This window comes from Callorhinus ursinus, unplaced genomic scaffold, assembly GCF_003265705.2.
Source record: "Callorhinus ursinus isolate GAN/ISIS: 27379988/994484 unplaced genomic scaffold, GSC_fseal_2.0 scaffold51, whole genome shotgun sequence".
In the NCBI taxonomy this organism is placed as follows: domain Eukaryota; kingdom Metazoa; phylum Chordata; class Mammalia; order Carnivora; family Otariidae; genus Callorhinus; species Callorhinus ursinus.
Window position 1 is genome coordinate 8,285,568 of NW_027397113.1, and position 70,222 is coordinate 8,355,789.

The 70,222-nt window shown below is 49.3% G+C and overlaps 1 protein-coding gene, 1 long non-coding RNA gene and 1 pseudogene across 9 annotated transcripts; 2 read left to right on the forward strand and 1 right to left on the reverse strand.

Annotated features, from left to right (window-relative positions):
- Positions 1–4,635: 4,635 nt before the first annotated feature.
- INCENP (inner centromere protein) lies at positions 4,636–31,573 on the reverse strand. 8 transcript variants are annotated; one of them, XM_073883602.1, is made up of 19 exons: positions 28,439–28,528; positions 28,106–28,252; positions 27,598–27,711; positions 25,893–26,692; positions 20,289–20,340; positions 19,720–19,774; positions 19,529–19,631; positions 18,324–18,375; positions 17,766–17,883; positions 17,560–17,694; positions 17,016–17,027; positions 12,733–12,842; positions 12,533–12,653; positions 12,222–12,344; positions 11,304–11,380; positions 11,031–11,121; positions 10,765–10,872; positions 8,480–8,630; positions 4,636–6,952 (listed from the first exon to the last, which is right to left on the reverse strand). In XM_073883602.1, exons 1-19 carry the CDS (start codon positions 28,441–28,443, stop codon positions 6,738–6,740), a joined length of 2,589 nt encoding a protein of 862 aa, XP_073739703.1. In that variant the 5' UTR covers positions 28,444–28,528; the 3' UTR covers positions 4,636–6,737. The 8 variants fall into 8 exon arrangements, with proteins under 8 accessions (XP_073739703.1, XP_073739704.1, XP_073739707.1 ...); XM_073883603.1 differs by lacking the exons at positions 17,016–17,027; positions 28,439–28,528 and adding an exon at positions 31,455–31,573 and having other exon boundaries at positions 17,548–17,694; positions 28,106–28,256; XM_073883606.1 differs by lacking the exons at positions 17,016–17,027; positions 28,439–28,528 and adding an exon at positions 31,455–31,546 and having other exon boundaries at positions 17,548–17,694.
- Positions 30,689–38,191, forward strand: LOC141370964 (uncharacterized). Its single transcript, XR_012375494.1, has 3 exons — positions 30,689–30,810; positions 31,429–31,680; positions 37,292–38,191. It is a non-coding gene; the product is annotated as an uncharacterized lncRNA (long non-coding RNA).
- A 17,460-nt stretch (positions 38,192–55,651) lies between these two features.
- On the forward strand, positions 55,652–55,746 carry LOC112829847 (U6 spliceosomal RNA; annotated as a pseudogene).
- The last annotated feature ends 14,476 nt before the right edge of the window (positions 55,747–70,222 follow it).

The window sequence follows — 70,222 nt, forward strand, 5'->3', positions numbered from 1 at the left end:
GGCTGGATGACAAATCCCACATCCTTGGCCCCGACAGAGTGAGTTTACTGGATGAATTACTGCCATGTTGTGTTCTCTCCCTGAGTCACTCTTCTTGATCTATTGCAGCAAAGCATGAGACACAGCTGGTGAAGGGCCAGTGGCACCCAGTCCTGAGGACAGGAGCTCCACAGGGAGTGTGCTTCCCACCGGAGCTCCTAAGGGCTGGGCCTGAGTGGGGACACAGTCCTGTTCCCTCAAGGGCCACCGTCTTCACCTGGACCCACTTCATTGCCACCTTTCCTTGGCTCCTCTCAATAAAAACACTGCAATTGCTTTCTTGGCTAGGCTCTGCCCTGCTGGGATCGCCTACAGAGGTGGACCCAGTGAGGGCTGGGTGCTCTGGGTGGAAGAGGGTGGCATGGTGGCTGAAATAATCAGGGGTACTGGGGTAAGAGGGAGAGGATTGGGAGCCACACCAGTTGTCCACCCAGGGACGATGGTAGGCACCTAGATCAAGCCAAGTGGCTATGAAGTTGGGTCCTTTGAAAGTGTTGGCCTTCACATCCACTTTTTCAGGCTTGATAAATTGCAATTAAGGCAAGTACCAAAGGAAGGTGTGACTATCCTAAAAGTTCCCCATTGCAAGAAAATGAGTTTACTTCCTCTTTACGGCATGTAAGGCAGATTTCTTTGGTTGAGAATGTTCAAAATAATTGGGCAGGAGTGGGGATTTGGCTGGGTTGGCCATGTAAATTATTGGCTACTTGGTTGGGGGCAACTGAGTTTGTACTTCTCAGTGACAAATACAAAAACCTCAGGCCTAGAGTAACTCAGCTTTCTATGGTTCTGGGTGCTGCTATCCGGCTCTGTAGATATCTAAGGGAACCTCAGAATTAAGCTCCAAGCAGCTCAGACAGGACAATAACCTGAGATCTGGGGAGAGATGGGAAACCTTTGTAATAGGGGTTATGACCAACCTCCCTTCTCATGCCTGGTCTTCCTTCTTTCCTAAACCTTCTGGAGGAATGTTTGCATCGTGGAAGCCCAGAGGAAGCAGAGCCTGCCAGGGCTCTTGCCCAAGCCGAGTTTACCCAACATTCATCATTGCTCAGCAGACCAAAGCTGCAGGGGGGTTGCTGGTGGCTCACGGTTCATCGCAGCACAGACACTGAGGCCTGTGCTGTGAAGAAGCCCAGATGGAACCAGAAAGAAGCTGTACCTTGGTCTACCTGAGGGAGACAGGTGAAGTCTCATGGGACAGGCAACTAGCTGGGGCCCAACAAGAGGAAGAGTACCAGGTAGGCAAGCGGGTGGGGTTAGGGGTAAGGTTGGCTGGGCGGGTCCCACTGAAGCAAGAGCATCTACACGAACCTGTGTCATTCACCCTCACCGTGACCATGTGGTGAAGACCATTCCCAGTACTATATCCAGGAACATGATAGGATAGGTTCTTTGCACCATTCCACTCATGCGGAGGGCAGGAGAGAAGATGTTGAATAATAGCAACTTTTAAAGAGGAAAAAGTTTTTGATTTTGATTGACTTTTACCTTTATACCAATCCAACGTAGACTTTTTCTTTTATAGTTCATACTTGTTGTGTCAAGTGTAAGAAATTTGTACCAAATACAAACACTATGATTTTGTCCCGTTTTCTTCTGGGAGTTGTACATTTAGGCCTATGATCTATCATGAATTAAATCTGATATATGATGCGAGGAAGGGTTGCAGATTTTTTTTAACATATCCAATTGCTCCAGGACAATTTGTTGAATATCTTTCCCCACACTGAATTGCCTTTCCACTTTTGTCGAAAACCAAGTGATTATATGTATGTAGTTCTGTTTCTGGACTCCGTATAGTTCCACTGATTTGTCTATCCTTACACCAATACCATACCATTCTTAACGTTGTAACTGTAGAGTGAGTCTTGAAGGTATGTACGTAGCCCCTCCAAATTTGTTCTTCTTTTTCAAAGTTGTTTCGGCTATTGTAGGTCCTTTGAAGTTAAATATACATTTCAAAACCACATTTTTCATAGACTTCTGCCAAAAAAAATCCTATTTGGGCTTTCAAATTGCATTGCATTAAATCTATAGATCAAGTTGGAAGAAATCGACATCTTAAAAAAATTGCTTCCAATCCACGAACACTATGTATGTCCCATTTAGGTCTCCATTAACTGCTCTCAGAAATGTTTTATGTTTTAATGGATAGGTCTTTCACATCTCTTGTCAAATTTACTCCTAAGATTTTGATAATTTCTGACATTATCATAACATGCAATGTTTCTTAATATTGATTTCTGATTGTGCAAGGTAAGTATATAGAAGTAGATGTGATTAAGTGATTTAGTGAATATGTTTTGAACATTATCATTAATTTTATTTTTATATTACAAAAACAATATTTGCAAAAATACTACATAGTTTAGAAAAAAATGTTTGACAATGGATTCACTGTACTTATTTTGTAATTTGTTTTTTCCCTTTCAAATATCTAAGATACCTTTTCATGTTGATTTATACACACTTTTTTTGTTATGTTAATCACCATACATTACACCTTGAGTTTTTGATGTAGTGCTCCATGATTCATTGTTTGCGTATAACACCCAGTGCTCCATTCAGTACGTGCCCTCTTCAATACCCATCACCGGGCTAACCCATCCCCCCCACCCGCCTCCCCTCTAGAACCCTGTTTGTTTCTTAGAGTCCATAGTCTCTCACGGTTCGTCTCCCCCTCCGATTTCGCCCCTTCATTCTTCCCCTCCTGCTATCCTTTTTTTTAAACATATAATGTATTATTTGTTTCAGAGGTACAGATCTGTGATTCAACAGTCTTGCACAATTCACAGCGCTCACCATAGCACATACCCTCCCCAATGTCTATCACCCAGCCACCCCATCCCTCCCACCCCCCACCACTCCAGCAACCCTGTTTCCTGAGATTAAGAATTCCTCATATCAGTGAGATCATATGATACTTGTCTGTCTCTGATTGACTTGTTTCGCTCAGCATAATACCCTCCAGTTCCATCCACGTCATTGGAAATGGCAAGATTTCATTCCTTTTGATGGCTGCATAATATTCCATTATACAGAGACTTCTGTGTGATATTTCATTCTGTTTATTGCACTTTGCTTATCTGAGCTTCCACTGGATGGGCATATGAACTGTTTCCAATTAAAATGTTAAAGTTAAAAAAAAAGAAATACATGTGATTTTTTTATATTAATTTTGTATCCGACAACCATGCTAAACTCACATATTCATCCCGGTAGACACTACCAGATTTTGCACAAGTTGTCTCTGAACATAGTTGTAATCCTTCCTCTCTCCTGCCTTTTTTCTGTCCTATTGCACTGGCTAGAACCTCCAGTAAAATGTTCAGAAGTAATGAGTGGACATCTTTGCATTGGACCTATTAGTAAGACAGTCACCATGAGGTTTGCTGGAGTTTTTTGTTGTTGTTGTAGATGTGGTTTATCAAACCGAGGAAATTCCTTTTAGATTCTAATTTGCATGTTATAATTCATTCACTCATTTATTTTTTGAGATACTTAAATTTAAGTCATATTATTGGCCATACCTTCAGCTTAATGGGAGAGGCAGAGTTGAATATGAGACCAAAAAAAATTCTAATTTGCTTAGAGCTTTTATCACAAGTTAGCGTTGAATTGTCAAATGCACTTTCTGCATCTATTAATCACACGGTCTTCCTCCTGTATTAATATGGCAAATTACATTAGTTGACTTTCACATGTGAAACCTACTTTGCATTCTTGGGATAAACCCTATTTGGTTAAGATGTATTATCCTCTTTATAGAACTTGTTGGATTTAACTTACTATAATTTTAAGAATTTGTGTGTTGAGATTTTTGAGGGATAGGTATCTAATTTTCCCTTCTTCCAGTGTCTTCGTATGGTTTTGGGATCAGGGCAATGTTGGCCTCACTGATGGAGCGGAAAATATTCTTTCCTCTTTAATTTCCTGAAAGAGGTTATGTAGAACCGGTGTTAATGTCTTTCTTGAATACGTGGTTGCATTTACCACTAAAGTAATCTAGGTCTAGAGTAGTCTTTGTGAGATTCAATTTCTTTCATAAGTAGAGCTATTTAGGTTTTCTATTTCTTCTTGATTGAACTAAAATAATTTGGATCTTCCAAAGAATTTGTGTTCATCTAAATTGTCCAATTTATTATAAGTTGCTCATAGTATTCTTTCTGTTGTTTTAATAACTACAGAATCTATAATGGTTGTACCTCTCATTCCTGACACTGGCCATTTGTTTCTTTGGCTGCCGATCGATCCAGTTAGAGGTTTATGATTTTTTTTTTTTTGAGCTTCTCAAAGACTCAGCTTTTGGTTTAGTTAAATTTTCCCTATTATTTTTCTCCCTCCAATGTCATAGATTTCTGTTCTACCTTCGTTATTTCCCTTCTTCTGCTTATACTTTTATTCGCTCTTCTTTTTCTAATTTCTTAAAGTGGAAGCGGAAGTCACTGATTCAACACCTTTCATCTAACACAGAAATTTAGTACTATAAATGCCCCTCTACACACTGCTTTAGTTGCATCACAAGATACAAGGTCAACACACAAAAATCAATTGTATTTCTATGTATCAGCAATGAATAACTGGGAACCAAAATTAGAAAAACAATACCATTTATAGTAACTCCAAGAAAATGAAATACTTAGCTATAAGTCCAACAAAACTTGTACAGGATCTGTATGCTGAGACTATGAAACGCTGATGGCAGAAGCCATAGATGCAAATAAATGGAGAGACAAGTCAGGTGACGGTTTAGAAGACTCACCATCATATGTGAGTTCTCCCCAAACTTATCTACAGATTTAATGTAATTCCAATCAAAATCCCAGCAACATTTTTGTATAAATAAGCTCATCCTGAAATTTAGATGGAGAGGCAAAATTGATGGAAAAGTGAATATAATTCTGAAAAGGAAGAATAAAACTAGAGGAATCATACAAACGGATTTTTAAGATGGATACAAGCTACAGTAACTTTGACGATGTGGTGTTGGTAACAGGAGAGACTCACAGACCAATGGAAGAGAATACAAAGTCCAGACATAGACCCATACAAATAGGGCTAATTGATTCTTGACAAAGATGCAAAAGAAATTCAGTGGAAAACAAACAACAGTCTTTTCAACAAAATGGTCCTGGAACAACTGGACATATTGCCCCCCAAAACCAAATAAGCCAAAAACAGAAACCTCACACTTTAAAAAAACTAACTCCAAGTAGATCATAAAGCTAAATGTAGTATTTGTAAAAGTATAAAACACGCAGAAGAAAACATAAGAGGAAAGCTTTGAGAACGGGGGCTAGACAAAGATGACTAAGACGTGATACCAAAAAAGTACAGTCCATAAAAGAAAAAAAATTGATCAATTCTAGGTAAAGACGCCCTCGCCAATGGGCTCCATCCACACAACAGTTTCTAGTCCAAGAGCATATGGAACCAATCTGAATTGTGCACCATATTTGAATGAACCATCAGATTTTTTTTTAATGGGTGGATTCCTCTCAACTTCAGTCTGTTGTGCATGTTCACTATGTCCTCATTTTTCAAGCACTCTTGAACTTAGCCTGTATTTTTGTCCTAAAGCAGGGGTCAGCAAACTTTCTGTAAAGGGGCACAGTATCTTCAGCTTTGTGGGCCATTAAGGCCTCTGTTGCAACTACTTAACTCTGCCCTCAGCGGAGCAGCCGGAGAAAACAGGTATTTGTTACAAAACAAAAACTGACTGCGGTTTCATTTGGCCCACGAGGCCATAGTTCGCCAACCCGTTCTCGGGGTGGGGCAGCAGATGGGAAGGAGCTGGCCGCTGCAGCTAAGGGACAGCACCAGAGCCACTAAGTTCTTGACACTAAGCATTCAATGAGCAGCTGCCTGGATTTGTTGGAGAAACATCTCAACTGCTTGCCAGCACTGGACCCAACGTGGTTTCAGGAGACATCTTTCTAATCAGAGCTCCTGCTTTAGCTGTGTTGCACACCTCGTCAGGTCCTCTGACCATCCGCGTGCCTAAGGCGGGGCCCGTGGGGCTGAGGGACTGTCCTAGGTGGCACAGCTGTGTCAAGAGCCCAGTCCTCTTGACCTCAACCCCATGTCTTTCCCACGGAACAAGCTCCCCTTTACAAACAGGGGGCTCTCCAGAAAATCAGAAAGTAGCTTCACCTGCCCCATTGTGCCAGTAACTGACCTGTGTCTTAGCATTGCCCAAGGACAGGATCAGAATCACCCACCGCATCAGCATCTTGACGTGGGACCCGGGTGACCTAGAAGTACACCCCAGGAAAAGGCAAAGTCCCTTGGTGCCCCCCGCCCATCAGTGGCCTGAGCCATGTGGCTGCAGGGCCAGGGTCCAGGGCATTCTGCCAAGGCCCCCCGTCTCCACAATACCCACAGCAGGCTTGAAGGAACAGACTTTATTAATCTAGCTCTCGAACACTAGAGGCTAAAATTCTGCTGAATTATAACAATCTATTTACAGAGTGCTGTCTGCAGGCCAGGTGGGGCTGGGCTGGTTCTCCCCCAACCGCCCACCGAGTGCAGCCTCCAAACAGGCCTGGGCCACGTCCTACCCGCAGCGCACAGAGGACATTTATATACACACGGCAAAGCCCCAGAGACACACCACCAGGCAGGACGGCACCCGACCACCGGAGGGGCGCACAGACACACACAGGGGCTGAGGCTGCTAAGAAGGCCTGGGGGCCTCAGTACTTCTTCAGGCTGTAGGCCAGGCTGCTGGGGATCCTGGCGCCCAGCAGGGGCGGCGAGTTCCAGACAGCAGAGCTGGTGCGCTTGTGGTAGCGGGGCTTGCTCTTCTTGAAGATGTCCTCCAAGTCCAGTGGGAGAATGGTTCCAAAGAGCTCGAGCAGGTTCGGGGGGTGGTAGTACTGGTGGATGATGGCCTGGCTTAGCTGAGTGCCTGTGGGGGACACGGAGGGTCAGGTCACTGCCTTGGGGCGCCTCATGAGCCCCCCCCAGCCCCTCATCACCCTCTCCACCCCAGCACGCCCCCACCTCTGCCACACGAGCTCCTGTCTCAGAGCCCTCTTCCCTAAAAATGCTCTTCCTGCCTGTTCCCACTGCCATCCTCCGGCAGCTCTGCCTGAACACGGGTCCTCAGGCGCTCACATAAGCCGGGCCCCGCGTGGGGCCCTCACTGCCTGACCTCATTACCCCCACAACCACCAAGGAGGCAGCTCCTTTGTTCTCCCCACTTTATAATGGGGAGATTTGCCCAGAGGCACACGGCTAGTGAGTGGGGAGCTGGGGTCTGGAGACCAGTCTAGCTCCAGAACGTTAAGCACACACCGCCGTCCCTGACTGCTATGCTCGGCTGCTTCTCTCCCCAGCCCCCACCCCTGGTCCCGTGGCGCAGGGTGCTTACCAACGGGGCCCCCGGGACACAGCTGTGGGTGGCACACAACCCTGTCAACAAGGCTTTAGGAAGACCCTGGGGGGTCAGGAGGTGGAAAATGTGCCCGCCGCTCACAAACACTGACTCACTTCATCCTAAATAACCCTCCTCTGCTGGCATCACCCCCATTTCACAGATGAGAAAACTGAGCCAGTTTAAGTAAGCCGGCGAAGGTCAACCACCATTAGGTGGCTCTGTCGGCCATCTGGCTCCTCGGCCATGCTCACCCCTGCCTGCTCCCACCTCCCAAATGACCTGAAGTCAGAAGTTAGGGAGGCCAAATCAGATTCTGGCTAACATGGAGTTCAAATGAGGTGATACCGAAGCAAGTTGTCTTCTCTAGAGAGCTGATCCCCGATGGGGCTCTGGGCCCTTCTCGCTGGAGAGTGAGACTGCATCCCACCCTGGCCCCCAGCTCAGCACACTCTATAATAAGTGCCCACTGTATGCACGGGCCCCGCCCCTTTCCCAGCAGGCCCTGCGCCCTGGTCGGCGGTGGCCTGATCACCCACACTCCTGCACTCCTGTTTAGACCCTGGGGCTTGTAAACTCTGGGGTCAAATCCTGCTCAAGTGCCCCTGCCCTGGGCCTTCCCCAGCTGCCTTCAGCTCTTGGGGCGCTGCCTAAAATCTGTTACCCCTCTTGGCGCTATTCCTACCCTAAGCTGCTTATTGGGGTCCAACTCTCAGCTGGCCCATCGGGTGGGGCTCCAAGGAGGGGCCTAGAGCGCGAGCTAGAACACCCAGCACCATGCCTGCCTGCAGCCAGCCATCATTTAACTCATTTGTTGAGAACAGAGGTGCCCAACACTGTTGATCTGGTCCTCAGATGAGCCCACTGGCCATAGAGTGCCCACCCCTCCCTGGGCACATCCCAAGGCCCAACACAGGCTTGTTGGGCCAATGCTTCAGTCTGCCAGCCCGTGGGTACAACAGCCTGCTGACACCCACAGCTGCCGAGCCACTACCTCCAGGGTCCTAGATGTCACAAGTGAGGACCCAGGTCTCCCGGGGAACTTTGGGCCCCGCTCACCTCTGGCCCAAGTGGGGATGGGCTTCCGGGGATGGGCCTCATCATCGGTGGAGTCATCACTATTCAGATCCATCCCGTAGTTATCTGGGTTGATCTTGGGGGGGGCCCTGTGGCCCTGTGGCGTCATCTGATAGGAGGTACAAGCTGGAGACTGGAGAAGACAAACGTGGCCGTCAGCTCCCCCTCCCCCCACATTCCTGCATCTCTCACCGCTGAGGAGTGCTGGGGCTCTAGTCAGCACCCCTCACTTCATGGGGAATAAAAACGGTTCAGGGGTTCGCTTTTTAATTTAAAAAAGTCACACCACATACATGACTGTGTCTTCCTTTTTCAAGTTGAAGTGTTTTGCAAATGTTCTGTCTGGTCAGTGTGTCCCCTTTCCAACAGCCCAGGATACTCCCCTGGGAACCCCATGATTGGTACTTTTTTTTAACCATCTGTTATAGATGAACATTTGGTTCATTTCATTATCATAAACTATACCGCAACGAAAACATACATTTTGTTTATAAGAATATCAAGCTGTTACCAGGGCTTGTTTTTTTGTTTTGTTTTGTTTTTATTTGACAGAGAGAGACAGCGAGAGAGAGAAGAGAAGCAGCGGGAGTCAGAGAGGGAGAAGCAGGCTTCCCGCGGAGCAGGGAGCCCGACGTGGGACTCGATCCCAGGACCCTGGGATCACGACCTGAGCCGAAGGCAGACGCTTAACGACTGAGCCACCCAGGCGCCCACCAGGACTTGTTAAAGAAATTCTGGTTCAAGGGGCGCCTGGGTGGCTCAGTCAGTTGAGTGTCTGACTCTTGATTTCAGCTTAAGTCATTATCTCAGGTTCCGGAAACAGAGCCTCGCGCTGGGCTCCGCGCTCAGCGCACAGTGTGCCTGAGACGCTCTCTCCCTCTCCCTCCCCACCTGCTCGCACTGTAAACAAATAAATAAAATCTTAAAAAAAAAAATTCTGGTACAAGTAACTGGTACACAGCCGTCAAATAGGAGATTTACAAGTGCTGAAACACACAGATGTCTACAACATACTAAATGAAAGGGGAAAAAAAAGGAGGAAAAAATTCAAATGGCCAAATTGGTATATGTTATAGGCTAAATGTTTGTGCCCCCCACGCCCCCCAAACTCTTCTGTTAAATCCTCCCCCCTAGTGTGATGGTATTGAGAAGTGGGGCCTTTGGAGGTGATTAGGTCACAAGAGTGGAGGCCACATGAGTGAGATCAGTGCCTTTAGGACACAGTCCCCAGAGAGCCCCCTCCCCCCGGCCATGGGCAGAGGACCGCCGTCGGTGAGCCAGGGAGAGGACGCTCACCGGCCGCTGAATCTGCTGGCGCCTTGGCCTTGGACGTCCGGCCTCCAGAACTGTTGCTGAAGCCACCCAGTGTGGCAGTTTGTGGCAGGAGCCCGAGCAGACTGACAGTATGTACAGCGGTGCTCACTGAAAACTCTGCGCGTGTGCATGTGAGTGTGAGAGAGAATGAGTGTGTGTGTGTGTGTGTGTGTGTGAGAATGAGCACGTGTACATGTGTGCGAGTGTGTGCGTGAGAGAGAATGTGTGTGAGAGAATGAGCGTATGTGTGTGCGTGTGAGGATGAGTGTGTACATGTGTGCGAGTGTGTGCGTGAGAATGAGTGCGTGTATGTGTGCGAGTGTGTGCGTGAGAGAATTGAGTGCGTGTGTGTGCGAGAATGTGAGAGAATGTGTGTGAGAATGAGTGTATATGTGTGCGAGTGTTCGTGAGAGAATGAATATGTGTGAGCGAGAATGAGTGTGTGTGTATGTGTGCGAGTGTGTGCGTGAATGTGTGTGCGAGTGTGCAGGAGAATGAGTGCGTGTGTGCGTGAGAGAATGAGTGTGTGTGTGTGCGAGTGTGTGCGTGAGAATGAGTGCGTGTATGTGTGTGCGAGAATGTGTGTGTGAGTGTATGTGCGAGCGTGCGGGAGAATGAGTGCGTGTGTGCGTGAGAGAGAGAATGAGTGTGTGCGTATGTGTGCGTGTGTAGAGAAGGTTTATGTGTGCAAACTATAGAAAGACACCAGACTTCGAGTTTTCCTGTAAGGGTGCCTTTCTTTCACTTTATACTCTTTAAAAAAAGTTTAGTTTCTTCTTTTTTTAACAACGAATTCTACTTTTAAGAGTAAGAAAACATACATACCAAAAATGGTAAAAACAGTTGGGCCAACTGTATGCTTCCTCTTTCTTGTGGTCCTAGTACACAGTCCGCGCCTCCAGCCACTGGGAAGGGACGAACCAGAGCCCGCGGGGGGCGGGGGGCGGACTCACCTGCGCGTCCGCGGTCGCACTCAGGCCTTTGCTGGCCGCCGCCGCCTCCCTGGCTCTCCTCTGCTGCTCCTCCTGCAGCCGCTCCTCCGCCAGGCGCTGCTGCTCCTCCTGGGGCCCGGCGGCGGCGGGGCGGCGGGGCGTTAGAGACCGTGCGTGTGCGCCCCCCACCCGCGCCGCCCCGGCTCGGGCCACCCCCACGCAGCGAGGCAGCGAGGCAGAGGCAGCGCCTGCAGCCCGCAGGGGAGCCCCGGCCCGCTCCCCGCTACCTTCTTCTTCTTCTCCTCCAGTTCCCGCTGCAGCCGCTCCTTGTGTAGCCGCAGGGCCTTCTCCCGCTCCCGCTCCCGCTCCTGCTGCTCCCTGAGGACCCGGCAAGGGCCTGTCAGGGCAGGAAGCCGCGCCCTGGCCCAGTCCCCGACCAGAGCAGAGCCCGTCCTCTCGCACACCCCCAGGTGAGGGGGGAGCCGCCTCCCTTCCCCACGGCCCCAGGGAAGCGGCGGCGCGACGCCAGGACGCCAGGCTGGGGCGCGGGGGCCCCTCACCTCTCGGCCCGGAGCCGCTCCTGCTCCTCCTCCTTCTTCTTCTGCAGCAGCTCTTGGTGCCGCCGCTCGTCCTCGTCCTGGTGAACAGACAGCAAAAGGTCGGGGGCCTCGGGCCAGCCTTGGGCTGGCGACGTGAGAGGCGCCGGTCCGGGAAGGAGCGAGGACAGCCCGGCCAGACAAGCCTGCTCCCCTCCCAGCGGGGACACCCCGGGGCAAAGCTCCACGAGAATCCCCGCCGCCACTGCTCTTCATTCAGCGGCACAGCCGGGACTTAAGGGTTGCCGCTGAAGCCAGACTCCGGGCCGTGTGACCCCCGCCCGGTGGCTTAAGCTCTCCGGCCCCGCTCTCCGCACTGATAAAGCGGGAACAACAGGTATAATACCTACAAGCTCCGCAAGCTGCGGAGTTCATACGGCGGACAGACCGCGAGCGGCGCCGGGCGCGCGGCAAATACTAACTACACTTCGGTTACCAGGGTTTACAACCCCCTAGTGACAGATCTGTGTTCCCTACCGTCCTCAGCCTGACGGTCCCCAGGAAGAAGCAAACCCCTCCTCTTCGAGGCGACATGTTCGGTCCTCCCACCAACCCTATCAAGCAGATACCACTGTTCCCTGAAGGCACGGACGCCCAGCCGAGCCGGGTGACCCGCCCAGGGCCGCACGGCTGCCAAGCAGCAGAGCCGAGACTGGAAGTCAGGCTCCAGAGTCTATACACTTAACCCTCGAACCGTCACCTCCACAGGACACGGGAGGCCAGTCGCTGTCACCGTCCACGTCTCCAAGGCATTTGTTGAACCTCTTCCGGGCTTGAAGCCACAAGAGCCACCAAGACCGACCCAACAGAGTGGGGGGTGCGCAGTGGCACGGCCCGGCCTTCCCCACCCTTCCGGGGCCCGAGGCCCACCTGTCCTCGTACCTGTTGGAGCCGCCTGAGCCGCCGGGCCTCCTCTTCCTGCTTCCGGCGCGCCTCCACCTCCTCCATCTTCCTGGCCGCTGCCTTTTTCTTGGCTTTCTCCTCAGCCAGCCGCTCCTCCTTGGCCTGCAGAGCACACCCCTCCTCACTCAGCCCTGCGGGATGGGCCCGGAACTCTGCACCCCCTGCCCCTGCAAACCCGGCTCGTTCCCCATGGCCCGGGGAGGAGAGGGGGGCACCCAGAAGCCGTGGGCCCCCGAGTCTGGCCTGCCTGGGGCCCACCAGGGTACAAGCCTCCAGCCCGAGGCCCGCACCTTCTCAGTCTTCTCGTCGATCTGAGCAAACTTCTGCTCCATCTGCTTCTTCTTCTCCTCCTTCATCCGCTCCACGCGCTCCCGGGCCTGCAGCACCTTGCGGAGGCGCTCCTCACGCTTCCTGCGGGCACAGGGCAGTCACGGGGAGCCGAGCCAGGGCCGGGCCGGGGCTGGGCGGGGCCAGGAGCCAGAGCACTTACAGCTTCACCTCCTCCAGCCGCCGCCGCTTGTCTTCCTCTACCTTCTGCCTGCGGAGCAGCTCGGCCTCCTCCTTCCGCCGCAGGTTCTCTAGGCGCTGCCGCTCCTTCTCCTGGGGCGGGGCGGAGCGGGAGGGGGTGGGGGGGGTGAGCAAAGCCCTGGTGCAGCGGGGGGGGGGGGGGGAGCCCCCCGGGGCCCCGGCCGGACTGCTTGAGAGGCAGAGTCACCCCCAAACATGCCTCCCTCCCCAGATTGAGGCCTGGGGCTGCAGTCCTTCTGGGGGGTCGGGGACCGTAAGGCCTCCCAAGTGCCCTTGACTGAACCCTGCCGAGTCCCAGCAGCACAAAAATCAGGCTCAAAATTAGATACATGTTCTGATTAGAACTATGTTAAAGTGCACTTGGGAAGAGATGGAAGGATGAGACCGGGAAGGGAGAGACAGCTGTAGAAGTTGGGGTTAATGTTCTACACAGGGGGTGGTGGGTACATAAGTGTTCATCTATTAGTACCATGCTCTGTTTATACTATGTGTGTGGACACACACACACACACACACTCTTTTGTGTTTCTCAATATTTAAAAAAAATGAAATATGGCCAAATGCTAACACAGATTACCACAAGCTGGGGAGATATATTAAGGATGGCATATTTTCCAAACTCCCTGTGATACAGGTACATAACGATTTTTACAACTTTTTTAAAGTACTAGTTGGTTGTTCAGCAGATCAATGCTGGGCCCCTCCTTCTCCGTATGCCCAGAAAAGCCCCAGAGGCACAGCAGTGGGCAACCAGAGGGCATAGGTGGGGGCTCCGAGCCCTCCCTGGCCAAGGACAAGACCCGTACTTGCCCCCTGATGGCCAAGGGCATGGACCAGAGCCGCTCCCCCCCCAACCCCCTCTCCTGGCTCCCATCAGACTCTCACCTTTGGGCTCGGCCAGCCATAGGCCCCTCTCCCTGCATGAGTGACTGTCCATCTGCCCTTGGCCTCTGACCTTGACTGCAGATTTCCCACCTAGAAATCTGGCCCCAAGGTAATACAACCCTTAAAGATGGAGAGAAGGGTTTCTCCTGGTTGAGGGTAGACACACTCCACGCAGCATCTCCCGCTGAATGTGCCTATAAAACCCGACTGGCACGGAGCAACTATGTGAAGCCTATGTGAGCACGCAGAGGGGGAAGATCAGGCTTTGAAGCATCACTGAACCGCAGGAAGTTTACCATTATTTTTCCTCTAGTCTAAACTCAGTGAGGTCTGAAACCCCAAAGGGACCTGTGGGGTGCAGACAGACTCTGGGAAAGGCCCTCTCATTCCGACTCAGGGAGTGGAAAGGGGACGTCTAATGCTCAGAGTATGCAGAATTCCGGTTCTGGTTTGTCCTTTCCTTCCTCCTCTCATGCCCCAGGCCACAAGGAACCCTGTGGCGGTGGGAACAGCGGCAGTTACAGGAACCTGCAGAGTCAAAACCCTGAGGGAGGAGAAGTTCCCCCTCCACACAGCAGAGCTGCGATCCCAGAAGGTTGTGACAAGGCTTCTGGTCTTCTCTGTGTACCCCACACCGGGTGACCCTGGATGCGGCCATGGAAGCACACAGCAGAGCAGGGTAACTGAAGCCCCAGCTTCCCGGCTGGAGGATGGAGAGGGTGAACCCCAGAGAGGGGAAATGTATACAGGATGGAGGGAGAAAACACCGTAGGGTTGTCTGTGAACGCCAAGGCGCAGCGCGGGCTGCAGATGCACAGATCGGACCCTAAATATTACACCACAAACTTCGGAGAATTAAACTCACAGACCACCTGCCAGATCCTATCCTGACCACCGACCGGCACACCCAGGACAGATCCAAAGAGCACGGGAGAGGCTTTGAAATCTGAACATCGGAACCACACCCCACAGCAGGCAGGGTGGCACCTGCAGCCTGAACCAAACCCGGTGGGTCGCTGGCAGAGCAAAATACCAACATTCTCTATAAGATTTAAACATGCAGCCCCCTAACATGATATTCAAAATGGCAAGGATATGATCCACAGTTCCTGAGCACACAAAGAACCAGGAAAGTCTCAGCTCCCAGGTGAAGGCAATCAGCAGCCACCCACACCAAGATGACAGATGTTGTTAGACTTATCTGACAAAGATGTCACAGCCGCTATTATAGAAATGTTTCGACAGTTAATCACGTTAAGACACTTGGCAAAAAAAATCTCAGCAAACAGGAGATCTAGAAAAAAGCAAATTGGAAATTTTGGAGCTCAAAATATAGTAACAGAGATAAAAAATTCAGTGCCGAGGTCCAAAAGCAGAATGGGAAAGACAGGCAGATGTCAGTAAACATGAAGGTAAGTCAATAAAACGTATCCGATCCAAACAGACAGAAAAAGCGACTGAAGAGAAATGAACAGAGCCTGAAGGACCGAGAGACACGCAGGAAGGGCCACTGCTGGCAGGGAGTCGTCACCACCCATGACGGAGAGGAAAGAACGCAATACCGAAACAGAATTTCTTAGCAACAGTGGCTGCAAACACTCCACGTTTGCTAAAAGGTGTAACTCTGCAGGTTCAAGAGGGTCACCCAAGCAGAAGTCGACTCCCACCCCCTGCTCTTCGGTGAGGAAAGCACCTGGGAGGCAAAGCTCCCGTGGCACCTGGAGCACCCACCACCCTTTCTTCCTGCCCCAAGTGCCGACCAGACTCCTGCTTCCCATAGGGCTCAGCAAAACCGGTTTCAGTCCCGAAGTCTGAGTGCTAAAATTTCCCAACCCAGGTCGGGGAAACTATCCTGAGCATTGTGAATTTCATAGAAGAAAGCAACAGTTGCCCTGGTCATAGAATCCATGTGCGCCCTCTGCCCCCAAGCCTCCGAGGTGGGCTGGGTTGTCCCTGCTCCCCAGGGGCTACCATCGGGGCCAAGGCAGCAGGTGAGAAAACCAAAAGCTTGTTGGGCTCCTTCTGCCTCCAGGGGCCTCAACCAAGCCGTCTCTCTGCCTTTTACTAAAAACCACTTCATACCAAGCCCTGTGCTGGGTGCTTGGAACACAGGACTCTCTCTGGCTCATCCATTTCTAGGAAGCGACCTCCATCTCCTTTTGTGGCCAAAGGAAACTCAGCCAAAGGTTAGGCAACTAGTCCAAGGCCCTGAGGTCCCTGTGACCCACCTAGGCCCCCTGTCTCCTAACCGAGAACTGGCCCCCCACCCCCAGATGCCCAGTGAGGGACCTGGGCTCCCCAGAGCAGGAAAGGGCAGCTCTCTGGACCTCTCAGTCACCCCCACGAGGCCTGTCAGGTTCCAGGCCGTCCGTGTGGGCCATGGGAGTTCTCTGTCGGAAGAGCAAGTCCAAGTCCAGCTCACTGCCGTGGGCCCAGGTGCCTAGCAGGGGCCTGGCACACAAGTAGGTGTGGAAGGCCGCACAGCCTGCTTGCCTGCACAATGGAAGGCATGCCATCGCCTCGTTCAACCGAAGGGGACCAGCCTCCTTGCAGGAGAGGCAAGTTCAGGGCCGACCCGTCTAGCTGCTGAGAAGCCCCGTGACCCGCCAAGCCCCAGGCCCTCAGCTAGAGGCAGAAACCCTCCTAGTAGGAGGCCCTTCAAAGCGCCAGTGGGAACAAAGGAGACCCCAGGAAGCCGAGACCCCAGACTGAGCCGATCCCGGCTATCTGGGGCTCCTTCCTCAGGGCCCAAGGCCCAGCTCAGCTCTGAGAAGAGAACAGCTTCGGCGGCCTTCCCTTCAGAGGCCGCTCTTGACAGTTCCACTGCTACGCCCACAAGACCCAGCCTTCAGCCCTGGTCCCCCCACTGCTCTGCCCCTCACAGCAGTAGCTCCCGTCTGCCACCCGCTCGAGCTCAGTGGTCTGGGGATCAGAGACAACGTCTCTGTTCTCTTCGCAGGCCCCGCCCCCCTACCCCCGGACCCTGAGTGGGAGGAGCCCGGTGCTGGGAAGCGGGGAGGGAGGTGTTGTGGGGAAATTCAAGCTGTGGCCCCATGAACAGCCACAGGTCGCGCCCCCTCTGCCTCCTCGGCCTTCAGGGAGGCTCTGAGATCAACGCTCGTCCTCCGGGGAGCAGAGGCAAGGGCAGAGAGGGCAGGCCCTGCAGGGGGAGGACACCCGGAAGGGCTGGGCGTCTCCAGGCGGTCACCCAGCGCCTCAGGCTCCCCCACCCCCTTGGCCGCACCCCTCCACTTCCCATGTTAGTGCTTCTACAGGCGCTGGTGGGTTTGCAGGAGCAGGGCTAAGCAGGTGAGTGCTAGGGGCAGCTAGGTTACCGGGGCAGGAAAAGGCTTTACTTACAACGAAGCTGCACTGTGGGGGAGAGGAGACAAGGAAAGAGCCAGGAGTTAATGCCAGGCTGGGGGACGCCCTGAAAGCAGGCCACCCTCCTGGCCATGCCAGCATCAGCTTGGGGCCCCGCAGCCTCTCACCAGCAGCTCCCCCCGCCACGTCCTCCCATCTTACCAGCCCCCATCCCCAGCGAGCACAGCGTCCACGTGTGTCCCTCACCCTAACTACTCAAGGCCCCGGAGGGGGTGTGGGGACCGTGGGGGTGGACAGTCACGGCAACAGCGGGCTACGCCGTTTCCACTGCTTCCCGGCTCAGCGCCCGAGGCCCACGCGTCGCGCTGAGCCGGCCGAGCCTCTACGCCGCAGTGCGGAGCCCAAGGAGCCAGGACCGTCCTCAAATGAGGAGGCAGCCCGTGGCCATAGAGGATGGAGCTGGCCCTTGAGCAGGGCCAGGTCACAGCTGCCTTGGCCCAGGTCCACGCTACTCCCAGCAGCCAAGGGGACACGCGGGAAGGCTCTAGCCAAGCTCGGCCAGGAGTACGGGCTCCCTCACCTTAGGGTCCACGCGCAGGGGAGTGTTGCGCTTGATGAAGGATTTCATGACACTGCTGCGGGGCGCCGAGGTCGGGGTCATGAGCATCTGGTTCCTCTGCACGGTGTGCAGGAAGGTCCGGAGGGGACGCACCACCTGTGGACGAGGGCCATGGTGAGGACTCAGGCACAGGGCAGGGCACCGAGGGAGGGCAGGTGCCCACTCACCTTGCTGGCCGGACAGGGCGGGGAGGGGGTCTTGCTCCTGGGGGCTTGCAGCTCCTCATCCTCCAGCTGCTGCCCCTCGTCCAGCTCACTCACTGCCTGCTTGTAGCTGCGCTTCCTCCTGCCGCAGCATGGCAAAAGCCGCGTCACGGGGCTGAGCCCAGGGCCCGCCGCAGGGCCCCAGCCCCACCCCATAAAAGGTCACCCTTTGCACAAAAGTGGGCCCAGCATAGGGCTCCAGACTAAAAAGCACTGGTGAGGTAGGGTCTCCCTGACCACCCGTCTGCTGCCCAGAGGAAGGGAAGTGACCTGTCCTAGGTCACAAAGCCAGACGGATGCAGAGGACGGGGTCCAGGATCTGGTCACCCACTCCCAGACCAGGTTTGTCTCAATAGCAGTGAACCAGCTCCTTCAGGCAGCCAGAGTACTAGGGCCCACCCCTGTCGAGAGGAAGCGGAGGCCCCCAGCCCCATGCCCACCCTCCCCGAAAAAGGACTCAAGGTTCAGGCCCCTCTGGGCCCCTCACAATAGTTGCCTGCACAGCCCTGCCCAGATGCAAACCTGACACTCTGGGGTGGCTCCTTGGGGCCATCTGCTTGGTCGGTCTTGGGCCCTGTGAAGATGGCAATTTTGGTGAGACTGCAGGGACAGCTCAGAGGGGTCAGCCACCCCACCCCACCCTCACTCCCAGCAGCAGCTGTGGCGGGGGCAAGGCTCTCTTCCTGGCAGACCCCAGGGTGGTCAGTGGCAGAAGCCATCAGCCTCAGCACCGACTGGCCTTGAGAAATCTGGGGACATCCAGAGCCCAGCATGCTATGCCCAGCCTGTGGACCCCTCACCCCCCATGCCTGGCGCCTATGACAAGAACGGCAGGACAATCCTACTGAGGTGACCCCAACCATGGCTCGTCCACCTCTAACACTGAGACCCAGGGGGGTGGGTACCTTTCAGGAGCAGAAGCCCATGGAAACTGCAAACTCTAACAGACCCCTCACCCAGCTTCGAAACCCCACTCCTCCAGGCCTATCAGCTGGGGCCGGCATGACAGGAGGAGGGAAGGGCTCCCGTGCAGGGTCCCCACGTGGCGTGTGGGGTGAGGACATTTTGTTTCACTGCTCAGGGAAAGCACCAATCTCCCTGTCCCGTTTTAACACTCTCCAAAGGGACCTTGCAGCCCGCCCGTGGGCTACAGGGCTGGCGCGGCCCTTGTCCCTGACCCCCTTTGAACATGAAGCTGGGAAGCCATGTTCAGAGACCTCACAGCTGTCGGGCTCTTCCCGCTGAGGAGACGTGAGCCGGGCCCTCGGACGCCCCTGGCAGCCGGGGGGTGCCAGAGCCCATAGCTCGCCTGTCCTCTTCACGCAGGGAGACCCACAAAGGTGAGGAGTGAGCCGGCGGCAGAGACATAACAAGGCCAGGTGTTCACACCCCAGCACAGAGTTCCTCCCACTGCCCCCAGGAGAGGGGCTCAAGTCTCTGACCTGGCACATTCACAGTCAATGCCCCAATTCAGGCCCCCCGCCCTCCCCCAGCTTCACACACCGACCAGCCACGGCCACTGACATGGTGCTCAGCAGCAGCTCCAGCCAAAAGCTGGGCGATGTACCCTACAGACCCAAAGGGGATCGACCACCCCTGGGTCTCATTTACCCTCTGGCCAACAGCCCAGGTTATGGGCTTCCCTCTCCCCAGACAGGAAGTCAGGCCAAGGCCACCAAGGCCAGCACGGCCCTGGTCCCTGTCCACGGCAGGTCAGAAAGACTCACCTTGCTGCCCTTCAGAGGGTGTTTCCTGGCCACCAGCCACAGGCCGCGAGCCAGGTGTGCTAATGGCGATCTTGGTGGCACTGCGGGGCATGTTCTTGGGGACCTGGGGGGGGGAACCAAGGTGCTGGGGTCTCACCCGGGAGGGACTCCCAGGCCCTTGAGACCTCCTCTCCCTGGCCCGCTCGCCTTACCTCTGGCTCAGCCGCCTCCACAGGCTCAGCCTCCTCGCTGGGCTTCTGCTCAAGGCTGAAAGCGGACCAAGAGGCATGTGGGACGCGCTCAGCCGGCCTGAGTCCTCCTCACAGGAGCCCCTCCCCCACCCATCAGACGCCCTAGCCTGGGTCACAAACCCACAGTGCCAGGCAGGCCAGGACGGCAGCCAGAGCCAGGGGCCTGATTCGGGATGTCAGCCCCTTCCCAGCTGCACCCCAACCCCGCATGCCCCGATGAGCCACTGTCTCTTGTCTCTGGTGAGGCCGGCTCTCGATTCACCGAAGGGCCAGCAGGCCCTGTGGATTTGACAACCCATGGAGCCCATGCCCCAGGGTAAGCCTTAGAAGAGTCACGGCCAGGCCAGGACTGACACCTGTGTTATCTGCTGCCTGGTTAGAATGGGGTGAGACTGCAGCAGTAGGCGGTCCCCAACCAGGAGGGAAAGCTTGGGCACAGGAAATGCTTCCAGGCCTGGGGCTCACCTGCACAGAATCCATGTGCCCTGCCCAGCCCTGGAAAGGTCCCCAAGTCCTGGAACTGAACTCACCCAACTTTCTGGGGCACCTCCACATTCAGGAGCCTCTCCAGGTAACTGTGACCTGCGGGGAAAACAAATGAACGAATGATACCTCAGAAACTGGCCAGGTGCCGGTCCAAAAGGCCCAGGTGCTGGTTGGGACTTGGCCACTCTTCACTTGCAGCCGGACCCTCTCTACCTCAGAGACCCCTCCCTTCACTAGACCCGGGCCGTCTCGACCCCAGAGACCCTTCCCTTCATTAGACCCAGGCCCTCTCCATCCCAGAGACCCTTCTCACTAAACAAAGACCCTCTCCACCTGAGACCCCCTCCCTTCACTAGACCCAGGCCCTCTCCACCCCGGAGAGCCCTCCCTTCACTGAGTGGAGAGGCCCTGAGTACATTCTCTCTGCTCCTAGCACCCACAGTAGAGCTGTTGGTTTTATGTCTCCCACGACTCCCTAGCTGGCAACCTGCCCATCCGAGGGCACATCGTGGCTCCTTCACCAGGCTGGGAGTGTCTTGGGAATGTCTGATTCCAGGCCCCCAACATGCAGCATGGGGCCCAACACAAAGCAGCTTATTCATTCAACAATTATTCTTTGAGGCCCTACTATGTACCAGGCCCTGACCCAGGCCCTGGGGACCCAATGGTGAGCAAAACAGACAAAGCCACAATCCGGTCTATATAAGCGTCAAATAATCCTGTGAAAGACATGTGGTATGTGCGAGGACAGGAGAGAGCAGAGGATTTTGAAAGACTGTAAGGGGGACGGGAACTGAGCTGGTCTAGAGGCTGAAACGTGAAGGAAAAGAAGGTCACAAAGGGGCAGGGTTGGCAGGGAGAAGGATGTCCAGGCCAGTGGTTCCCAAAGCATACTCTCAGACTCCTGGAAGTCAAGTGCACAAGACCCTTTCAGGTGGGATCTGTGGAGTCCTGTTTCCACGGCAACACAAAAACATAATTTTCCCTTTTCGCTGTGCTGGGATTTGCCCTGAAAGTTCAAAAGCAACGCTAGGTGAGACGGCTGGAGGCTGAGCGCCAGACAGAGGTCGTGAAGCCAACTGTACACCACACTCAGCACAGAAATGTCCAGTTTCACTTAAGAATGTCCTCGATGAAGGAGTAAAAACTACAAATTTTATCAAATCTAAATTTAAGTACCTATCTTCCAAATCCTCTGTATGGTAGGGTGGAAAGTTTGCGCAGCGCCCTCTGCTGCACACCCATGTCTCTGGAAAGCGCCCATGTTTGAGTACCCAGCTCAACTAGCCACTCTTTTTCATGGAACTATTTTTAATTGAAAAGGCAACTGGCAAACCATGGCTATTCAATCTTGGATAGCTGACAGACATTTTCTTAAAAAATGAAGTGAGTCTGTCACTTAATATAAAACAATAAATAACATTTGCTGCCAATAGTTAAAAAAAAGAGGCCCCCCAAAAAAAGGCCAAAAATAGAATTCTGAAAAATATGTACACACTACCATGAGCTTCATAGCTTCCCAATACCTAAAGATTTTTCCGATGAGATCAGAAGACAAATGTGCTCCCTTTAAAAAAACAGATGATGAAGGGCGCCTGGGTGGCTCAGTTGGTTAAGCGACTGCCTTCGGCTCAGGTCACGATCCTGGAGTCCCGGGATCAAGTCCCGCATCGGGTTCCCTGCTCAGCAGGGAGTCTGCTTCTCCCTCTGACCCTCTCCCCTCTCATGCTCTCTATCTCATTCTCTCTCTCAAATAAATAAATAAAATCTTTAAAAAAAAAAAAAACCAAAAAACAGACTGATGAAGGGTGTCGACATTTGGAAGAGGCACGTAACTCAGTAACATAGTACTTTCCAAATGATCAACGCACAAGGCTACAAAATCACACATGGCTAAAAGTTCCGTTCACAGTGAAAGACAGACCAAGGTGGGATCAAGGATGGTTTCCGATTCCACACTGCACTGAGCCTCTAAGAAGCCACACACAGATTATCTGGAAAAAAAAAAAAAAAAAAAGCATGTGCGCAATTATCTGGAAAGTCTTTTAAAGTACTCCTCTCTTTTCCAACTACATATCTGTGTGAGGCCAACTTTTCTTCATGTGCTTTAACCCAAGCAACACAAGGCAACAGATGGAGTACAGAATCCAGCTGCCTTCCTTAGAGTCACACATTCAAAAGATCTGCAAGATGTAGAAGTGTGCCAGTCTCCTCATTACAGTTTTGTTTTGGAAAAGAGTTGTTTATTTTATTCAATAAAAAAAAACAACTAACGTTACTAGGTAATGGGCTTGTTTTTTTTATATCAAAGTATTAAATAATATTCTTAATCTTTAATATCACAATAATTAATATGACTACAGAGAATAAAATATTAAATAAAATGAAACATTTTAAATCCCTCAGTTTTAGTTTCTAATACAGTAACTATCAATGGACAGAACCCTCATAAGCTGAAGCTCTTTGGGGTCCTCCATAATTTTTAAGACTGGAAGCAGGTGCTTAGACCGGAAGTTGAGAGCTGCTGGTCTAGGCAGAAGGAACAGCCCCTGCGAAGGCCATGAGGCAGGAAAGGGCAGGCTTTTCGGAGGTGAAGCTGAGAGGCAGCCGGAGTGAGGCCAGGCAGTGCCCACGGGCAAAGGGAAGGCGGGAAGAAGAACAAAGGGCTGGAGCAGCAAACTGTGAGGGACAGAGAGAAGAGCAGCAGGACACTGCTTCCGGGGGTGTAGCGGGGCCTGGGGCAGAGCCCGCTTGCTGTCATGGGTGGGGCCTGCTCCCAGCTGCCGGGGGCCAGTAGCCAGAATGGCTCCCCTTGTCTCGCATCCCAGCTCAGGCAGTGCTCACCGAGGGAGCAGAGGGATGAGGAGAGGCCACGTGACAGCACAACTCTTCCACCAGCACAAGGACTCCTCTGGAATGTTAAGGGCCATCTCCATGCCATTCAGGCCTCAGGCCTGGTGTGGTGGCAGGGAGATGGTGACAGTCCTGGCAGAGGGACGGATGGGCTGTTCCCCAATGCAGAGGTGGCTGGGGGACCCCAAGGAGGAGTCTGGCCCAAAGAGCAGGACCCTCCAAACACCCCAAACACCCCAAGGCAGCCTCCGCCTAACCACATCAGAGCCCACTTGCCCGCCAACTGCCGTACCATTTCTTTGCCCAATGGCTCCCTCTGGCCAACGTGCGCCAGGCCAGGAGCACAGGGGATGAATGCCCCCCGCCCGGCAGCCCCTTGCCTCAGTGCTCCACCTGACTTCCCGGGCCCCCCCCCCCCCCGCGAAGCACCAGGCCCCTTCACTGGCAGGCCTTCCCTGTCTCACTTCCCCACGACCCCACTGCAGGTGTGTCCTGCACCTCCAAAACTAACAAGTTGCACTCAAATCCTGACATCAAGGCTGCTTCTGGGGAAACCCAAACTAAGACACCCGCCCCCCCAACTCCAAGTTGCCTGGCCAGCCAAGCCCCAGAGCCTGGGTGTCAGAAAGGCCTCCAGGAAGCCCCTCTCCCTCACTGTTCCATACCCTTGCAGCCCAGTTCAGTTCAGGGTGAGCCTGGCCACACCCAGACTGAGCTTCAGGAACACAGGCCTGGGGTCTTATGGTTTAAGACTGACTGGGCTGGTTCCCTACCCTAGCATTAAGATGGGGTCCACATTCAAGGCAGGTGTTATCACCATTTAACGGATGGGAAAACTGAGGTCCTGAGAAGGGTGTGCCTAAGGTCACCGAGGCTCCGTGTTTCACTGTCTCCCTCCTTCCCTCTTCCTTCCACCTCAAGGTGGACGAGCCCTGCGCTCAGAGCGAGACACACTTGTCTGGAGTCTCTCCCCTACCCTCCCTCTGGAGCTCCAGGCTCACCTGCTCCATCAGACCCCTTCCAAGGATCAGAGTCAAGCCTGAGGTAACCACCGAGGCAAGTCGGACGCATCTCAGCCATTGTGAGAATCCAAAAATGGACAGTGTGCCGGACGCCCGGACTGCACGTCCTTAGGCCCCATGACCCGGAGCAAGTCCTGCCCAAGTCCTTCCCCAGGTGGGGAGGAGACCTGGCAAGGTGAGGTGCCTTTACCTGCCGGACCGAACCCCATTCCGGGGCTCTCCACAAGGCCTCCTCAGCAAGCAGCCCACCATCCCAGAAAGGCTGAAACATGGGGCTCAAGACCGTTTCCCAATTTTATAGATTTGGTGGCCACCATAAGCTTCAGGTTCCTCCTCCATAAAATAGGGGAATTCTAACAGGCTAACAGTGTTGGTGCAAGGGCCAAATGAGAACCTACTGTTTCATACATCTGGAAGCGCCAGGCAGACGCTGACCCCAATTTTAAGACACATTCACTTAAAACCTGGCCCTTCTTCTCCATCAGCCCACTGCCTCGCCATCCTCTGGCTGGACCCTGGCAGCAGCCTCTTTCCTGGTCTCCCTGCCTACTTCCTTTTGGCCATTTTTCACACAGTGCCAGAGACCTTTCAACAACCATCAAGGGACCACACCCTCCGCATCAGTGGGGTCAAGCCCAAGCCCCCTGTGTGGCATATGAGCCCAAGATACCCCATTACTTGCCATGTTATTCCTCTGGGTCTTCATTCAGGCTGTTCCCTCTGTTAGGGATACCTTTCCCTACATTTTTTCCCACGTGCCTAAAGCCCGGGCATCCTTCAAAACCCTCCCATCTCCGACCCCACCTCCTCCAGGCAGCCACCCCTGATTTTTACAGCTACCTATCCTCCTCTGTAGCTCATAACAGCTGCTCCCACCGAAACAAAGGTCCCCTGAGCTGGCACAAGATGATGATAAAAATGGCTAACGTGAGAGGCGCCTGAGTGGTGCAGTCGATTAAGGTTAAGCCAACTCTTGGTTTCGGCTCAGGTCATGATCTCAGGATTGTGGGATGTGCCCCACGTTGGGCTCCATACTCAGCACAGAATCCGCTGAAGACTCTCTCTCCTTCTCTCTCAGCCCCTCCCCCCTGCGCACACTCTCCCTCTCAAATAAATAAATAAATCGTAAAATAAAAACATGGCTAACGTTAACAGGTGAGGCCCACGAAGAAGTTTCTGTAACCTGCTCCAGGTCACAGGGCAGGTAAATGGCTGAGTTCTCTGTCCCTCCAGAATGAGCCTACTGCGGTGAGCATCCCCATCCCTTCCCCTCAGTATCTCCAGACCAGCAGTTGCGCTACCAGGAGGCGGCCTACAAACGTGGTCAATCTACGTGAGCCTCTGTGGGAAGAAAGTGGAACACACTGGCCCTGGGTAAAAGATCTGGGTTTGAGCCTCAGCAAGGCCATTACTCACAGGGACACTGTGGCCAACCTCCCTGGACCTCAGTTTCCTCATTTGTAAAATAAGAGGGTTGGACTAGATTTGCGCTCTCTAGTACGGTATACACACGTTTAAATCCAAATTAAGTAAAATGTGATAAAACTAAATATTCAGTTCCCCAACTAGCCACTTTCTGAGGGCTCAACAGCCACACGGGTCTAGCAGTGGCTACGGTAGGGCACAGCACAGACCGGGAACATTTACACTGCTGCGGAAAGTTCTAGGGACAGCTCCTTGCTCGATGGTTCCCCAGAGCTCCTCTGGCTGAGCCAGGCGCCAAGGACCCTCCACGGTGCCCCCACCTGCTGCTGAGCCCCACCCCCGACTCACAGATGATGCGGGCAGAGGCAGCTGGCTCTTCAGGGGCTTTCTTGCCAATCCTTCTGCTTGACCTGCGGACAGGTTTCTCCTGTTTGGCCACCAGGGAGTACTTCTGGGCCAGCGAGGGCTGGTGGCCAGGGGACGACGGCGCAATCAGGCTGCGCCGCACCGACTGCCGGTTCACGCGGGTACCCGTGGGCGTGGAGCAGTTATCCGGCAGGATGGGAGCCAGGACCCGCTCCTGCCACGGGGAGGTCGGAGAGCCCGACAGGTCCTGCGGGCCTGGGGAAGCCTGCGCGATCCTGAGCTTGGAGGCCGACCGGCTTGCTCCGACCCCTCGGCTCTTGGGGTCCTGGGGTGTGGCCATCAGGGAGCTCACGGTAACAGATTCCAGTCTCCCAGCCTCTGGCTTCTTGGGGGTTGATTCCTCCTCTGATATCGAGATGCTGTGGGAGGTGGGAGCTGTGGCTGGAGGGAACGGAGCCGGAGAGGGAGCCTGGGCGGACTCGAGCCGGCCGAGGTGCTGCTCGGCACTCTGGCGCTCGCTGACGCTGATCTCCACCACGGGCACCAGCTGGCCCTCGGCCAGACTGTTTTCAGGCTTTGTGGTCACTGCTGTGGGAGACTCAGGGCTGGACGAAGGGGCAGCGAACGCCACGGTGGCTGCTGCGGCTGCGGCCGCGGCGCGCGTCACCCGCCGCAGGACAGAGCCGTTCTCCCCCACCACCGTGGCCAGCTTCTCCACCTTGTCCTTGCTGCGCAGGTGCCGGGAGCTCAGCTGGCTGCTCCGCGTTTTTCTGCGGGACAACCTGAAGGCAGTGGAGCAGAAGCTGAGACAACCCAACAAGGCAAGGGGCACCCCAAAATCGAGCAGGGCACCAATCTTCCCAGGAGCCACTAGCTTGCATGGAGGATGAATCAGAGGCCTTGGAGGTGGAAGACCAAGGCTCTAGTCCAGGCTTGGCCAACCCCCAGCCGGGACCCCTGGCTGCTCCTCTCTGAGCCTCAGGCTCCTCACCTATAAACTGGGATAACGCCAGACCTCACAGAACTGTTGGGAAGATTAAATTCATACAAGCCTCCCGCTGACTGAGATCACACTGTACCAAGCATCTTGCTGGAGGCTCTATGCACGCTGTCGCTTAATCCAGAAGATGGCCCTGAGAGGCAGGGACCATCCTCCTCACCTTAGAGCAAACTGAGGCTCAAAGGTGGAAAATTAACCCACGGACACCCAGCCGAGAAGGGGCAGAGCTAGGGTGTGAGCTAGGGACTACCTGACCCCAAGACCCAGCCTCTTTACCCCAGTACTCTGCAACCCACGGTCATTTTCATGAGCATTATCAAATGCAGCAACAGGGGGAGCCCTGGTCCATACCTCTGCTTCCTTTCACCCAAGCAGTAGGTTGGATTCTCTTCTCCCACATCTGGAAATCCTTCCCATTCTCCAAGGCCCAGAACACACACACGCACACGTGCGCGCACACACACACACACACACACACGCATGTGCACGACACATGCACACTCTGCACTCCATGGTCTTGGGGTCTTGGGTCATACTTTATTTCCCTAGGACATCTTACCCCTCAGCACGGCCCACATGATATCCACCACTACTCCTGCTAAGCCTCTGCTCCCCATGAACACCTGCGAATCAACGTCTCCTGGCGGGCACCAAGCCTCCACAGAGCCCATCTGCCCCTCCTCCCACCTTTTCCGGATGGGGTCTCTGTTTTCATCCTGAACATAAGAAACCCGTCTCTTCTTCCGTCGGTTCTTCTGAGAAGGTGTTTTGGGCATCAGCTCAGGCTCCTTGCTGAATTCTCTGTTTGGTACAAGGAGAGTGATGTTCGAAGCTGCCCCCTGAACCGCCAGCCCACTCCCCCGACCCAGCTGGCCCCACCCCTTTCCTGGCAGTGACAGGGCAAGCTGGGGTGACCTGCACCAAGCTCTTGTAGGCCATGTGCAAGGCCCCTGCCAGGCATTCAAGGCTTCCTCCCAGAGACACAGAGCAGAGCAAGGCTACCAGGCAAGCCTCTGCAGCCCCATCCTGAGGGTCAGCTCAGCACCACCTCCCCTTCTTCCCATTATCCTAGGGCAGCCCCCAGCACAGCGGGCACTCTGGAGGAACCCCCCGGCAGCCTGTCTTGTGGGTCAGGTAGGGATGTAGGCTGCTATGCCCCCAAGGCACCTCCTGCCAACATGCTCCCCGCCTTTACCTGGTGAACATGCGCTCGGCCTCCTCCTCGATCTCTTCGAGCCACACCAAGTCTTTATTGTCCACATTGCAGATAAACTCCATGAGCTTCTGGTCACACAGCTCCAGCAGGTGAATGGGCCCTGGGGCTGTCGACCCCATGGTGGCTCTGTCTGGTGAAAGCAGACGAGAGGCAGAAGGGTTCAGGGTTAGGGGCTGGGACCTTCTCCAGGGGAAGAGCCTGCTAGGGCACAGTGCCCATCCCCAGCCACAACCACCCAGTACCTGAATCAGAGCCCCTTCCTGCTCACAGCCACCCCCACAGGTGCAAAATCCCAAATGCCAATCCACTAACCTCATTTTTAGAAAAAGAAGGGCCCACCCTTCTTGCTCTTCAAATGCCTTCCCAATCGACCCCCCTACCCACAGCCCACTGTCCCCTTAAGTCCACACTTCCCAGCCAATTCCGGTAGCAACAGTCCTTACGAATGGCCTTTTCTGGGGCTTAAAATGACAAGACATGGCCAACTGCTTTCCTGGATCAGCACAGGACCCCTCTCTACCTGCCCAATCACAGGCCTGTGGGCTCTCCTCTTACTACCTGTGGGTAAGCAAGGGCTAGACACACCCACCCTGCGCTATACACAAGTTGACCCCTGGCATCAGGCCAAAGAACATCAGCTCCAACTGTTTCTTCAAAAGGCCAGTGAACAGAGAGTTCTGCATTCCAAAGGAGTTGGTAAGAAAGTAGGGGTTCAGAGACATGCTCCTCTCCGAAGAGCCCCCTGCCACCTTCTCCCTTAAACTGAAATGCCCTAGAAGTGGAGGAGAGAGCATGAGAGGAGTGGATAAGCAGTGTCTTATTTTTAAGAAAATACAAAAAATACAAAACCAATGTCTCTTAATTTCTAAAATAACCCAGCAACTCACGTATCCTCCTTAAGGCTCAGTTATAAAATCACCATCAAAGCCCCAGGCCAGGAAGTGTTCATTAGGGTCACAGCAGGAACTCAGTAAATACCCCTACAGGGGAATGAATGAGTGATGGACATCAGCCATCACAACAGACGCATGTCTCATGCCATCGCAGTGACCCACCACCCTGATCTACACCCCTAAAATCAAGAACCATGCAGAGCTCAGCCTCCCACCAAAGATGGAAGCTCCTGGTTGGGGGCGCCTGGGTGGCACAGTCAGTTAAGCTGCCAGCTCTTGGTTTCGGCTTGGGTCATGAGCTGAGGGTCACAGAATCGAGCCCCACGTCAGGCTCTGCGCTCAGCGGGGAATCTGCTTGAGTTTCTCTCTCCCTCTGCCCCTCCCTCCCCCACCCCCCCCCCCCCCCCCATGCACGCTCTCGCTCTCTCTAAAGTAAATAAATCTAAAAAAAAAGATGGAAGCTCCTGGAAGGAGGGGCTAAGTCACTGATCCCTCGACACCTTATAGAGCTTAACACCAGGTCCTGTTGCACCTTCACAAGACTTCCTGAGGCCTAATTTCCAGGGCACACCAGCCTTGTTCCTCAAGCAAGATCTGCCCTCTATCTGGAAACTTCCTATTTGTACCTGGATCTCAGCAACTCAGGAAGGACCTGACCACCATCACGATCCCATCCATCGATTTCAATTCTCTGCATGGCACTTGGATAACTGTATATCTGTTTACTTACTGCCTGTCATTGCCCACTAAACATTTGCTCCCTCGGGGCAAGCCCTTGTCTGTCTTGCTTGCAGAGGAAAAAGCCCAGAGCCTGGCATAAAGGGAATACTTATTGACTGAATTAATTCATCTGTCAGTTCTACACCTAGAAATAAACATCCTACGGGTACTTCTCCCCCCCAGACACACACACAGGGACACCATTCTACACAGGTTAGGGCACGCCATACACACATGCCATACACACATCCCTCCTAGATGCCAGAAGCAGCACTAATCCGGGTAGGGCCAGTTGGGCAGGACGGCAGAAGCTTTGCGCAGAGACAGCTCTGAAGTCAGCCAATCACAGGCATGGCCTCTGCTGTCATCCCTCCCCGCAGACCCTCTGTCCCAGAGCTCAGCCCTGGCAAAGTGTGGGACCCCAGTTCCAGGCCAGGAAAGAGAAAATTGTTTAAGGAAGCCAAAACCAAAACAAAAAAGCTCTTCACTGAAGAGCTATAGCAAGCAACAGTTTACTATCTTTTTTTTTTCATTTTTAAATATTTGTTCAAAATACAGTTGGTGAGAGCTTCTTTCACAAAGTGCAAAAAAAAGTGTTTATTTACGCTTCTTCCTTGGAAAAGTTGTTGTTGTTGTTTTAGAGACCTCAGCTTGGCTATTTAAGGGTCACTGTAAGTTAGAACAGAGGTGACTCTGAGAGAGAAAGGATCAGTGTACCACAGAGGCTCCGGGAAAGAACAGCAAAAAAAAATCTCTTTTGCGGGTCTAAGAACCTGTGTGCACAAACCCAGGGCACCCAACATCCCACCAAGGGAGAAGAGAGCTCACCTTCCTCTCCCGGTACCTCCCTCACACCACCCACCAGACCAGAGGCCCCACCGGCCTCCTTTGCGATGCCTGTTTTTTGAGGTATAGGAAGTGGGGCACTTAACCGTCTACCACACCTCAGTGAAGGACGGTCGCGATCATAAATAGCTGCTCTCGCTGACGGAGGCCTGCCTCGCTGCTCAGGTGGAGCATCGTTCCATTTAACACGCACCAGGATCTCAAGGATACCCGTGTGCAAATGAGGTTAACTGAGGCAAAGAGAAGTTAAGTCAAAGTCACCCAGCAAGTCAGGGGTGGGGCCTGGATTTAAACTGTGCTCGGAACCACAAGCTATGCCGCCGGCTCGATTTCAGTCTCTGAAAGGTGGGCGCCAAGTTTTGGCCCTGGGCACCCGCAGGCAAGGCCACGGCGGCGGGATGGAATTGAACCGCTGACTGAGAAAGTCCTTGGGGAGGGACAAAATGAGGGGCAGCACTGGCCTCCGGAAATGGTCAATTTAAAACGTTGCTAGCTGGGGGGGGTAGGTGTTGAGCAAGGGCTAACTGTACAGAAATGCCATCCGGCATAATCCCGGGTTGGTGTGCGCTTCATGCGCGTCTAGGTCAACAAAGGGCCTCCTAGCACAAAACAGGGTGCAAGGCACCCGACCGGGGGCGGGGGGGGGGAGGATTATTATTCTTCCGGAATCTGCTGACCTAGGTGGAGGGTAAGGAGTCATCTCAGGCCCCAGGACCGAGGCAGGTCACCTCGCCACTTGGAAGAGGTGGCCCGTCCATTTCCAGGCCCCGGGGCGAAGCGGGGTGGTGTCACGCCCCGGGTCTGGAGTTGGCGGGAGGGTAATGAATCGCCAACCACCCCCAGCCCCGCCGGCCGCCCCGCGCACTCACTCGACTGCACCACGTCTCCTAAATGCTGCTCCGATCCAAGTCCAGCGGCCTCCCTAGCAGAAACCCCCGGCCGGCCCAAACCCTCGGCTCCGGGTCTCCAGGGATCAAGGGTTCGGAGAAGCAATGGGGCGGTGCAGCGCGGCGAAACCTCCGAAATTTCAAAACTGAAGATTCGACCAATCCCCGGCGAGTTTGTCTGGACGCTCCAAGACTCTAGACCAATCAGGTAAGAGAAAGCGCCAGCCCGGCCACCTATTAGCTACGTGGGTTGGCAATCTGCGGGACTAAGAGGAGGGGAAACTTTAACCTGCTCAGCTTCCGGGAGCGGCGGCAGGCCGCGGAGGGAGGAAGTCGCGCTGGGGGAGGGATGCGCGCGCAGGGCCTCTTACGCCGGAACTGCAAGCCCCAGCATGCACTGCGAGGCCCCGCAGGGCGGGGAGGTGTGCGGGGGTCCTCTGCGGGGCCAAACCTCAGAACCGTGCTTATCTCGGGAGCTTTACACTTTGCAGTTTCTTAGTCTAGCTGTCTTCTCGATACTGGATGACATCCATCTGCCCTCTCCCATTTTTTGAGAATTAAAAAGAAAATTCTTTGCAAATCGCGCCAGACTTTGTGTTTCTCCAGAGCCCTCTGTCATCTCTTGGGGGGCAGCAGCCTGGGTCCTACCTATCCTGGACCCCGAGTGTTTCTTTGGAACAGTGTTCTCAACCCCGGATACTTTTGCCCCACCACCCCCCATTTGGCAATATACAATTATGCTTTCTGGCGGGGGGTGGCGGCGAGGGTCGTGGTGCCATGGCATGTGCCGGGTAGAGGCTAGCCATGCTGTTAAATAGCCTGTAATGCATAGGACAGATCCCCCACCCATTCCCCACAAAAAAACTATCCAACCCCAAATAGCAATACCACCACCGTTGAGAAAGTGCTTTAGTTAGTCACTTTACTCTGTGAGTCAGGCTTGCCGTTACCTGTAAAAGAAAGCAATTAAATCTGGAAGAGGTATTCATAGACCAATGTTCATTGCTGCAGCATTATTCATAATAGCCAAGAGGTGGAGGCAATCTAAATGTTTATTAATTGCTGACTGGATAAAGAAAATGTGGTATAGGCATACACAGGAATATTATTCAGCCTTGAAGAAAAAAAATGCTGTCCTCTGCTACAACATGGGTGAATCTTAAGGACATTGTGCCAAGTGAAATGAGCCAGTCACAAAAAGACCAATACTTCATGATTTTGCTTATAAGAGGTATCTAAAGCAGTCAAACTCTTAGAAAGTCGAGTGGTGGTTGCCAGGGGCTGGCGGAGAGGAGGGAAAAGGGGAATAATCCAATATAGTTTCTGTTTTGCAAGATGGAAAAGTTTTAGGAATCTGTTGCACAACCATGGGCTTATAGTTAACAATGTGCTTTATAATTACTATACTGTAATGTCCATTTAAAAATGGTTAAGATGGGGACGCCTGGGTGGCTCAGTCGGTCGGGCGTCTGCCTTCGGCTCAGATCATGATGCCGGGGTCCTGGGATCGAGTCCCGCATCAGGCTCCTTGCTCAATGGGGAGCCTGTTTCTCCTTCTGCTTGTGCGCGCTCTCTCTCTCTCTCTCTCTCTGACAAATGAATAAATAAAAAATCTTAAAAAAATAAAAAAATAAAAATGGTTAAGATGGTAAATTTTACATGTTTTGGTCAAGATTGAAAAAAAAAAGATGGTTAAGCTGGATCATCTCTCCAGTTCCTATGTTTCTGTGGCATTGCTTTCTTCTGAACCTCCTCCTATGTTGTCTAGTTCCACTGCCTCCTTCAGAGATGTCCTGCAGTGCCCCAGTTTCAACCCCCAAACCATGTTAAAGATTTTATTTATTTATTTATTTATTTGAGAGAGAGAGCGCACAGGAGAGGGGGAGGGTCAGAGGGAGAAGCAGACTCCCTGCTGAGCAGGGAGCCCGATGCGGGACTCGATCCTGAGACTCCAGGATCATGACCTGAGCCGAAAGCTGTCGCTCAACCAACTGAGCCACCCAGGCGCCCCCCCAAACCATGTTAAAGCAAACTGAGAGACGGGAACATGAAGGAGAGTGTGTGAACGGAGGAAAAAGTCTTGTTCTACTCCACCCAGCCCTAGGGGCCTGTGTCTACCCTGCAACAATGTGGAACACAGGGGTGACCAAACAGGATAGTAACAGCAGAACCTTACCTCCAAGCTATCGTTTCCTGAACGCCCAATCTGTGACCATATTTGTTCTGGGCACTCTTCCATGCATTATCTCCCCACAACAGGCTAGAGAGTTTTATCTCCATTTTAACTGATGAAAAAAGAGGGTAAGTAACCTGTTGAGATACCATAGCTAAAGAACTGGAATCAAACCTCGTGTCTCTGGAAGAGCTTGCCTCCTCTTTAGGAAGAATTATTTAAGGGCAGATGTGAGAAAAGAGATTTATTTAAATGCCTTCAAATCACAAAAAGACTACCCTGCAAACATAAAAAAAAAAAGGGAAAAAAAGAAAAAAACCTTCTCCCACAAAATCGGCTGCCCCTCTTAATTCAATTTAATAACTTTTGTGCGTCCACGGTGTTCCAGACACTGCTGACGACACAGCAGTGAGCCTAGCAGATGTGGCCCTGGTCTCATGGAGTTTACAACTGCCGTAAGCAGAGTGGACTATATATATCGTTAGAAAGTTGGGAATTAGAGTTGGATTTCTGACAGTGAAATAGAGTAGAAGCCACAGCTAGAGATTAGCATAAAGAAGCCTAGAATGGAATGTTCTGGAAAGCAATGAGGAAGCCTCCTCCCAGATGAGCACTGCAGCCCTCCCCGACCAGATCCTTTGGAGACAAAGGCAGTAGTGCCTGAAATGTGGATTCCCTGTGAGATTAGGAAACCCTCTTAACATCTGCCCCACAGGGGAAACTGGTAGCTCCAGGTCTCTAGAGCAGAGACAGAAAGTCCAGAGGTCTGCAACAATCGTCTTCAAATAGTTTTCTTCTAGCATCCACGAAGACAATTTTAAAACCACATACACATTTTTTTTTCTAAAGATTTAATTTATTTGACAGAGAGACACAGCAAGAGAGGGAATGCAAGCAGGGGGAGTGGGAGAGCGAGAAGCAGACTTCCCACCGAGCCGGAAGCCCGACTCGGGGCTCGATCCCAGGACCCTGGGATCATGACCCGAGCTGAAGGCAGACGCTTAACAACTGAGCCACCCAGGTGCTCCCACATACACATTTTTTAAATTGACCTAATGACAGTAAAATGCCATAGCAATTTAATATCTGCCATGACCAATTTTTCTGTGTATCTTTTTTCTCTATCGAGGTATAATTGAGAAATTAAAATTATACATATTTGAGGTGTACCGCATGACATCTGATGTATTTACACATTGTGAAATAATCACTACAACCAAGCTAATTAACATGTGCTTCACCTCACATAATTACTTTGTCTTTTGTTCTTTCTTTTTCTTTTTTCTTTTTTTGATGGTGAGGACACTTAAGATCCATCCTCTTAGCAAATTTCAAGTACACGATAACAGTATATTCACATAGCTGTACATTAGATCTCCAGAACTTAATCATCTTGCATAACTGCAACTTTGTGCTCCTTGAACAACACCTCATCCTTTCTCCCTCCACAACCCCTAGAAACCACCATCCTACTCTCTACTTCTATGAGTTTGCCTATTTTATATTCCACATATAAGTGAGATCATGCAGAATTTGTCCTTCTGTGTCTTTCTTATTTCATTTAGTGTAGTGTCCTCCAGGTTCATCCATGTTTTTCGAAATGCCTGGACTTCCTTCTTTTATAAGGCTAATTAATATTCCATTCTCTATATATACCACATTTTCTTTTCTTTTTTTTAAAGTATTTATTTATTTGAGAGAGGGAACAGGTGAAAGGAGGAGCAGAGGGAAAGGGTCAAGCAGACGCCCAGCTGAGAATGGAGCCCTATTCGGGGCTCAACCTCATGACCTTGACACCATGACCGGAGCCCAAATCAAGAGTCGGACGTTTAAAAGACTTAGCCACTCATGTGCCCCACCACATTTTCTTAAAAAAAAAAAAAAATTCTTTATATGTTTTTATTTATTTTTTTAAGTAGTCTCTACACCCAACGTGAGGCTTGACCTCACGACCCCAAGATCAAGAGTTGCATGCTCAGGACGCCTGGGTGGCTCAGCCAGTTAAGCGTCTGTCTTCGGCTCAGGTCATGATCCCAGGGTCCTGGGAACGAGCCCCGCATCGGGCTCCCTGCTCAGCGGGGAGACTGCTTCTCCCTCTCCTGCTCCCCCTGCTTGTGTTCCCTCTCTCGCTGTCTCTCTCTCTGTCAAATGAATAAAATCTTTCAAAAAAAAAAAAAAAGAGTTGCATGCTCTACCAACTGAGCCTGCCAGGCACCCCTATGTATACCACATTTTCTTTATCCATTCAATCATCAACATTCAGGTTGTTTCCATATCTTTGCTAAAATTAACCCATAAAGGTGTTCCTTTATGAGTTAATTTTTAAGATAGGGGCCCAGTTTCGGGGCTCAGTGAGTTAAGCATCTGACTCTTGATTTCAGCTCAGGTCATGATCTCGGGGGCCCTGGGATTGAGCTCCGATGGGGAGCCTGCTTCTCCCTCTCCCTCTGCTCCTCCCCCACACTCAGGCTCACATGCTCTCTCTCTCTCTCTCTCAAATAAATAAAATCTTTTTTAAAAAAGATAGGGGCCCAGTTTCATTCTTTTGCATGTGAATATCCAGTTTCCCCAACACCTTTTATTGAGGAAACTATCCTGTTCCCATTGTGCATTCCTGGCACCTTCATCGAACATTAGTTGACCATATTTGTGTGGGCTTATTTCTGGGCTCTCTATTCTGTTCCATTGGTCTGTGTGTCTGTTTTCACACCAGTACCATACTTTCTGATTACTGTGATATATTTTGGAATCAGGAAGTGCAATGCCTCCAACTTTCTTTTGCTCAAGATTGATTTGGGCTATTTGGTCTTTTGTGGTTCCATATGAATTTTAGAATTATTTTTCCTATTTCTGTCAAGAATGCCATTGAAGGGGCGCCTGAGTGGCTCAGTCGTTAAGCGTCTGCCTTCGGCTCGGGTCATGATCCCCAGGGTCCTGGGATCGAGCCCCGCATCGGGCTCCCTGCTCAGCAGGAGGCCTGCTTCTCCCTCTCCCACTCCCCCTGTTGTGTTCCCTCTCTCGCTGTGTCTCTCTCTGTTAAATAAATAAATAAAATCTTAAAAAAAAAAAAGAATGCCATTGAAATTTGGTAGAAATTGCATTGAACCTGTAGATTACTTTGCATAGGACGGACATTTTAACAATATTAAATTTCCCAGTCCATGAGTATATGTTCTTCCATTTGTTGCCTTTTATTTCCTGTCATCAATGTTTTATAATTTTCAGTGTATTTCCATTTGTTGCCTTTTATTTCCTGTCATCAATGTTTTATAATTTTCAGTGTACCCATCTTTTACCTCTTTGGTTAAGTTTACTCCTAAGCATTTAATTCTCTCTGTTGCTATTGTGAATTGTATTGCTTTCTCTTTTTTTTTTTAGATTTATTTATTTATTTGAGATAGAGAGAGAGCAAGCGGACTCCTCACTGAGCCCAGAGCCTGACCCCGGGCTCAATCTCCGGACCCTGAAGTCATGACAGGAGTGGAAACCAAGGGTTGGACATGACTGCGCCATCCAGGCGCCCCTATATTGCTTTCTTAATTTCCTTTTCAGATGGTTCATTGTTTGCGCATGGAAATGTGACTGAATTTTGTGTGCTGACTTTGTATCCTGCAACTTTACTGAATTTGTCTCTTACTTTTTACAGGTTGTTGCTGCTGTTGCGTTCTTTGTGAGGAATTCAGACATCTCCATTTCTTTAGGGTTGGTTATCGGAAATGTATTGTGTTCCTTTGGTGGTGTACTATTTTCTTAATTCTTCATGTTCCCCACAGCCTTGTGTTACTCTCCTCTCACTTAAAGGAGCTGTCACCTCTTCCAGACTTTTTGCACTGGCCATTGTGGGGAAAGCCCTTCACCTGAAGATGGGCGTGAGCGCGCCAGCTAGATGGGGGTGGTAGCTCCAGCCCTGAGGGAAGCAGTGGCATGGGTTCTGGGAGGCTCCATCAGCTGAGGTCGGTCTCAGCAAAGACTGTGGGGCTCCTTGGTGGTCAAGGCTGAGGGTGTCCACAGGGGTAGTAAGGGCTGTTAGGGTCCTTTTGCTCTCCTTTCCCCCCAGAGGGTAGGTTGTGGCTTTGGGGATTTCTCTTGGCCCTGAGCTGTGCCACCCTGGGGGAGGGGGTGACACAGATAAAAGGCCTCCTACACCTTTCTGTGAGGCTGTTCCCAATTTTTATTCTCCGCTGGGTTGCTGCAGCTTCTTCGTCATACTCTTGAGCTCCCCCAGAGCTACTTTTCTCAGTGGGTAGTTGTTAAAACATTGTTTTTGTAGGAGGACAAGGGATGGGCTCTCCTAGTCCTCCATCTTGCTGACATCCCACTTCCATCAATATCCATGGGGTCCATTTAAAAACTACACGAACGAGTTCTTCTTTAACAACAAAAATAAACTTACATTATTTTTTTCTTCTTCAATTCATATTTACATTGTACTTCGTCACATGATTTATCTTAATGTAATATGCTTAAAATTGTGATTATTTTATCATAATTCTCTGAGACAAAAAAAAAATATATATATACACACTGAACTTTTTTTCTTGTGACCATAAAGCTCTATGTGTTGAAAATTTTCCTTTGGACTGAGTCATCATTCCAAATTTTATTCGCACATTAATTAATCAAAATAATATAATTACACATTTTGATAAATAATATTTTTAGGGCGCCTGGGTGGCTCAGTTGGTTAAGCGACAGCCTTCAGCTCGGGTCATGATCCTGGAGTCCTGGGATCGAGTCCCGCATCCGGCTCCCTGCTCGGCGGGGAGTCTGCTTCTCCCTCTGACCCTCTTCCCTCTCGTGCTCTCTGTCTCTCATTCTCTCTCAAATAAATAAATAAAATCTTAAAAAAAATAATATTTTTAAATGTCAAAAACACAAAATACATCTTAAAACTTAAAAAATGAATCTCAATTATCTGGATATTAAAATGAATCTCAATTATCTGGATATTAAAATATATATGTATCTATACTTGGATTAATGGTATATTAATGTATCCATTAACATCATTATTTATTACTGTAACGAAACAGGCTTCATATACAATTTATTCCTATTTTTCCCCTTTTTGTTTTTCACGCATTCAAACTCTTGACAACTTATTCATATCAGTAAATAAAAGGACATGGAGATCTGGCTATAGCATATGACATATAACATGTAGCATATCACTCAGTCCTTTGAATTCCTTTTGAGATACAAGCCAAAAATTCCATGGAGATATATAAACCCAAATTATGTGTAATAACTGATCAGTTGATAAGGCCATCCGCTTTATGAGTATTTGTGAGGAATTCTAAGGGGAGAAGTGGTGCAGAGCTGGCCTCACTGAGGTGGAGTTGCCGATGGGAAACCATTGGCAGCCATTACCCAGAGCCTGGCAGTGTGATCTACAGCTGCATGCTCAAGAACTTTCTGGAGAATCCAAGAACAACTGGAACTGTTTTCTTTGGTACCTCCAGTTAGCCTATCCAGGTCCTGACCTCTCTGCGGGCTGCCAGCTAATTGAAAACTTTGCAAATAAGACTCCCTGTTTCCAGACTGTCCGAAGTGTTTTACTTTTCTTTTACTGCTCTTAGCCCAGTCACTCTCAAATTACCTTTTGATGCACAAAGACCACTCTCAAGGGCGCCAGGAGATTCTTAAAAGGTATTGTACAGGACAACAATCTTATCATTCATCCAACTGGTATACCTGCACTGAGCACCCTTCTGTCCCAAAGATTCCAATCACCTTAGCTGCCCGTGAGTCAAACGTCTGCAACCTCAGCCCAGCGGGGCTTCAGCTCGTTGCACCACCTCGGACAGAGAGACCAAGTGGTCCAGGGGATCAACCCCAGGTGTTTCCTTACCTCAGCGATTACATTCTGGCTCTTCCTGCTGTCCAAAGCCTTGAAAGTAGGGCCTGATATTTGGAGGTCCATTGCTAAGATTGTTTAAGACAGGAGGGCTAAGTTTGTCCTGTTCCTTTATCACAGCTGGTAGAGGAGGTCCTCCATGCTGTGTGTTTAATTTGGGGAGCCTCCGTGTTGAGGTCTCAAAAATCTCACTCTTTTTTTTTAAGATTTTATTTATTTATTTGAGAGAGAGAGAGAGAGAGCACATGAGAGGGGGTAGAGTCAGAGGGAGAAGCAGACTCCCCGCCGAGCAGGGAGCCCAATGCGGGACTCGATCCTGGGACTCCAGGATCATGACCTGAGCCGAAGGCAGTCGCTTAACCAACTGAGCCACCCAGGCGCCCTCACTCTTTTTTGTTGCCGCCCTATGATAATGGCTGAAGGAAAGTTAATAAAAGAGTGCCTGTCTATTCACTTGCAGTGAAAAATAAGCCTCCCCAGACTAAAATCCTTGTGTTATCTGTGCAGTCTCCCTGATAACCAAGGCACAGAGTAAAATAATCGAGGATTTAGCAATGAGGAACCACTGTCTTGAGCAGCCAAAAGTAGCCTGTATGTAATCATATGTGTTCTTTCCCTGGAGCACAATGGAAGCCATGGGTAATCTGAAGGTTGTCCTGCTAATGGAATCGGCATGGGAGATGAATGAATCACAGCCTAATGGCATCGAGCTCCCAGCTTATTACAGGGAGAGTCTTGCTGATGGGATTGGAAATGCATGAGGTCATGGGGCACCTGGCTAGCTCAGTCGGTGGAGTGTGCGACTCTTGATCTCGGGGTTGTAAGTTTGAGCCCCACGTTGGGTGTAGAGATTACTTAAAATCTTTAAAAACAAAAACAAACCAAAAAAAAGAAATGCATGAGGTCCGCCATACTCCCTGTACCCAACCTCCACATAAGAGAAAGTCTTTCCTGTGGAACAGGAAACATTTGACATTTGGTGACGGTCACTCTGTCTCTCCTGGGAGCGCCCTGGGAGAGGAAATGACAGCATTTCCTGCTCAGATTTTCCTTCTGCTTTGCTTGAGTGACTTTGCATATCTCTGCTCCAAAAAGTATCTTCGAGTTGGGTTCACAATCCTATTTCCTTCATTTCACGATCCGTAAGGAGCACCTCACCGTAGCTCCAACTATTGAAGGTCTCGCGTGTATTAATTCTTCGCTCCATTCCAAGTCTTCATCTCTTTTACAGATTATCTTGTCTGGCTCCAGGCGTTCTACCTCCTTTCTGTCGCTGGCTGAAGGAGATATTGTATAAGGAATTCCTACTCACCATGACTAGTTGGACCACATTCCTTCCATCTAATGATTCTGAAACGCTAAGGTCTGAAATGCTAAGAACATAGGTCCTGTTCACACTTGGAAATGTCACAGTTCGTTGGCTACTTGGGAGAAAAGGCAAGTTAATTTGGTTCTGCAGAATCAAAGTGTATTTGACAACTGGAAGGGGTTCGGCAGAGAACGCTCTACGAACCCCGTGAGAGTTTTCTGGGGCTGCCATAACAAAGTCCCACAAACTGAGTGGCTTCCGTGACTGAAATGTATTGTCTCACCTTTCTGGGGGCCAGAGTGCAAGATCAAGGGGTTGGCAGGGCCAGTCCCTCCTGAGAGGGCTGTGAAGGAGAATCTGAGCCCCTCTCCTAGCTTCTGGTGGTTGGCGGGGAGGGCGGTCTTTGGCATACCCCAATCTCTGCCTTCCTGTTCCATGGCGTTCTCCCGTGTGCTTGCCTTCTTAGATCACACGACTGTGTCTGAGACATCCTCCCACAAGGCAGGGGGGCAGTTCCGAGGGAGGGGGGGAAGATGACATGGGGTGCTGCTATCTTTCTTTGGCTGCCAGTAGTAATGGCAGTTGCCAGCACGCAAGAGGTCTACAGAGGTAGGTGGAGTCCCGGCAGTGGAATGAAGCTGCAGAGTGATGCAATGGGACAAAAGCCTTGGGACCCGCTGGTGTGACTTCAAGCATCAACATCCCCATCTGCAAAGTGAAGGAAGTGAAACAGGCGTCTTCTTCAGGTCCCTGCAGCTTGTAAGGCGCCCCGGTACAGCTCCGGGGGAATCAAGTTAGAATCTCTGAATGTAGAGATGAACTCCGTGCTGCATGTCCACTAGGAGGCAGTAGCTGTCTGCGTTTGGATCCAGGGCCCTTTTGAACAGCCGCCTCGCCTTAGCTTATGTCCGGTCATGAAAAAAGAAAAAAGAGGGGGTAGGAAAAGGAATCTCTTCTTAGTTTTCAGTCTCAATACCAAACTACTCTAGAATAACAACTTATAAGTCACGACCATGCCAGGCAATAAGAAAAACTGCGTGTTTTCTTGCTTTCTGCATCAGACTGAATTTCCCCATAACTGACCTCTCACCTGGCACCTACGTGGCTCAGTCGGTTAAGCATCTGACTCTTGATTTCTGCTCGGGTCATGATCCCAGGGTCCTGGTATCGAGCCCTGCATCGGGCTCCCTGCTCAGTGGGGAGTTTACTTCTCCCTCTCCTTATGCCGCCTCCTCTGCTTGTGCTCTCTCTCTCTCAAATAAATAAACAAAATCTTTAAAAAGAAGGAGGAGAAGAAGAAGAAAAAGAAGGAGGAGGAGGAAGAACGGACCCCTCACCATAAGGAGCCATTTCTTTCTCCTAAGGTGTTGGACTTAGAGATCACAGACTTGTTAAATTTCAGGCCTGAAAGGGAAGGGCTCTTTGCGGTTGAGGAAACAGACCAGAGGAGTGGCTAGTTCAGGGTCACATAGTGGCAGGGCCAGAACTAGAAACCATCAAAGTCAACTTTCTCTGCTGTATAAGGAGAGGTGATCTCTGAAGTCCCTCTAGGCCTAGCAGTGGACCATCTGACCCGTGATCTCTGCTCCCCAAGGACATTCTAACTAAGCATTAAATTTTGCTTGGTAGGTTGACTCTTTTTTTTTAAGATTTTATTTATTTATTTGACGGCGAGAGAGGGAACACAAGCAGGGGGAGCGGGAGAGGGAGGGGCAGGCTTCCCGCAGAGCAGGGAGCCCGATGTGGGGCTCGATCCCAGGACCCTTGGATCATGACCTGAGCCGAAGGCAGACGTTTAACGACTGAGCCACCCAGGCACCCCGACTTTTTTTTTTTAAATAGATTTTATTCTTTTAGGGAATTTTTAGGTACGCAGCAAAATTGAGTAGAAGGTACAGAGATTTCCCATATTCGCCATGGCCCCAAGCGTGCCTAGTGGCCTTCTGTTGTCGATATCCCCCACTAGAGTGGTACATTTGTTATAACTGCTGACCCTACATTAGAAGGTTCACTCTTGGTATTGTACAGTCTATGGGTTTATTTTTAACTATTTTTTTTAAATTTTATTTATTTGACAGACAAAGAGAGACACAGTGAGAGAGAGAACACAAGCAGGGGGAGTGGGAGAGGGAGCAGCAGGCTTCCCGCTGAGCAGGGAGCCCAATGTGAGCCACTCAGGCACCCCCAGTCTATGGATTTAGACAAATTTATAATAATATGTATCTACTATTAGAGTCTCATACAGAGTAACAGTTTCACTTTCCCCCAAATGCTCTGTGCTTTGCCTTTTCATCCTTCCTTGCATCCACCTCTGGCAACCACTGATCCTTCTACCGTCTCTAAGCTTTTGCTTTTTCCAGATTGTCACATAGTTGAAATCATACAATATGTCACCTTTTAGGATGGGCCTCTTTCACCTAGCAATATTCGTGCCTTGATAGCTCATTTCTTTAAAAAAAAAAAAAAAGATTTATTTATTTTAGAGAAAGAAAGTGCACGCGCATGTGAGCAGAAGGAGGGGCAGAGGAAGAGGGAGAGAGGCAGACTCCCCGCTCAGCGCGGAGCCCGACCCAGGGCTCAGTCCCACGACCCTGAGAACATGACCTGAGCAGAAATCAGGAGTCAGGCCCCAGATAGCTCATTTCTTCTTAGTACTGACTAGCGTTCCATAGTCGGGATGTATCCATTTATTTATGTGTCCACCTGCTGGAGAACATCTCAGTTGCTTCTAGTAGGTTGACTTTTTGCATGTGCAGAGCTGTATTCTTCAAAACCTTCCCCCTCAGGGGTGCCTGGGTGGCTCAGTTGGTTAAGTGACTGCCTTCGGCTCGGGTCATGATCCTGGAGTCCCGGGATCGAGTCCCGCATCGGGCTCCCCGCTCAGCAGGGAGTCTGCTTCTCCCTCTGACCCTCTTCCCTCTCATGCTCTCTATCTCATTCTCTCTCTCAAATAAATAAATAAAATCTTTAAAAAAAAAAACCTTCCTCATCAGAATGAGTTTCAATTACATCCCATTAAATCCCTTATCTCAAATTAAAGCTCTGATGAAAACAGTGGTTCTCTAGACCTTGGGATGTCACAAGGCAGTAAAATTAACAAAAATGTTTGGTCATCTACATCGGGTTAATTTTACTGAATAAATACGCAGGTTTTAATTTTAAACCTATCTCTTACTGTGATCCTATTATTATAAGATAAGAGACATTTTAACTAAAGAAGTAGAGGGTACACGATCTCCGAATACATCACAGTGAGATAAATACATTCCTGTGTGAAAAAACTCTGGCATTGTTCTATCTGTCTCATTTGCACAAGGCAGTAAAATCCTTGTCTCCCACTGAAGCCAGCCTACGGATCAGCCTCGGGAACCACGGCTTTAAGGAATTGGCCAATGTTACACAGGTTCCTCTACAAGAGAGCCCTTCTGCCTATGAATGGCTCCCTTCAAGAGCCAGGGAGGCCGACAACATTTCCTAGCCGGTAAGAGAAAACAGGGAGGGTGGGGAAAATACATCTTTTAAAGCTGAAGTTAGGAAGAACTTTCTGGGAGAAGGTTTGTGAATTCTATTTCTATATGGTAAAACACTCTTGAGGCCTAAAATCATTTCCTTCTGTGAACGCAAACACACTGGCCCAGTAAGGTCTGGGTTGTACCCTAGAACAAGGGTGTAGACTGCCGCTGTGTGGGCCTCTCACCCTCACAGCAATAAATGGAGAAGCCAGAATTCCTGCTTTTATTTACTCAGTGGCTTTTTGGCAGACTGTCTAATCCCAGTCCAAGGTTTTAAAGAGTGCCATAAGATTGCTAGCAGTAGCCACTTGGATAATGCTAGAACTTCTTTTTAAACAATGTTCCAGTTTTGCAAACCAACGTTCCTCACAATTTGTGCACTCCACTCTCTGTCTCTTACATTATATTATCTGACAAAAGATATGCTTAAAAAAAAACACAACAAACCTTTATCCCCTTGTGGGATTTACTAGGTACATGCAAGTCAGGGTATAATTCCTATCATCCCTTCTGGTCATAGACTGTGCCCATGGGGTGCCTGGGTGGCTCAGTCAGTTAAGCATCTGCCTTCGGCTCAGGTCCTGGGATCAAGCCCCAAATTGGGCTCCCTGCTCAGCAGGGAGTCTGCTTCTGCCTCTGCTCCCCCACCCCCCGCTCTCATGCTCTGCTCTCGCGCTCTCTCAAATAAATAAATAAAAATCTTAAAGAAAAAAAAAAGACTGTGCCCATGTTCTGTTTTATCAATAATGCTGCATTTTGCTATCTCCTACTATATACTCTTCCCCTCTTCTTCTAAGTGGAGAAAATCAATCTAGAGCTCCTCCTGGATGGTAGGGGCGTTCAGGGCACTCCTCAGGCACTGTGTGTTCCTGAGAAAACTAGGAACCCTGGAGGCTTTCTGCAGGAAAACAGGAAACCCCAACTGCTTGGAATGTAGAGGGGTTCTTGCCATGACTTCTCTCCTGGACTGGAAGTTATGCCCAAAGATCTCCTTTCCTCAGAAAAGCTGAAAGAAAACATTTCTAAGTGTGAAACTGGGGATGCAAGCACCTGCAGACTCCACAATTTAGACATAGGGCTCTTCCCTGCCTCTGACCAGCCAAGCAGCCTAGTCACTGTTCAAGAAACCCGCAAAATCTCCTCAGGAAACAACCCGAAGTTGCCTCCCCAGAGGTCTGTGGTTGCTGTTCTGCCTGAGATAGCAAACATAATGTGCAGGGTTTGCAAGAAAAAAAATAATAGTAATTTGCAGCTTGGTAATAGTCACAAGATGTAGAACTTCTGCCTTTGTACGCTTAGACATGACATCACAAAGGCAAACCACCCAGAATGGTTTGCAGTTCCCAGGTCCCTAAAGCCACCTCACTGCGATCACACCAAAACCAGCAGGGAATTGCCAGGCACCAGGTGATCAAGAAAGGAAATACCACAGCTGACTCAATTCCTAACCAATCAGCATGATCCAAGACCCTTACCCTGAAATTTGGCCCTTTAAGAACCCCTGCTTGTAAACCATTGGGGCATTTGGGACTTTTGAGCACGAGCTCCCCATGCTCCTGGGTGACGCCACACTAGTAAACAGCCTATTTCTTCTCACTGCAAAAGCTTGGTGTCAGTTTGTATTGGCTTGCTACGCATCAGGTGGACGAACTCTCCTTTGGTTTGGCTAGAGGTGGGCTGAACAAGGGGAAGAAGGTGAAATATGAAGAAAAATAGTTTAGGATTCTAAAGTCTCTGCTATTCTAATAAGCTCTGGTGGGTTCCCACAGTTTTCTCCAAAGGTAAGTATAGATTATTGGCAAAGCCTTTTTCACTAGGGTACGCTCTGAGGCTCTTAGGGATGTTCTAGAATCCTTCAGGAGAATGTTGTGGAGAGTTCGACGGTCCCTGCAATTTAAGCTTTCATCACCATGAGAGCTGTTTCATGTTTCCCGTCTAGATGTTTACATAATAAACATCCAGTTTTCAAAATAAAACAGGGGCTGCTGGCTGGCTCCAGTCAGAGGAGTGTACAACTCCTGATCTTGGGGTCATGACTTCGAGCCCCACGTGGGGTATAGAGATTATTCAAAATAAGTAAATAAATAAACTTCAAAATAAAATAGAATGTAAAAGAAAATGTCAAAACAGCATATCCTCATTATAGAAACTTTGAGAAATATAGAACTGGAGGGTGATCACCAGACTCTCACCACCTGATGGCACCGTGGCTATATTTCTTCCTATTACTCTGTGTATTTCTCTTAAACCCAGCTGTAATCAGGGTGTCCTAACAGCCTTATGTTCTTTTGCTCCTTTTATGCATGTGTGTCTTATCATGCATGAGTCTCACTTTTATGGGCTATGAAATCCCTTCTTGCGGGCAGCACATTTTAGTTAAATATTCCCTTTGATGAGTTTGAGGACAATGGGTTTTCGTTTGGTTGTTACTGACTGGAAGTCTACGAAAGTGTCCGTTTTGCCAAGCCTTTGCCTATGTTAGCCATCGTTATGTTTCAGAGTCCTTATTAAGTGAATAGATACAAATAGCAGCTCATCTTTATATCTATTTCTTTTGTTTACAGTGAAATTAAACTCTTTTCCCCAGTCTTTGATTCTACCTTCTATTTTGGTGACATCCTGGTTAAGTCCTTCGGGCAGAACCAGTTAGAATGCTGTTTCCCCTCGATGGCCATTTAGAGATTAGCAGTAAATGTTCAAAGGGGGAGCATTCTGCAGAGAATGGGAGAGAGCTAAAACACTCCATTGTGATGATCAAATGTTCTATTACACATATAATTATAAGTAGATGAAATGTCATCTAAAAACGGAAGACTAGAACTTCCCCCTCTTTGTTCTTAGGGTAGTTGTAACTTAGTTCAGCATCACATATCAGTATTTGACATTGAAGGCTGTCTGACTGGTTTTACTGTTTTGCCACATCGTCCCCTTTCTTTGCACCTTTTCATTTATTGGCATCATAAATTCTTTTGCAGATCATTTATGTTTGGTTTATGTCACTAACACCCATTGGATATGTTAAGGCATTACTCATTGAATGTTGATGTTCTAATAGGGTGTTATAAGCACTCTATCTGGTAGTTACTATTCTCCCCATTTTACAAACATGGGCATTGAGTCCCGAAGACAAAAGCCAGCTTGCTCTGGACCCAGAAAAGGCACCCGGGGAGCAGCATGGACGTGAACTGACAACCTTCTGATTTCAGAGCCACCACAATACGTCACCACCAACCTTCAGTTTAACCCTAGAGGCTATGAATAAAAGCACTCTACTCTTAAATCTCATGTAAAATGGCCTAACATTTGTACATAGTAGAAGCTTATTAGAAACCCCACTGACCAAAAAGGGGGTTACTCATGCAAAAGTATTTTATGTCTCCAAGTGAGGCCATTTCTCTCTCCCTCTCTACAAACTATATGCTCGCTTAGCTGAACATTCCTTGGGGGTGCAGTGGATTAGAGCATTTTAAAAGTCTTTGGAGTGACCTAAATGACATAAGAGTTGTTGATCTAAAAGACTCTTTATTACTGAAAAGCCAGTAAGCTGTGGATAAACTATGTGGTGGGGAATGTCCATCTTCTGGTCTCAAAACTGTTTCCCTGTCTGAACTTGACACCTCTGGGTCTTTATGGCCTCCCATGACATTTTTATACACTTAGCAAAGGAACCACCTTCTCAAGCGTGGGCCTTAAAATCCCAGTTGTGAGATCTTCCTCACAAAAGGCCTCCACGGTAAGGACACACTCCTCTAACAAAGTACAAATTGTAGTGTTGGTCCTCTCCCAAACACAAGCAGCACCTTAGCAACCTACCACCACCCGGAACCACCTGGAACCACTTCATCTATCTCTTTGGACAAATTAAATATACTTACTGTAAACTCTTTTTCTGATTACTTTGTTAGATTAATTTCACCGGAAATAAACTCATATTCTAATTACTGATTTTGTTGATGGTCTTAGTATTGCATTTTGTCAAGGTTTTATTATGTTTATGTTTAGGGACTTAGTTCAGAGTTTATTGTATGTTTGTTTCTTCTCGTCTCTCTCTTGCTCTGTGCTCACCTCTCCCAATCTTATGGTTTTGCATTTGCCTTACTCCCAACCTCCAGGGCTCCAGTCCAGAACAGGCTGTCATTATGACAGTTGGGCACTGCTGCCTCTCCTGAGTGACTAAGGATGATACAGATCCAGGCGCTGACCCAGCAGAATGAACCCTGGTCCTCTCACTACTCTGGACTTGCAGCTTGTTATACACCCTAGCCCAGACAGTGCTCAGCAGCAATGAAGTTCAGCTCCTGGCCTGGCCTGGCCCAGCCCACAACTTCAAGCAGGGTTCCAGCTTTGTCTAATTTGAGACCTTTAGTCCCTGTGACCACCCAGGAATGAAAATGGGGGCTTCTATGGACCCTCTGGGCCTGGAGCTCTGCAACCCACTTACCACAGTGCATTTCAATTCTGTTTCTCATCGTGGTTCCGAGGCCACCTGGGGTTAGCATAATAAGGGTCCCTAGAGATGGATGTCCATGTTTCTAGTGACCTGACATAGCAAAAGGGAGTTTGCAGATAGGATGGGTTCAGGATTCCGAGATGGGGAGATTTTCTTGGATTCTCTGGGTGGGCCGATGTGATCACAGGGTCTTTATAAGGGAAAGAGAGAGACAAGAGAGTCTGAGAAGGAGATGTGACCCTGGAAACAGCAGAGACAGAAATCTGACGGTGGGGCTCCACTGGCTTTGAAGACAGAAGGAGGGGCCACGAGCCAAGGCAGGCAGGCAGCCTCTAGAGGTTGCAAGGAAACGGTCTCCCCTCGAGTCTTCAGAATGGTTGCAGGCCTGATGACACCTTGGTTTTTTAGCTCAATAAGACCGATTTTGGACTTCTGACTTCCACAACCACAAGATCATAAATTTATGTTGCTCTAAGCCACGAAGTTTTCAGTAATTTGTTACAGCAGCCATAGGAAACCATCTTTGGAGGGGTTTGGGAATTGGCCCATATGTTGACCCCCTTTCTCCAGGAATCAATCTTGACCGTTTATTAAATGGAAAACAGGGACGCCTGGGTGGCTCATTTGGTTAAACATCTGCCTTCGACTCAGGTCACGATCCCAGGCTCCTGGGATCGAGCCCTGCATCCTGCTCCCTGCTCAGTGGGGAGCCTGCTTCTCCCTCTCCCTCTGCCTGCCTTTTCCCCTGCTTGTGCTCTCTCTCTCTCTGTCAAATAAATAAATAAAATCTTAAAAAAAAAATAAAGTGGAAACACGGACTGGAAATGAGGGGAGTGCATAGAATACACTAGTGGGTGTATTTTCAGTGCTTTAAAATGTTGCAAGGCTTCTTTCTAACTCACACATATGCCCTGTTTGCACCTCAACCCTAACACTATAAAGCCATACGTGACTTGCCAGACTGTTTTTGAAATAGTTGTAACCTATCCAATAGCAAAAGTACTGGACATAATGTGTTGAAATCTGGGACATCTTTTTATCTCTGTAACTTAATCCCCATAATACTTAAAGAAATAATTCATTTTCTCTAAGACTTTCATTTTACTCTCTGTCCATTTCAGTGTTTGTAGGAATAATAAAAATATTTAAACGCTTTTAAGTAATTAGAATTGCTTTCTTCTTATTAGGTTAGTAATGCATCTATATGAAAGCCATTGTATTAGCTGTCTCTCACCACGCAACAAATTACACCAGAGCTTAGTGACTTAAAAAAATAACAAACAGGGTGCCTGGGTGGCTCAGCTGGTTAAGCGTCCAACTCGTGATTTTAGCTCAGGTCATGATCTCATGGGTCGTGGGATTGAGCCCCACATTGGGCTCCACGCTCAGTCTAGAGTCTGCTTGTCCCTCTCCCTCTGCTCCTCCCCCTGCGCTCTCACTCTCTCTTTCTCTCTCAAATAAACAAACAAAATCTTTTTAAAAAATTTATAATCTTATGTAATTTCTGTACATCAGGAATTGGTGAGCAGCTTAGCTGGGTAGATCTGGCCCCAAGTCTCTCATGGGGCTGTGGTCAGATGTCAGCCATGGGTGCAGTCCACCTGAAGTCTGGCTAGGGTTAGGGATCTGCTCCCCGGGTGGCCTGTGCACAAGGTTGGCAAGTTAGTGCTGACTGTTGGCGGGAAGTCTCACTGTTCACCACAGGGCCCTTCCCACAGGGCTGCTTGAGTATCCTTACAACATGGCAGCTGGCTTCCCACAGGGCAAGCAGTTCATGAGAGAGTAGGCAGAAGCCTTGAAGCCCTTTATGACGTACCATCACCAGGGAGAAGGTTTTGTTTTGTTTTCAGCCACAAAGCCTTCCTTATCTCATAAATCTCTAAAGATGCAGAGTGGAAAAGAAATTCCAAGATCGAGGGGCGCCTGGGTGGCTCAGTCATTAAGCATCTGCCTTTGGCTCAGGTCATGGTCCCAGGGTCCTGGGATAGAGCCCTGCATCGGGCTCCCTGCTCGATGGGAAGCCTGCTTCTCCCTCTCCCACTCCCCCTGCTTGTGTTCCCTCTCTCACTGTGTCTCTGTCAAATAAATAAATAAGATCTTTTTAAAAAAAGAAAGAAAGAAAGAAATTCCAAGATTGATTAGTCCAAGCAGCTGGATCATGTGAATCACTTTCTAAAAATCATATCACTTAAAAATCTCCACTGATAATTTTTTTTAAGTAGGCTCCATGCCCAGCATGGAGCCCAGTGTGGGGCTTGAACTCTCGACTTTGAGATCAAGCCCTGAACTTCGATCAAGAATCGGATGCTTAATCAACTGAGCCACCCAGGCGCCCCTCTACTGATAATTTAAAACTGAGTTGTGCAAACCTTGTGTCTTTTACATTAGAGTCTCAATATCTCCAAAGAGCAGAACGTGCCTCCTACTTCTGAAACCCTCAGAACATTTTGGCCGTTCCTTGGCCTGTAGTCAGGAATGCATACATTTTTGTAAACTTGACAAATTCCTGGTTGTTGACTGGCATTTGAAGATTAACTCATTGGTCCATATCCAGCCTCCCCTAATTTGGTATTTCTGTGTGTGTGTGTGTGTGTGTGTGTGTGTGTGTGTGTGTGTGTGTGTTGAAACCCTGGGCTTTGGGGAGTGGCTGACTCCAGAATTTAGGGAGAGGTCAGTTGTATGGTGACTCTCTCTCTTCAAGCTGGGGCTGAATTTATAGTCTGAATAGGAGCCAGATGGGGGCACACAGAACCAAAAATATCACCGGGGTCCCAGTCCAGTGATGCTAGTGAGTGAAGCATGTTCAACAGGAGTGATATGTGTAAATGGAAGGGCAGAACGGCAGAGAAAGTGGAAAACACAGGAGCAGTCTTTGTGAATTTAGGAAAGTCCAGTCACCTAAATTGTCTTACCACTATCACTTAATGGGATAATAATGCACAGGTATTTTCAAAGATATGAAATGCCTGGAACTCTCCTATTGGAAGGACCCTAAATAGTTACAGTCACTTTACAGAGCATTGGCAATATGGAGTATAACTAATCATATAATATACACCCCAGCAGTTCCACTCTCGGCTGACCTTAGGGCAGAAGTTCTCAGCCCCGACTGAGCATTAGAACCACCTGGGGGACTTGGTGGTTTTACTCCCAGAGATTAAGACTTCATCAATTTTGGGATGAGCCCCAGAAATTGGTTTTTTAAAAGCCCCAAGGCTACTCTACTGTGCACCCTGCCAAAAATTCACACGTACGGACAGAGACATCCACCTTGTACCAATTACATAAATAAAACCAAGGGGAATGAAGCATCTAAATGTAAAAAGCAAGTCTTTAAAAAATTATTTAAAAATCGGGGCGCCTGGGTAGCTCAGTCATTGAGCGTCTGCCTTCGGCTCAGGTCATGATCCCAGGGTCCTGGGATGGAGCCACGCATCTGGCTGCCTGCTCAGTGGGAGGCCTGTTTCTCCCTCTCCCACTCACCCCTGCTTGTGTTCCCTCTCTCACTGTGTCTCTGTCTATCAAATAAATTGAAAAATCTTAAAAAATAAAAAATAAATAAAATAAAATAATTTAAAAATATAGAAAACTACCTTCTAACCTCAGGAGAGAGAAGGATTTCAAAAGAGTCAAACTGGATAAACCATAAACAAACAGATTGATACACCTGGCTTTGAAATGTAAAAATCTTGTATTTGGAAAGACACCATTCATGAAGAGAAAAGATAAGCCACAGACTGAAAGAAGTAATTTGCTAATCATATTACCAAACAAAGGATTAGTGTTCAGAATGTAAAAAGAATTCAAATGTGTTAATCAGTAAAAGATGAACTATTAACAGGACTTTATTATAAGGATGATAGATAAATAAAATGAGCAGCCTTACACAAGGAATTTTTCAGTAGTAAAAAATGGATCAACTATGTATTAACATATATACACACAGACATATGCTGAGACATTTGTATGTATTGACGTGAATAATTCTTTAAACACATTGATCAATAACAGCAAGATCTTCAGAATGATATGATATGACCCCAATTTTTTGAAAAAGTCAAAACACAAATCAATACTATTTGTGTTTCTGGATACCTATACAAGTTGTACAAGTTTGAATACGCACATGGATCTGCAAATTACTATCCTGAGTTTTATTTTACCTCCAAGAAGAAAGGGAAATTGAATTGGGGCTACGAATAAAGTTGTCATATTTTGGGTGTTCAGCAGAGTCATCAATACATGAGCGTTGTGGGCGCGCCTGGGTGGCTCAGTCGTTAAGCGTCTGCCTTCGGCTGAGGTCGTGATCCCAGAGTCCTGGGATCGAGCCCCATGTTGGGCTCCCCGCTCTGCGGGAAGCCTGCTCTTCCCTCTCCTGCTCCCCCTGCTTGTGTTCCCTCTCTCGCTGTGTCTCTCTCTGTCAAATAAATAAATAAAATCTTTAAAAAAAAATACGTGAGGGCGCCTGGGTGGCTCAGTTGGTTAAGCGACTGCCTTCAGCTCAGGTCATGATCCTGGAGTCCCGGGATCGAGTCCCGCATCGGGCTCCCTGCTCAGCAGGGAGTCTGCTTCTCCCTCTGACCCTCTTCCCTCTCGTGCTTTCTATCTCTCATTCTCTCTCTCTCTCAAATAAATAAATAAAAAAAAATACGTGAGTGTTGTAATCCTTATCTATACTTTTTTGGTATGCTTTGAAATATTATAAAAATTATCGAAATAGCTAAAAATTAGATATTTCTTTTGGGGACTAATCCTCTAGAGCCACAGTAGACTCCCCTCTATGAAACTTGGCTCTAAGTATCCTGGTTTTGTGAGCTGTCACTTTAAAGAGAAAGCAGATCAACTTGCAGAGAAACGGTGGCAGAAGGTCTTTAGTCCGTCCAAAGTAGTAAATGTGGTTTTAACTTCCTCTATGCAATTAACCCTAAATACCCATTTGGGGGCGCCAGAGGACAGCACAGGCAAGCCGAGCCATCGTTCTCCCTGGGGAACTGACTGGAGCGGGTTCCACCTGCTCCACACTGTTTAGTAAGTAATCCAACCACTCACTAGTGGGTTCTTGCCCCGCTGGAGTGACTTGTGATGACGTTGCACATGTCTTTACTGCCCTTGGCTTGATATAGTAATGGTTTGGGGAGCCCCTGAAATGCAGCCTATTTTCCATCTGAATGCTTAGAGCTTTAAGAACTGAGTCCGAGTCCTGGGTGTAGCAGTTCCCCCCTGCCTGGGGTGATGGAAAACTACCCTGGCTGACCTATTGCTCTTTCTGACACCCACGGATCCTCAATAGCACGAAACGAGGCTGCTTGATAAACGTGCTTTTTTTCAGCTGTCACATATCCCAAAAACAATTTGAAAGAAAAAAAAGGGACGATCAAAGTTGTCGCCCAAATACTATAAAGCGAATTAGGGGTAGATGGGTTGATGCCTGATGAAAGTGGGAGTCAGTGGTTTGCAAACGTGGGAAAGACTTCTCTAAGAGGAGGGTCTCCTGAGAGGGCTGGTGAAAACCCCCTCTGGGCACTGAGGTCCTCCCTTCTTCCTGCCAGTTTCTTTGTGGTTTTTTCCTTTCTACTTATTGTGGGAGACAGATGATACCCCATACGTGAGGTCAGCCTGCATCTTTGTTTGCTTTTCAAAGCAGAAGCTACCTTCTCTTTTGCATAAGTCTTTACCAGGAATATGCACACGGAGGGTGCTCAGGACAGACTTGCGCAACAAATGAATGAGGGCCCTCGGGCCTGCTCTCACCTGCTGTGGGGGCAGGAGTTGTAAGGCTCTGGACGGGCCACACTCGCTGTTATAATTGTTTTGAAACACAGACCAAACCTGATTTCTGTAATTGGTGACCATCGTGAACATGGTATAAATTCTGCTTCCACTTGAAGGGCTGAGTGAGTTTCCTTCATCTGTAGAATAGATGATATTACCTACCTATTTGGGTAGAGAGATGATGAAGGGTGGGGAGTGGATAGAAAACAGCGTATAAGGCAGCAAGCATTAGGCTTTTTTGGTTTGGGGGTGGTTTTCAGTGACACTTTCAACAGCTGTTCTTTTTATTTTACTATTTTTTTCTTCTGCTTAGGGGACAAAGGAGCGGTACAACTGACAAAACCTGAGTGTCAGTAAGTAATTTTGTAGACATGCTTAGCGCCGGGTTTATGGTAAAACCCCCAGAAGTTCCCAGTTTGGTGCAACGAAAAACACTCTTCTTGGGCGCCTGGGTGGCTCAGTTGGTTAAGCGACTGCCTTCGGCTCAGGTCATGATCCCTGAGTCCTGGGATCGAGTCCCGCATCGGGCTCCCTGCTCAGCGGGGAGTCTGCTTCTCCCTCTGACCCTCCCCCCTCTCATGTACACTCTCTCTCTCTCATTCTCGCTCTCTCAAATAAATAAATCCCTTTCTCTCTGACAAATACATAAATAAAATCTTTAAAAAAAAAAGAAAAACACTCTTCTTATTTTTGCTTTTATTTTATTTTTCGCTATTGTAAATAATGCTGCAATAAACAGAGGGGTGCATACATCTTTTCAAATTAATGTGTTTGTTTTCTTTGGGTAAATACCCAGTAGTGATTATTGGATCGTAGGGTAGTTCTATTTTTGACTTTTTGAGGAACCTCCGTACTGTTTTCCACAGGGGAAATAGCTAAAAATTAGATATTTCTTTTGGGGACTAATCCTCTTGCATTCCCCCCAACAGTGTACAAGGGTTCATTCCCCTTTCTCCACAACCTCGCCAACACTTGTTGTTTCTTGTGTTTTTGATTTTAGCCATCCTGACAGGTGTGAGGTGATATCTCACTGTGGTTTTGATTTGCATTTCCCTGAAGATGAATGATATTGAGCATCTTTCCATGTGTCTGTTGACCACCTGGATGTCTTCTTTGGGAAAACGTCTGTTCAGTACAAAGAAGATCAGCATGGCCCTTGTGCAAGGATGACATGGAAATTTGTGAAACGTTCCTTATTTATTTATTTATTTGAGAGAAAGAGAGAGTGGGGGGACGCCTGGGTGACTCAGTCGGTTAAGCGTCTGCCTTCGGCTCAGGTCATGATCCTGGGGTCCCGGGATCGAGTCCCACATCGGGCTCCTTGCTCAGCAGGGAGCCTGCTTCTCCCTCTGCTTGTGCTCTCTCTCTCTCTCTCTCTGACAAATGAATAAATAAAAAATCTTTAAAAAAAAAAAAAGAAAGAGAGAGTGGGGGCGGGGGAGGGGCAGAGGGAGAGAGAGAATCTTTTTTTTTTTTTTTTGAGAGAGAGAATGAGAAATAGAGAGCACAAGAGGGAAGAGGGTCGGAGGGAGAAGCAGACTCCCCGCTGAGCAGGGAGCCCGATGTGGGACTCGATCCCGGGACTCCAGGATCATGACCTGAGCCGAAGGCAATCGCTTAACCAACTGAGCCACCCAGGCGCCCAAGAGAGAGAATCTTAAGCAGGCTCCACACCCAGTGTGGAGTCAGACGTGGGGCTTGATCTCACAACCCTGAGATCATGACCTGAGTCAAAATCAAGAGTTGGAGGCTTCACCGACTGAACCACCCAGAAGCCCTGAAGCATTCCAATTTTTAAAAAAAGAAGAAAGAAAAATGTCTATTCAGGTCCTCTGCCCATTTTTTAATTGGGTTATTTTGGGGTTTTTTTGATGTTGAGTTGTATAAATTCCTTATATATTTTCGGTATTATCCCCTTATCAGATATATGATTTGCAAATATCTTCTCCCATTCCAAAGGTTGTCTTTTTTTTTTTAAAGATTTTATTTATTTATTTGAGAGAGAGAGAATGAGAGATAGAGAGCACGAGAGGGAAGAGGGTAAGAGGGAGAAGCTGACTCCCCACTGAGCAGGGAGCCCGATGCAGGACTTGATCCCAGGACTCCAGGATCATGACCTGAGCCGAAGGCAGTCGCTTAACCAATTGAGCCACCCAGGCGCCCCAAAGGTTGTCTTTTTATTTTGTTGGTTTCCTTTGCTGTGCAGAAGCTTTTTATTTTGGTGTAGTTGCAATAGTTTAATTTTGCTTCTGTTTCCCTTGCCTGAGGAGATACATCCAGAAGAACATTTCTACGGCTGATGTCAAAGAAATTGCTACCTATGTTTTCTAGGAATTTTATGGTTTCAGGTCTCAAATTTAGGTCTTTAATCCATTTTGAGTTTATTTTTGTGTGTGCTATTAAAAGATGATCCAATTTCATTCTTTTGCAAGCAGCTGTCCAGTTTTCCCAACACCATTTGTTGAAGAGACTGTCTTTTCCCCCATTGTATATTCTTGCCTCTTTAGTCGTAGATTATTTGACCATAGATGTGTGGGTTTATCCCTGGGTTCTCTATTCTGTTCCATTGATCTATGTGTCTTATTTTTGTGCCAGTAGCATGCCATCTTGATGATACAGTTTTGTAGTATATCTTGAAATCTGGGATGGTGATACCTCCAGCTTTGTTCTTTCTCAACATTGTTTTGGCGTTAAGGGTCTTTTGTGGTTTCATACAAATTTTAGGATTATTTGTTCTAGTTCTGTGGAAAATGTTAGTGGTATTTTGCTAGGGACTGCATTAAATGTGCAGATTGTTTGGGGTAATATAAATATTTTAACAATATTGGTTCTTCCAACCCATGAGCATGGGGCTGAAAATATCTTTCCATTTGTTTGTGTCGTCTTCAATTTCTTTCATCAATGTTTTATAGTTTTCAGAGAACAGATCTTTTACCTCCTTGGTTAAGTTTATTCCTAGGTATCTTATCATTTTTGGTGCAACTGTAAATGGGATTGTTTTCTTAATTTCTTTTTCTGCTACCTCATTATTAGTGTATAGATTTTTTTATATTAATTTTGTATCCTGTGACTTTACTGAATTCATTTACTGACTTGAAAATACTCTTCCTGTTTCTGCTCTTCTGATAGGAATTACAGCAGAATTATTCCCCGAGCCCTAAAGATGTTGATGCCCCAATCCGTGGAACCTGTGTATATGTTGCCTGACATGGCAAAGGAGAATTAAGGCTGCAGATGGAATTGAGGTTGTCCGTCAGCTGATCTTAAAACAGGAAGATTGTCCTGAATTATCCAGCGGTCCCACGGTAATCGTGGGGGTTATCAAATTTTGAAGAGGAGATTGGAGGGCCAGGACTCAACCCGCCATTGTTGGCATTGAACACCCTGACCCGAGAAATGTGGGCAGCTTCTGGAAACTGGAAAAGGCAAGAAAATAGATTCTCCCCTGGAGCGTCCAGAAAGGAACACAGCCTTGGTGACACCCACATGTAGCCCAGTGACACTTCTGACCTCCAGACCCGTAAGGGAATGACTTTTTACTGTTTCAAGCCACCAAGAATGTGGTAATTTGTTACGGCAGCCAAAGAACCCTGATACAGAGGATAAATCATGTAAGTTCCTTAGGATGGTAAGATTAGTTGGTTTTCCCCATGCCAGTCTCTTAACTAGTTTGCCAACTTAACTATATGATTGCTTCTCTCCAGGAATATCTGTAGGACACCCCACTAAGCGTCTTTCCAGAGGGTTATAAAAATGCCACCCTCTAGAAAATAAGAGACCTGCGCTGTCTTAATCCTGAATTAAACTCTAGAGGAGATTGTTACTGCTTCACACACATAACTCCGTGGAGCTCCGTCCTGAAGATAGGAGTGGGAGGGAAGGGTACAATCTTAGTCCACATTCCCAAGTGAGAGTTCTCCATAGGTGCCTTTGCTGTTTTAACAGTTAGAGACTTCTCTAAAGCTGTTAGAGGTCAAGCTGTCTTTGCAAACCAGGCCCTCGGCTCCCCACTCCTCCCTCCCCGTCTGTAGGGCTCTGCAGTCCCTGTTTTCCCTCCTCTAGGGTTTCAGTTGGAGACATCTGCCCTCTTTGTCCTTCGGCCCACCTTTCTGTAACCGATTCCCCACTGTGGACAAGAGAGAGCAAAACTTCAGGTTAATGTCAAAAGGACTTTAACCCGTGCTCTGCTCAGAACCCTCCTGCGTGTGTGCCTGGGAGGCAGGAAAGAGTCCCAAGGCTTGGTCCTCATCAAGGTTAAGAGGAACTTATTACTCAGCACCATGCGCAAAATAAGAAAAAAATGAAACATGACATCATGTTCCCAGTGCCCAGGAGCCCACTGGAAATAATCGGAGGAAACATCAGAGACGGGTCTTTGTGCTCAGTAGCAGCAACTGCCAAGAAGCTCCCCGGCTCTCTGCTTTCCACAGAACCCGATGAGTACCCAGATTGTTCGGTCCACAAAAATAAACCCAAGAAAATTCTGGAAGTGGGTAGCGGTGATGGTTGCACAACATCGTGGTGGTTCTTAATGCCACTGATTGTACCCTTAAAAATGGATTAAGTGGTAACTTTTATGTTATGCATATTTCACTACAATTGAAAAAAAAAAAGGAGGGGCGCCTGGGTGGCTCAGTCATTAAGTGTCTGCCTTCGGCTCAGGTCATGATCCCGGGGTCCTGGGATCGAGCCCCGCATCGGGCTCCTTGCTCGGCGGGAAGCCTGCTTCTCCCTCTCCCACTCCCCCTGCTTGTGTTCCCTCTCTCGCTGTGTCTCTCTCTGTGTCAAATAAATAAATAAAATCTTTAAAGAAAAAAAGGAGGGGCGCCTGGGTGGCTCAGTCGGTTGAGCATCTGCCTTCGGCTCAGGTCATGATCCCGGAGTCCTGGGATCGAGTCCCGCATCGGGCTCCCTGCTCGGCGGGGAGTCTGCTTCTTCCTCTGACCGTCCCCTCTCTCATGCTCTCTCTGTCTCTCATTCTCTCTCTCTCTCAAATAAATAAAAAATAAAATCTTTAAAAAAAAAAGTCTTAAAAAAAAAATAAAGAAAGAAAAAAAGGAAACTCAATTGCTTACTTCCAAAACCTAAGATGCATTCTCGATTCTCTCCCTCCTTTCCTCATCCCATAGGACCAATCTGTGGGAAGTCTGCTCACCTGTACCTCCAGGAGGCTTCTGGAATCTGCCCCTCCACTTCCACAGCCAGGTCCGGCTCCAAACTCCTGTCTCCCTGCTTGGACTGCCACAGCAGGAACCTCCTAACTTGTAACTTGTCTCTTCCGTAGACCCATCCCCTTCCTCAGCCCACTGCCCCCTGAGCAGCCAGATCCTAGGTTAGCTCAGAGTGTTCCCCTGCTTGGAACTTAATGGATTCCCCTGGCTCGGGGAACAAAAGCCAAGCTTCCTACCTGGCCTCCGGGCCCCCAGTGATCTAACTCAGTCTCCCTCTCCAGCCCCATCTCCTGCCACTTGCTTTCCTGGTCACCATGCTCCAGCCACACTGGCCATCTTTCTGCTCCTCGAAGGTGCTCAGCTCACTCCCACCTCAGGGCCCCTGCTTTTGCTGTTTCTCTGCCAAGTCTTTGCACCCTGGCTCCTTCCTGGCACTCAGACACCAGCTTCACATGACCTCTGCAGTGAGACCTCCCCCTCTGAGTCAGCTCCATCACATGGCCTCGTTGCATTTTCCCTACGGCCCTCACCATTCCCTAATATTTCTTGTTTATTTGTCTAATAACATATGGCCCATCTCCTCCCCCTAGGATGGAAGTTCCGTGAGGAGCAAGAACCTGCACTCCTGTGTCCCCCAGCATCTCGAACGGTGTCTGGCACATAGTAGGTGCACCACAGGTAAGACTAAGTGAAGTATTCAAGTGCGGTTCCCAAACACTGGGACTATCACTGGCAGTGGCTTGAGTGGTGGAGCCCAAAGAGATCTGTCCATGCACTTGGAAAAAACGGTCTTTGCAGATATAATTAAGTTAAGGGTCTTGTGGTAAGATCATCCGGGATTACCCAGGTGGGCCCTATAGCCAATGACAAGTGTCCCTGGAAGACGCGGACATAGCGGAGCTGGCCATGTGAAGACAGGGGCAGAGATTGGAGTGATGTTGCCACAATCCAAGGAACACCTGAAGCCCCCAGAATCTGGAGGAGACAAAGAAAGATCCTCCCCCATTAAAGCCTTAGGAGGGAGCACTGCCCGGTCAACACCTTGATTCCAGACTTCTGGCCTCCGGAACTATGAGACAATGCTTTTCTATTGTTTGGAGCCACCCAGTTTGTGGTAATCTGTTTCAGCAGCCCTAGGACACGAATGCACTCCTCAAATTTACTTTTTTTTGGACTTTTTCTGGCACGCCGTGTTCACGTTGAGGCTAAATTACCCGTATGAGCCAGGATGTGATTATCATCCGCCTACTTGTCATATTCCACCACCCGCGAGCTGAAGGAAAGGTGTTATTGTCCCAGTCCTCGGGGCCACCCACACAGGGTGCCAGGGTCAGAACAGGCACGCAGCAGGTGGGTACGGACCCGCAGTGGGGACTATCCGCATGTCCACTGCGCAGGTAGGGGTGACAAAGCAATGGTGCGGGCGTTATCACGGATCCAGGAAGTTCTGCTGCCTGCTGAAGCCCTGAGTTGATCCAGGTCTGGGTATCATTTTGACCTTGTCCACACCTTGTCTGCAATCCCCCAAGCCCTGCCTTTAGCTCCTCTTACCTCGGTCCTCCCTGAGCCTCGCTACAGTGGAAAGACTTCTTAAGCCTTGTGCTCTGACTGGGATTGTCAAAGTGACGGAGCGCAGGAAGGGAACGGCTAAGATGGCAGGAGGCTAACGGACTTGGTTCCCAGCCCCTCGCTCGGCACACACTCAGTCTGACGGCGCTCCCTGGGATCTTCCCGGGCCAAGGAGGACGGGGCGGCGGGAGAGAAAACCCGAGAGGATAAAACTGCCCACAAGAGGGCAGGGGAAGTAACAGACGCAGGGAAAAAGCAAGGACCTCAGAGTTGGTTAGTCAGCAAAACTGGTTCTGCACAAAAAAAAGAAAGAAAGAAAGAAAGAGAAAGAAAGGACGATGGCCCCCTGGACACCAAATGCAGAGAGAACTCCTGTGTGTGTCACTAGCGTCTGGCAGGCATGTTTGGGAAGAGCAGACACTTGTCTTTCCCCAAGGCCACACCTCTGCTGTTCTTTCCTTTTTGACTGTGGGTTTTTCCACTTTATCTTTCCTGCCCAGGCCTCTCGGGGGACGCTTGAGCTCCTTTGCAGTAGGTTCTTCTCGCCTTGTTGGAGAGAAGAGACGCTATAAACGCTCCATGAGGTACACAGGACCCGCTCCCCACAAAGGCGGCAGGACACCACCCCCTGCCCCCCCCAGGGCCTGTTGAGGGATGGGGGCACGGAGGGGGGACTTCCCTGCCCTGGGGCAGTGGAGGGCACGTGGGGCCAAGCGGACCGCAGCTGGGACCGAGGTAGTGGGAGGTCTGTCTATTTTCTGCTTCTCTCGCTCCTTTTTTTCCCTTCCATTTTTTCCCCCCAAATACAGAAAAGAGCAAAAATTAGTGTGAAGACTAAAGCTAAAACAAAGAGAGGAAAAGAACAGATAGAGATGGGAAGGTGATCCCTCTGTGGTAAAAACGGGAGGCTTGGGGCGCCTGGGTGGCTCAGTCGGTTAAGCGTCTGCCTTCGGCTCAGGTCATGATCCCGGGGTCCTGGGATGGAGCCCTGAATGGGGCTCTCTGCTCAGCGGGGAGCCTGCTTCTCCCTCTCCCACTCCCCCTGCTTGTGTTCCCTCTCTCGCTGTGTCTCTCTCTGTCAAATAAATAAATAAAATCTTAAAAAAATAATAAACATAAAAAACTCATTCTGTTGTCAAACAAAACACAAGTACACACAACAATAAAATGAATTTTAAAATAAAACAAACCACACAAACCAAACATACGGCTTAATAGATCAGTTTAAGGTGAACACCATTGTAACCACTACCCAGGTCAACACAGCTTTTCCAGCCACTCCCCAAGTCCCTTCTGTGTGTCCCAACACAGCCACAACCCTTCCCCAACGGGAGCTCCACCTCCTGACTTGTAGAGGAAACACAGACTTGAGCTTTCTGTAGGTTCTTACCCAGGTGTGCATCACTAGAGTTTAGTCTTGCGCATTTTTAATTGGATGTGTCTTTTCAGTCTCTAAAAATTCTGAATTTCCTTCCAGATCCTTCCTTTCCCTCCCATTTCTCTGTGGCAGCAGACCTGAAGAGTTTCCCGGTCTGGATGTTGCCGGGTACACCCCCGACGGTGCCGGGAAAGCCACTGGCTACCATTTGAGAGGACAGTGGGTATGATGGAAAGACCCCTGGTCTGAGTGTCATCCCAGCTCTGACACTAACTGGGAAACCATCCGGTGCAGCCAGGGGACCTCTAGTGGAGCAGTTAAGAGACATGGGCCACGGAGTCAGGGGAGCAGGTGACCCATTTCCGGTTGCAGGACTTAGGATTCTCTGGGTCTGTTTCCTCATCTCTATAAAGGGTGTGCAAGTCACATCGCAGGATTCAATGAGAAAGCCTCTTCTTGCTGCTCCTGATACAAGTATCAAGAGATACAGCATGTGGCTGCTATTACTACCCTCCCTCTTATTACTAGAATTACTTTGGGCAGATCAGCTCGCCTCGGAACTTCAGGCTGGTCATCCAAAGAAGCAGTGTTTCTCTTTTTTCGTTGTTACATAATTAAAAATAGATGCCTTTAAAAATACATCCTAGTGAGTTGAAATTCGTGTCCGCTTTTCTTTTTCCTACAAGGCTTCTCCTCTTTTCTATTTGCTTTGGCATTTGAACCTGTTTCAGACAAGCCAGTCAGTTGAGAGGAGGTGCTTAATTTGCTTGAAACAGACATGCGTCAGCCCTCCTGGCGGGGGGGGGGGGGGGGGAGGTGTGCATTTCACGCCTTACCAAGAACACACGGAAAACATGCCCTGACTGCCCCATGGGTCTGTTCTGAGGTTCAAACAAGATGATAACAGTCTTCGGAGCCCTTTGAAAGTGAAAGCACTGGCGAGGGTTGGAGGTGTGTTCATGCCTTTCATTCTTACAGACCCAGAGCTCAGGCATGGCTCCTCCCCTCACCTTGCTGGCGGCTGTGCTGGGACCAGAACCCCGGGTCCCGACCCCCAGTCCCCGGGGAACGTGTGCCTGGCAGAGGGCTTAACCTTGTCCCACGTCTCACAGCTCCTTCAGCTGAAAGCAGTTTAAACCGTTGTCTAGAAGGAGGAGCCCCCGCCGCCGTGTGCATTCAGTATGGAGGGAAGAATGTCAGTCAGTCCAAGGCTGGAAGGCCCCCAAGCCTCCTGCAGGACTGGCCCACTCTGAGTGCTGTTGTAAGAGAGAGCTGGTGGATCATCTGGTCCTTTTCCCCTCTGGTCCTTATATGTTGGTTTTGCCTCTTCAGGATTTCTGAAAATGAAAAACAACCACCTCGCCTTTTCCCAGAAAGAGAGGTTTGACTTATGAACTGAAGGATGCAAGAGAATGTTCTGGAAAGAGACTGGGTGGTGTAACATGGCTGATGGTCCCACCTTGCCAGAAGCTGCCCAGGCTGCGCTCCAGGGGCCTCTCTGCTGGGCACAAGAATTCAGCTTTACCTTGCAACCCCCCACCATCTCTCTGCCGTGTGTCTGGGAACACACGTAGAGCACATCAGTCAGGACAGGAGAGATCCCACGGCAGATCACACTGACTTACAGAGGGGCTGGGATGAGAGCAGGCCCCTTCTTATATTCCGGACAGTCATGCTCACATTCATCTTATGTTGGGATGACACTGACTGTTCTCCTTGGAAATGCAGAACTTCCTGCCTCTCCTCCGCTATTTATGACCAGAGATGTTATCACCCTGGTTGGCTGATCATAATTCCAAAGTGACTCTTCCTTATCACAATTCATGCAATTATAAGCAACACCAAGGGCGCTCTTTGAGTCTGGTTTTATAACTCCTTGGGGTGCAAATAACCCCGAGATACAGGCCTGAGTCACTTAAGGGCGCCCTTTGGCCAGTACCGACTGCATTCTCTCCTTTGCCTTCTAGCCAAAAAGCAAAACAACAGATTGTTCCCTCTGTATTAAACTTCTACCAGGCTTTTCAACCCAGCTCACAGTCTTTTTTTTTTTTTAATGATTTTCTTTTTTTTTAATTTTATTTATTTATTTATTTCAGAGAGAGAGAGAGAGAGAGCATGAGAGGGGGGAGGGTCAGAGGGAGAAGCAGACTCCCCGCCGAGCAGGGAGCCCGATGCGGGACTCGATCCCGGGACTCCAGGATCATGACCTGAGCCGAAGGCAGTCGCTCAACCAACTGAGCCACCCATGCACCCACCAGCTCACAGTCTTCAAAGAAGCCTCTCTTCGCACAGTAATTTCTCTCATTAATTTGAACTCAGCGTACATACCTGCTGCTTTGACAAACCTATTGCACTCTATTTGTCCCCGTCCCGTGTTGTCATTTTGCACGTTCAGTGCTGTGTCATCTTCCTAGCCGGACTCAGAGTTCCTTGAAGACTTGCTTCTTTGCCTCCCCTACAGAGGCAGATGTGTAGAGTGTATGGATTCATTCAGAGGTGCTTCTTCTGAGTTTTGGTTTAGGCAGCCTCCTGCCCCAAATACTGAGATAGAAGCCTAAGGCAGCAGACATTTCTCAGCACGACCAGGACATTCTGAATTGTCTTCAACAGCTCTGACACCCATGGAGATCTTGAGGGTGGCCTGGAGGGCAGATGTGGCCCCGGGGTGAACCCGTTCTGAGAGTTGCATTTTGGTTACTAAGACTTTATTATTTCTTTTTTTTTTTTTACTTTTAATATTTCTTATCATCAAGGGCAGGAGTTTAAAGTTGAGAAAATTCTATATGAACAGACTTTGTTAAACTAATTCTCTTCCCTTAGCCTCCTCTATGTTTTAGTGACTTTTCTACGATTGCCTCTCTTTGTTCAACCTGGTGTCGAAACATGTAGGTTTTGGGCGCCTGGGTGGCTCAGTTGGTCAAGCGACTGCCTTCGGCTCAGGTCATGATCCTGGAGTCCCAGGATTGAGTCCCAGGATCGAGTCCCAGGATTGAGCCCCGCGTAGGGCTCCCTGCTTGGTGGGAAACCTGCTTCTCCCTCTCCCTCTGCTGCTCCCCCTACTTGTGCTCTCTCAAATAAATAAATAAAATCTTGAAAAAAACAGTTCTCATCACAAGAAAAAAAGTTGTAACTGTGTGAGGTGATGGAAGTGAACTAAACTTAAAAAAAAAAAGAAGAAAAAGACAAAATATAAATCCTGTTGTCATTATTAGACTCAACAGTGAGAAAATTATTCCTTAGAGGGCGCCTGGGTGGCTCAGTTGGTTAAGCGACTGCCTTCGGCTCAGGTCATGATCCTGGAGTCCCAGGATCGAGTCCCACATCGGGCTCCCTGCTCAGCGGGGAGTCTGCTTCTCCCTCTGATCCTCCCCCCTCGCATGCTCTCTCTCTCTCTCTCTCTCTCATTCTCTCTCTCAAATAAATAAATAAAATCTTTAAAAAAAAAAAAAAAGAAAATTATTCCTTAGAGCACCTGGCTGGCTCAGCTGATGGAGCATGCAACTCTTGATCTCGGGGTTGTAAGTTCGAGCCCTGTGTTGGGTTGAAAGATTATTTAAAAATTAAAAAAAAAATCTCTAAAAAAGGAACAAAGAAAGAAAGGAAGAAAGAAAGAATTAAAGAAAGATTATTTTCTGGGGCGCCTGGGAGGCTCAGTCGTTAAGCGTCTGCCTTTGGCTCAGGTCATGATCCCAGGGTCCTGGGATCGAGCCCTGCGTCGGGCTCCCTGCTCCGCGGGAAGCCTGCTTCTCCCTCTCCCACTCCCCCTGCTTGTGTTCCCTCTCTAGCTGTGTCTCTCTCTGTCAAATAAATAAAATCTTTAAAAAAAATAAAATAGGGTGCCTGGGTGGCTCAGTTGGTTCGGCAACTGCCTTCAGCTCGGGTCATGATCCCAGAGTCCCTGGATCGAGTCCCGTAACAGGCTCCCTGCTCAGCAGGGAGTCTGCTTCTCCCTCTGACCCTCTCCCCTCTCATGTGCTCTCTCTCTCTCTCATTCTTTCTCTCAAATAAATAAATAAAATCTTTAAAAAAAAATAAAAAATTTAAAAATTAAATTAAATTAAAAAATAAAGAAAGATTATTTTCTCAGATTGCTACGAAACATTCTAGAAAATTTCTCCTAACTCCTTACTTACTTCTTGAACTGATAACACAAGGATCAGTCCCTGTTCCTGAAAGTTTGGGAAACAATGGTCTAGCCCATCTTGAAATAATTTGCCATGTTTTAATAAAACACATTCTTTACTAGACTATTATAAGTAATATAATAATTAGTTTATAAAAAGCAAAACAAAACCATGTACTTATCCCTCCAAAGTGTTCTCTGTCCCTCTCCTTGGTTCAGCTACACCTCCTTCTTCCTCTCTTCCTCCCTCTGTCTTTCCATTTTCTTTATCCAGAATCCTAATAGCCAACTAACTGGAGGGTTTGACCTTTTTCTACGAGTTAATTTAGCCCTGTGTTGCAACTTCTCTGGAGAACAGGTGGGAACAGAGCCAAGAACTCACTTCTCTGGAGAACAGGTGGGAACAGAGCCAAGACTCACACTGAACAGGAGCAGCGCCTGCGGGCACATCTTAAAACAGGGATGGCTGTAACCACTTGCTAACTGGCAGGACAAGAGATAAGAGAGACGTTATCTCTTGCTAAGCCGAAATTAAGTCTGTTCCCAGCTTCTACTTTAGGGAAGTTCCAGGCCTTGGCACCTCTAGCTTCACTCCCTCCGGCATAACGTGGGTGCCCGTTGTTCTGGAAGCCAAGCTTAGCCACCCCTACCTTCCTCAATTCTTTCAAGAAGTCCACATACCCTGTGAATTCCAGTGGTTTGACCACTTTACCAAACTGTCTCTTCCCTTGTGACCCAGCCTGCGGGGCTCATTGCGTGGCCCTGTTTCCTAATCGCCATAGTCAGACTCGTGTCTGCCCTGCTCATCTCCAAGGTGGTTGCCAGATAATGGATGAGGTCCATGTTCTTGCCAACAATGCCACTCAATGGCCTGTGGTAGGCAGAATTATAAAGATAAAACCCAAAGATAAGAGTTGTCTAAATAAGTTCAGTGAGGAAACAGACTTAAGGCAGACATCACATTTATCATTACATCTTATGGTGTGGGGCTACCTAATTGCCTGCTGGAGGAGTCTCGTGGGGTGGGGATCAGCCAGGGAAGGATCCACAGGCTAATCTGAACAGTGCTCGCTGGGTTAGGGGAGAGGGATTGCAGAAATGGGGTGTGGGGTCTTGAGGGAAGAGAGCAGGATGACCCAGACGCCGGCTCAGGTCAGGGTGGCTGGAGCTGTGGGTGCCTAAGGGGGAGAAGCAGAGGATGATGCTGGAGGAGGTCGAGGCCTGGCTCAGGCAGCTTGGCCGAGCTCTTACCACTCTCCTGAGACCCCAACAGTAACCTTCTGTCCGGTCTCCCCACCTCCCTTCTTGTCCTCCCCAAATCCACAGTCAAAGTGATCCTTTTAAAGCATAGCTCAGCTGGGTCACTGTGCTGCTTCACCTCCTCCACTGGCTTTCTGTGACCGGTAGAATTACATCCACGTCCGGTGCAGCTCCCTCTGCTGGCCTATCAGGTGCTAGCCCGCCTGGCTCCTTCTGATGAGCGTCCAGCTTGATGGCGGTGCTATTCACCAGCCTTTGGCATGGAAGGGGAGGAGGTGGGAGTGGCAGAGGGCTCAAGCCCCATGGGGACCACAGGAATGTCACTTTTTTCATGAAGCAGGTATCCACGGACTCAACTGCTTGAGAAGATGAAAGCCCATTGTCCACATGCTGAATTTGAGAGTGGGCATTACCTAGTGAAGCTAACGCTGTGGGAACCCTACGACCAACCATCACACTGCTGGAGACACACTTGTGCCCATGCTCCAGAGAGCTCAAATAGCAAAGGTCAGCAAACTGTAGTCCATGGGCCAAATCCTGCTCCTAATCTCCTTATTTTTTGCACCCCATGGGCTATTTTTACATTTTTAAATAGTTTTTCCTTTTTTGTTCTACATTTTTTAAGTGTATTTTAAGATAAAGATGAACATGCAACAGAAGACCACATGTGGCCACAAAGCCTATAAGGTTAGTAATCTGCTCCTTTACAGAAAAAGTTTGCCAATCCCTGATACATAGGAATGCTCACACAGGATTGTTTGTAATAACAAAAACTGGAAACATCTGAACTGTTCAGCAACAGTAGAGTGAATAAAGGGCAGCTCATTCCCATAACGAATATCACACACTGATGGAAATGAACAAACCATAGCTCCATGTAGCAATTAAGATGATTATAATAAAGCATACACATAAACCAGAAGATTTTTCTCGTATCAAGATCAAAGACAATCAAAAGCCAACTATCTAATTGAGGGAAGCATATCTGGATCTTAAGCTATGAAGAAAAGTAAGAAATTATATTTTTTAAAAAGTCAAAACTGTGGGGCGCCTGGGTGGCTCAGTTGTTAAGTGTCTGCCTTCGGCTCAGGTCATGATCCCCAGGGTCCTGGGATCGAGCCCCGCATCAGGCTCCCTGCTCCGTGGGAAGCCTGCTTCTCCCTCACCCCCTCCCCCTGCTTGTGTTCCCTCTCTCACTGTCTCTCTCTCTGTCAAATAAATAAATAAAATCTTAAAAAAAAAATCAAAACTGTGATCACCTCAAGGGCTGAGGGAGGGGTGGAGGTGGTGATCAAAGAGGCCCACGGAGGTTTGCCACGCCATGTTTCACTTCCCGACTTTGGTGGCAGTGATGTGGATTTTCCCTGCAAAACTAACCTTAATTTGTGTATCTATATTTTATACATTCATCTCTATGGAAGACTGTATTGGTCAACGATGGCTGCAATAATGCTGTGTAACAAACCAGCCCAACATTCAGGGGCTGAAAACCACGGTCCTTTATTCTCATAGCTCTGGGGGTCAGCAGGGCCCCTGGCTCTGATCCATCTGCTCCTCACATGAGGTTTGCACATTGGCCACGGAAGCCTTGTTAGGTGTGTTCATTCTGAGCCCGACTCGGGAGGCAGCAGCTACCCAGAGGACGCTCTCCCGGCAATTGCCAGAAGCTCATCCAGGGCACAGTGTTGTGCCCTTGACTGAAGGAAGTCATATGGTCAAGCCCAAAAATCAAGGGCTGGGAGAGTCTACTCTGCCTACAGTGAGACAGAGTGGTAAGGAAGTGGGCCGATAATGTGAGTTTATTCCTCCCCCAAAAAACATTAGTTAGTTAGAAGGGAACTTGAGGTTGCTTTGGGACATCCAGTTAGGAGTCAGAAATTCTGATCTGGAGCTCAGAAAGATCTCCAATGTAGACCAAGGCCTGATTCTTCTGCATTGTAGTAGCAACCAATGCCTTGAGGAGTCTGGGGACCATACACCCAGATGCAGCAAGAGCATATCGCTAATGTGAGTTGGTCCCAAGAGGACAATCCAGTTTGGAGGATTTAGACAGGGACCAGTCGGAGGATGATAGGAGAGGACTAAGGAAGGAGCTTGATGCTGAACAAGGCTAATGCTACTGGCGGCCTAGAGCAGAATGTGCTGGGCCCTTGCTCCTGGGGGATCTGCTTAGAGA

What these genes read in the sequence shown, in the direction of transcription:
- INCENP (XM_073883602.1), bottom strand. An exon ending in GCCGAGCGCATGTTCACCAG is followed by an intron (nt 27,712 to 28,105) that starts GTAAAGGCGGGG and finishes TGTACCAAACAG; the next exon opens with AGAATTCAGCAAGGAGCCTG. An exon ending in TCGACGAGAAGACTGAGAAG is followed by an intron (nt 12,345 to 12,532) that starts GTGCGGGCCTCG and finishes TGTGCTCTGCAG; the next exon opens with GCCAAGGAGGAGCGGCTGGC.